Source organism: Musca autumnalis, unplaced genomic scaffold (assembly GCF_047663935.1).
Source record: "Musca autumnalis isolate F117 unplaced genomic scaffold, ASM4766393v1 scaffold_5, whole genome shotgun sequence".
In the NCBI taxonomy this organism is placed as follows: domain Eukaryota; kingdom Metazoa; phylum Arthropoda; class Insecta; order Diptera; family Muscidae; genus Musca; species Musca autumnalis.
In genome coordinates this window covers 18,499,723-18,571,811 of record NW_027412088.1, presented here as the reverse complement: position 1 = coordinate 18,571,811, position 72,089 = coordinate 18,499,723, and the positions used below count along the sequence as shown (strand labels likewise).

Here is a 72,089-nt window from a genome sequence, read left to right as displayed (position 1 = left end):
TTCTCGAGAGAACATTCCTCCTATCATGAATAGCTGGGGAAAAATAATCATTGAATTTGGCAGCACTGAAGGGTCGTTTTCATACCTTGTGTGCCCTAATTGTTGTGAAAACAAAGAAAAAATGTCAAGTGTTTGTGTTTTTAGACAAAATAAACAAATTTAATCAAATAAATTACGCTTTTACACATCAAAGAAATTCAGAAGATGTTACTTGTTATGAAAATCATCAAATAAGATTGTAAAATTCCAAGGAAACAGTGCATTGTGCTATCGAACTGCCACTATCATGAATGTATAAAAAACGAGTTTTTTTAATAAAAAGATGGCAAAAATTGAAAAAATATGAATTTTGAAGTAAAAATAATTGCAAATATGCATTTATCCAGTGTTTTTCAACAATATCGAAGCGGTGTTTTGTATGTGCAAAATTCTGCCATCCTTCGTTGAATAAGTTGAGAGTGACCGATTTTGCAAACTAATGTTATTTTGTGAAATATGTTAATTTTTTAATAAATTTCCATCGCGAATTGAAGATTTTAGTATAAAAACCCAACCAAAGTGTTTATTTTGCATGTTTTGTACAAAGTTTGTGGAAAATACTAAGATTTTTTGTAAACTCCCTTCAGTTTTGCAAGGGAGATTTTTTTGGAGGAAAACCCATGTTTAAGAGCGTTCATGATACCTACTTTTTCTCCATCGGAATTTTTTTCCGTGCGGATTTTTTGTTTGTGATAGCAAAGAAGGGAAAAGAGAAAAATTCCGCACGGAATTTTCATTCATGATTGGGCTGGTTATGTTATTTTATTTTATGAAATTATAAACAGCTCTCGATTTTTAGCAGCATGTAGCAGATTTGGTTCATCTCTGTATCCTGTCCACTCTTGGATGTTACTTAGCCAGTATATCTCTCTTCTGCCTCTTGGTCGTTGTCCTTCTATGTTGCATTTAATAATGCATTGTATAAATCTGTATTTGTCATTTCTCATCAGGTGTCCAAGGTATGCGATTTTTCTCGATTTGACCGTGTGTAAGAGTTGCCTGTCGACATGCATTCGTCTGAGAACTTCTTGGTTTGAAATGTGCGATGTATAGGGTATCTTATTGGTCAGATGGTCCTTTAAAAATATTCTTTAAAAAATCCACGTTTATTGGTCTGATGGTCTATGAAAAAATATTCTTTAAAAAATCCACGTTTATTGGTCCGATGGTCTATGAAAAAATATTCTTTAAAAAATCCACGTTTTTTGGTCTGATGGTCTATGAAAAAATATTCTTTAAAAAATCCACGTTTATTGGTCTGATGGTCTATGAAAAAATATTCTTTAAAAAATCCACGTTTATTGGCCTGATGATGGTTGACAAAATATTCTTTAAAAAATCCACGTTTATTGGTCTGATGGTCTATGAAAAAATATTCTTTAAAAAATCCACGTTTATTGGCCTGATGATGGTTGACAAAATATTCTTTAAAAAATCCACGTTTATTGGTCTGATGGTCTATGAAAAAATATTCTTTAAAAAATCCACGTTTATTGGTCTGATGGTCCATGAAAAAGTATTCTTTAAAAAATCCACGTTTATTGGCCTGATGGTCCATGAAAAAAATATTCTTTAAAAAATCCACGTTTATTGGTCTGATGGTCTATGAAAAAATATTCTTTAAAAAATCCACGTTTATTGGCCTGATGATGGTTGACAAAATATTCTTTAAAAAATCCACGTTTATTGGTCTGATGGTCTATGAAAAAATATTCTTTAAAAAATCCACGTTTATTGGCCTGATGATGGTTGACAAAATATTCTTTAAAAAATCCACGTTTATTGGTCTGATGGTCTATGAAAAAATATTCTTTAAAAAATCCACGTTTTTTGGTCTGATGGTCTATGAAAAAATATTCTTTAAAAAATCCACGTTTATTGGTCTGATGGTCTATGAAAAAATATTCTTTAAAAAATCCACGTTTATTGGCCTGATGATGGTTGACAAAATATTCTTTAAAAAATCCACGTTTATTGGTCTGATGGTCTATGAAAAAATATTCTTTAAAAAATCCACGTTTATTGGTCTGATGGTCTATGAAAAAATATTCTTTAAAAAATCCACGTTTATTGGTCTGATGGTCTATGAAAAAATATTCTTTAAAAAATCCACGTTTATTGGTCTGATGGTCTATGAAAAAATATTCTTTAAAAAATCCACGTTTATTGGCCTGATGATGATTGACAAAATATTCTTTAAAAAATCCACGTTTATTGGCCTGATGATGATTGACAAAATATTCTTTAAAAAATCCACGTTTATTGGTCTGATGGTCTATGAAAAAATATTCTTTAAAAAATCCACGTTTATTGGTCTGATGGTCCATGAAAAAGTATTCTTTAAAAAATCCACGTTTATTGGCCTGATGGTCCATGAAAAAAATATTCTTTAAAAAATCCACGTTTATTGGTCTGATGGTCTATGAAAAAATATTCTTTAAAAAATCCACGTTTATTGGTCTGATGGTCTATGAAAAAATATTCTTTAAAAAATCCACGTTTATTGGCCTGATGATGGTTGACAAAATATTCTTTAAAAAATCCACGTTTATTGGTCTGATGGTCTATGAAAAAATATTCTTTAAAAAATCCACGTTTATTGGCCTGATGATGATTGACAAAATATTCTTTAAAAAATCCACGTTTATTGGTCTGATGGTCTATGAAAAAATATTCTTTAAAAAATCCACGTTTATTGGTCTGATGGTCCATGAAAAAGTATTCTTTAAAAAATCCACGTTTATTGGCCTGATGGTCCATGAAAAAAATATTCTTTAAAAAATCCACGTTTATTGGTCTGATGGTCTATGAAAAAATATTCTTTAAAAAATCCACATTTATTGGTCTGATGGTCTATGTAAAAATATTCTTTAAAAAATCCACATTTATTGGTCTGATGGTCTATGAAAAAATATTCTTTAAAAAATCCAAGTTTATTGGTCTGATGGTCTATGAAAAAATTTTCTTTAAAAAATCCACGTTTATTGGTCAGATGGTCCTTTAAAAAATCCACGTTTATTGGTCTGATGGTCTATGAAAAAATATTCTTTAAAAAATCCACGTTTATTGGTCTGATGGTCTATGAAAAAGTATTCTTTAAAAAATCCACGTTTATTGGTCTGATGGTCTATGAAAAAATATTCTTTAAAAAATCCACGTTTATTGGTCTGATGGTCTATGAAAAAATATTCTTTAAAAAATCCACGTTTATTGGTCTGATGGTCTATGAAAAAATATTCTTTAAAAAAATCCACGTTTATTGGTATGATGGTCTATGAAAAAGTATTTTTAAAAAAATCCAATTTTATTGGTCTGATGTTCCATGAAAAATATGCTTTAAAAAATCCACGTTTATTGGTCTGATGGTCTATGAAAAAGTATTCTTTAAAAAATCCACGTTTATTGGTCTGATGGTCTATGAAAAAATATTCTTTAAAAAATCCACGTTTATTGGTCTGATGGTCTATGAAAAAGTATTTTTAAAAAAATCCAATTTTATTGGTCTGATTTTCCATGAAAAATATGCTTTAAAAAATCCACGTTTATTGGTCTGATGGTCTATGAAAAAGTATTTTTAAAAAAATCCAATTTTATTGGTCTGATGTTCCATGAAAAATATGCTTTAAAAAATCCACGTTTATTGGTCTGATGGTCTATGAAAAAATATTCTTTAAAAAATCCACGTTTATTGGTCTGATGTTCCATGAAAAATATGCTTTAAAAAATCCACGTTTATTGGTCTGTTGGTCTATGAAAAAATATTCTTTAAAAAATCCACGTTTATTGGTCTGATGGTCTATGAAAAAATATTCTTTAAAAAATCCATGTTTATTGGTCTGATGGTCTATGAAAAAATATTCTTTAAAAAATCCACGTTTATTGGTCTGATGGTCTATGAAAAAATATTCTTTAAAAAATCCACGTTTATTGGTCTGATGGTCTATGAAAAAATATTCTTTAAAAAATCCACGTTTATTGGTCTGATGGTCTATGAAAAAATATTCTTTAAAAAATCCACGTTTATTGGTCTGATGGTCTATGAAAAAATATTCTTTAAAAAATCCACGTTTATTGGTCTGATGGTCTATGAAAAAATATTCTTTAAAAAATCCACGTTTATTGGTCTGATGGTCTATGAAAAAATATTCTTTAAAAAATCCACGTTTATTGGTCTGATGGTCTATGAAAAAATATTCTTTAAAAAATCCACGTTTATTGGTCTGATGGTCTATGAAAAAATATTCTTTAAAAAATCCACGTTTATTGGTCTGATGGTCTATGAAAAAATATTCTTTAAAAAATCCACGTTTATTGGTCTGATGGTCTATGAAAAAATATTCTTTAAAAAATCCACGTTTATTGGTCTGATGGTCTATGAAAAAATATTCTTTAAAAAATCCACGTTTATTGGTCTGAAAAATTTTGGTCCTAATGCAGTAGCAATTTCAACTCGTTATTTTATGGTAACCCTCCAGCGAACACTTGATATGAAATGATAAGTCCTATCCTTTTATGTTTCAAAGGCAATCAAGCCCGTTAGGTGATAGTTAGGTGTCTGCTTCACTGTTTTGTTCCATTGTTATAGCTAGTATCTGTCATCCTCACGTGATCCTCGTTTTTTATGTTGTTGTGAAAAATCTCATACCAAATTAAAGACTATGTAAACGTATATCATTTTATTACTTTTTGGAAATATACATATTTAATTTTTTAAGATTTTCAGGCTTATTCTGAACGTAAACTCCACGTGAGTGTTCTCACTCTCTCCTTTATGTTGCGACACGTTGTGAGAGAGTCAAACCTTACGGGGAGTTTACATTAGGTTAGGTTTTTTCTACTCATCACCCATATCAGCATCGTGTTGCAAAATTCTCTTTTTGATCAGCCTTCTCTTGTGCAGGTTACTGCATAGGCGGACCGAAAAGAAGTAAATGAACTCGATTAAACTTAAACTTGAAATACCCATGAATAGGCCGAAAATGCCACCACAATTGGCAATTAACGTCGTAATGCCATACAGCACGGTACGTTTTATGGCAGTGAATTGGGATTCTTTGAAGTAGACGGCCAAACGAGCAGCACGACCACTGAAAATAATAAGAAACAAAATGTTATCTCTATCAAAAGGTGGTTTTTTGTTTGGTCACTCACTCATCATGTTCATATTTATCCCTCTGGGCTATTACGGTATTTTCAAAATCATAATACGCTCGTGATATTTCGAAATTATAATCCAAAGAATTGCAGGATGGTATACAATCACACATTATTGTGACACTGTCATCAATCGACTTGCGTTTGGTTTGATTCGATATAATCAGATTCATTTCCATTTCGGCCTCATTGTAACAGCCGACATCCGACAGACCACAAGTGGGCACATCCAAAGGTTCTAAAAAATTGGAAATCTTTTAATTATAATGTTTCCGAAATAATTTATTATATTTACTTGGCATCCAAAATTTGGCACATCCACATTTGTTTATGGTAAAATTGGTCAAACATTCTGTTTGACAGTTACTCTGCGAGTAGGATTTGAAGTAACGCAAATATCGTTCATCATTGAAATAACATTGTCTCCTGGAAAGTTTGAGCAAAGGATTAACATTTTCACATCCGTATAAATATTTACTTACTTATCCGGTCCAAATTGATGTAGATTCTCTGTTGTTGTGACATATTGTGGCAAAATTGAGACCAACACTTCGTCATCGTGAGACACCAAAATATAATTGCCAGTAGTTAGTGGTACACTTTCCGGAGAGTTAAGGAATACCTTTGAGGTCACAAAGAATTTTGAGAATTTTTTTTAATATTGGTCACATCCTATCGCTTACCTTATAACCCTGCTTAAACGTGCGACAAGTATGATCAAAATTATGTTCAAATCCCATCATAAAAACGAAGAGACCATTCCTGGCCGATGACAAAACTGACCTTTGTGGATATGCATTAAAACCTTGATCGACATAACCCTCATCCAAGGACCAATTTCCTTTAGGCTCTTCGTATCTGGGCAATTCCGTGTCGAAATAATTGTTGTAATCAATAACGGTTTTGTCGGAGTAGCTTAAATAACTGTAAGACAGGGGAAAACATACAATAAAGCATCTCATGTCAAGATAAAAATAATGAGGAGTTCAACCGGGATCAATTTGAATGGGAATTACATTTAATAGTTTCAATTCAAATGTTGCATAAGTCCCGGTCCACAATAGAGTGATTTCATTGAAAAAATTGCATGAAATTTTGCGTCTCTAGATCGACCTCCATAGTAAAGTAAAATCATAAAATTGCTGTAGTGGGGAATTCGATTTAAGAACACCTAATTTCATGAAATTTTTTAATGAAATTCACGCTAGTGTGGACCGGGACTAAGTCTAACCTCACATTATGGGTGGGGTTTCATTTTGGGAGTGGAACAAACTTTTGTATAGTACCAATTTCAATATATATTTGTAATATTAAAATATAAATCTTATTCAAACCACCTGGTTGACCCTCCTCCATTTCTTACTTGGCATCCCTATAGATGTCTTTGGCATCTAAACCATTAAATTGATAACAAATTCCCTCATCGGTTAGGACATATTTAAAGAGATAATGGCAAAAATAAAAACGACCATTCCATTTGCAAAACGGCAGGGTGGTATTTGGTACCAAAGCCAAATCCACCAAGGTTTGGGATACATCAACATCTAAATCTTTTGGCATATATGGTGTAAATTGATCCAAAACTTCACTTTCACAGATTTGCAAAGTTGCCATGAATTTTTGCAATCTAAAAAAAAAACAAGAATATCAAAATTATCACTCACTCTCTGTCCATCTCCGTACATTAAAATCACTTACTCTTCCTCGGTCAGGTTTCCATCATTGGTAAAACTTTGATATTCATCAATCTCAGCTTGAATTTTTGCAGCAACTTTTGTAAAATCAAACTCTTCATCACGTTCCATTTTGATTTCCGGGCAAATGGTTATGGTGGGAAAGGGTATTTTATTAACCGGCACCAGGGTTTCATCAAATCCCAATATAACTGGAGAATCTAACCACTTTAAATAGGTATCCCACATAAGCGAAACGGCAAAGTAGAATGAGATCAGCATTAGGACAATCCAATAAAATCTGAAAGACAAACACACACCACTTAATTTTTGCAGTTTTCAAATATTTTTTTTCATAGCCTTTACTTTTCATAAAACGGTCGATGCACTTCGAAAATATAACGTAATCCATGCACCGAGGTACTTTTCGAATATTCAGCCATAACACCTTGGCAGGCGGACCATTTGCTGCCATATTTAATGCGCGTTTTGATAATGAGTTCACTGGGCACATCACTCAAAGCAGCTGATGTAATACTTAAGTGTCGTTCGGGCGGTGTTGGTAGCGATAAAAAATCAGGATCCGGTTGAGGAAAATGCACGGCACCATTTTCAGCCGAAAACATTGCGAACTGCCACTATTAACGGTTAACTATGTTTTAAAACAGTTTTGCTAAATTTCATCGCCTTTTATAGCAGGGCAATAAGATGACACCAGCATGTGTACTGCACCCTAAAGAATACCCAAATGCAGCCCATGTACCAAGGGAATACAGCTGGTGATTAATATCCTAAACACAACATGTTGTATTAGGGTGGTTTAAGTTAAACGCCAGAGAAAAGTGCAGAGCAATAAAAAGTAAAATATACCTTGTAGAAAAGTTTTCCATAGAAAACATGGAAACTTGAAGTTGAAAACAATGTTAAGCCAGGCTGAATGAAAGTTTCCTTAAGAAGAACGCTATTCAGCCAGGCTAATGAAATATACTATTTTCCATAGGAAAATTTTATTCACCCACTCAGGCTGAATAAAGCTTTTGATGTACCCTAATGTATGCTGAAAGGGTTGTAAAGGTGAAATGTTTTAATTTGTAGAAATTTAAAAAGTTTGTTTCGCTGCATACACAACTAATGTAAATACATTTGTGAACATTTTTTCGGAAATATTTTTTTAACTTGAAAGTAATTAAAGTATTTCAACAGTTACAGTGGACGTTTGGACGAAAGTTTTTCTATGGAAAACACCATTCAGCCAGGCTGAATGAAAGTTTCCATGTGGAAAATGTCATTCAAAAAACAAGTAAGAACGGCGTTGTACTCTCCACCACGAGTTGTATTGAAGTAAAATGGAATATAATTAGTTTCTTTCGTGTATGAAGAAGACTTAATACTAGTTTTCAACAATTTCGGTAAAACAATGTGATTTATACCGACAAATTTCTGGCGGAAAGTTTTTAGACTCAAAGAAGACTAAATACCAAATTTCCCATACTTCGGTAAGATAATGTAAAACTTAAAAAAATACCGAAAATCAAGAAGTACGCTTCTATGGGGATATAGGAAGAAGTGGATATATACATACTGATAATACTCTTTTGGAATATTTTATAACCCCTTGGAAGACTAATTAACGAATTTCAGTCATTTCGGTGGGATATTGACGTCACAACCTTCAGTATTACCAAAATCGGGAGGTACCGTTCTAAGGGGGCTATATCGAAACGTGGACCTATACCGACGAATTTTAGTCGGAAATGGGGGCAATATGAAGGCGTGTACCTGTACAGACAAATTTCTGGCTAACAGTTTTATAACACCTACAAAGACTTAATACCAAATTGCAGCCATTTCGGAGGAATTTTTAGGCCACAACCTTCAAAATACCAAAAATCGGGAGGTACCTTTCAATGGGGACTATATGAAGGCGTGGACCTATACCGACAAATTAAGAGGAGGAAAGTTTTATACCCCAAACAAAGACTAAATACCAAATAAGTACTCTTAACTACGTGGGAAAGACCTGGATAAGTACTCCACGTCTCGTCTACCGAGACCTGATGGAAGGAGGGATAATGCCAAGGTACTACTATTAACTACGATTACGGCCAGAGAGCTTAGTAAGTACTCAAGCAAGGATACTAGGGAATACTACTGCAAGAGACCTTAGTAAGTACTCAAGCAAGGATACCAGGGAATCCTACTGCAGAAGACCTTAGTAAGTACACAAGCAAGGATACTAGGGAATACTACTGCAAGAGATCTTAGTAAGTACTCAAGCAAGGATACTAGGGAATACTACTGCAAGAGATCTTAGTAAGTACTCAAGCAATGATACTAGGGAATACTACTGCAAGAGACCTTATTAAGTACTCAAGCAAGGATACTAGGGAATACTACTGCAAGAGACCTTAGTAAGTACTCAAGCAAGGATACTAGGGAATACTACTGCAAGAGACCTTAGTAAGTACTCAAGCAAGGATACCAGGGAATACTACTGCAAGAGACCTTAGTAAGTACTTAAGCAAGGATACCAGGAAATACTACTGCAAGAGACCTTAGTAAGTACTCAAGCAAGGATACCAGGGAATCCTACTGCAGGAGACCTTAGTAAGTACTCAAGCAAGGATACTAGGGAATACTACTGCAAGAGATCTTAGTAAGTACTCAAGCAAGGATACTAGAGAATACTACTGCGAGAGACCTTAGTAAGTACTCAAGCAAGGATACTAGGAATACTACTGCATGAGACCTTAGTAAGTACTCAAGCAAGGATACTAGGAATACTACTGCAAGAGACCTTAGTAAGTACTCAAGCAAGGATACTAGGGAATACTACTGCGGGAGACCTTAGTAAGTACTCAAGCAAGGATACTAGGGAATACTACTGCAAGTGACCTTAGTAAGTACTCAAGCATGGGTACTAGGGAATACTACTGCAAGAGACCTCAGTAAGTACTCAAGCAAGGATACTAGGGAATACTACTGCATGAGACCTTAGTAAGTACTCAAGCAAGGATACTAGGGAATACTACTGCAAGAGACCTTAGTAAGTACTCAAGCAAGGATACTAGGGAATACTACTGCGAGAGATCTTATTAAGTACTCAAGCAAGGATACTAGGGAATTCTACTGCGAGAGACCTTAGTAAGAACTCAAGCAAGGATACGGGAGAATTCAAAGATCGGGAGATAATCGAAGGATATCCCAAGGATCGAAGGATATTCCAAGGATACCTCAGAGTCCTTAAGGATACTTCAAGGATATCCCATGGATCAAGGATTACTCGAAGGATATTTCTAGGATCAAAGGATATCCCAAGGATCGAAGGATATTCCAAGGATACCTCGGAGTCTTAAGGATACTTCAAGGATATCCCAAGGATTACCCTAAGGATACACTCAAGGATAATATGCGAATGTTATGACTTACCCGGATGCCTACAGGACACTAGAAACTTTGACTACATTTCGACTAAGTTGCCGCGGGTTGATGTTCATGTACCGAAGGTCTCGCACTGACTGTCCCCATTTGAAAATCGTCCGCCTTTTATATGTTCCTAGACCACGTGTTTCCCATAGGAATAACGGGACCTCGTTTTGATCTAATTTGGCTCTCCCTCTCTCAGCAACTCCGTTTATGGGAGTTGTTGTTTATCTCAACCAATGGCTGAATCAAACTCACGTGAGGCTAACGGGATATTGACAGAGACTGATGGGCTTCGTTTAAAATTAAAATAAATCCCTTTACTATACATTGGAAACATAACCAAAACAAACAAAAATTCAAATGAGCAAGGTTGGTGGCAAAATTGAGGGCCTCCGATTTTTGCCGTTACAGTACCTTTCAATGGGGACTATATGAAGGCGTGGACCTATACTGACAAATTAAGAGGAGGAAAGTTTTATACCCCAAACAAAGACTAAATACTAAATTTCAGCCATTTCGGAGGAATATTGAGGCCACAACCTTCAAAATACCGAAAATCGGGAGGTACCGTTCTATGGGGGCTATATGAAGGCGTGGACCTATACCGACAAATTTAAAGTGGGAAATTTTATACCCACAACAAAGGTTATATACTAAATTTCAGCCATTTCGGTGGATTATTGAGGCCACAACCTTCAAAATACCGAAAATCGGGAGGTACGGTTCTATAAGGGATATATGAAGGCGTGGACGGATACCGACAAAATTCTGGGGGAAAGTTTTATACCCCCAACGAAGACTAAGTACCAAATTTCAGTCATTTCGGTCTGATAATGAAGCTAAAACCTTCAAAACACCGAAAATCGGGTGGTTCCGCTCTATGGGGGCTATATTAAGGCGTGGACCGATATAGCCCATTTGCAATACCAAACAACCTAGGAGTCCTAGAAACTTCTACACCAATTTACAAAGCTCTATCTTAAAAATTGTGAGCTGTATCTTGACAGACGGTCATGGTTACGTCGACTTAGAATTTTTGCCCTGATCAAGAATATATATACTTTATAGGGTCTCCGATGAATATTTCGATGTGTTACAAATGGAATGACAAATTTAATTATACCCTCCATAATATGGTGGAGGGTATAATCACTGATTTTAATGTGCCACGGCCACGTTTATCGATGTTTTTCTTTACAAACATTGCTGAAGAGACCGGGGAGACAGGGTTGATACTTTTACTTTAATTTTCTTTCCTTCTGTACGTCTTGTCTGTTAATTTCCAAGCCATTTTTATTGAATCCAACAAAAACAAGTAAAAAAGTATCAGTCGGCTTGGCCGACAGAGATATACCCTCAGCCTGTGCATATTGAAACAATTTTTTCCTAAAAAATGTATGTATATAGGGGGTTTTAACCGACAAAAATGTTGATTAGGATTAAAGAGCAAATGTTTTGCGGAGGAGATACTTAAAGGAATGGATCGACATTGGAAGTGAATCTCCAGCCACTACACACGGTGCCATAGGGGGTTATTACACCCTTCGGGCTGTTTGCTCATGAAGTGTGGACTTGCCCCTGAAAAAACTTTTACCATCGTAATTGAGGCAGGGAATACAAGTTGCTTCAACAAAAATCAAAGTGATTCGATAGCAGGTCTTAAAGTGAACATATCCAAAATTTTGTGTGGCAGGTACCGGATGGAGTGGACAAATATAGTCCATATTTGAACCTGAACTATATCTGGTAGATATATTAGGATATGTAAAGTATGGACCAATTCGGCCACTCTCTTTAATAGTTACCGTACGAACAATTTTTCCGAACATTTGTGGGGAGGTACCTGAAGGAGTGGACCGATATAGCTTATCTTCAAACTTAAACTATGTTTGGACAAAATATTACTAAGGCCAAATTTTGGACCGAATCGGCAGATCCGTTCTAGAGTTATCTTGCGCTCCAACCACCTCACACGGTGTCATAGGGTTTTTTTTTGCAACTTTCAGGCTATTTTCTCAGGAAGTATGGACTTGACCCTAATGAAACTTGTACCGTTGTATGGAGGGCAGTGAATACAAGTTGCTAGCACTTTTCCGAAATTTTGTATGGGAGGCACCCGAAGGAGAGGACCGATTAAGTATATATTGAAACATTATCTAAGTTTGGTACACATTTTACCATGGGCAAAGTATGGACAAAATCGGTTACTCCTTTCAAGAGTTATCGTGCGCACAAATTTTCCGAACATTTTCGAACTTTTGTGGGGGAGATACCTGATGGAGTTGACCGATATGGCCCATCTTCGAACTTATACTACGTTTAAACAAAATATTACGAAAGCCAAATTTTGGACCAAATAGGTTAATCCGTTCGAGGGTTAAAGTGCGCTCCTACCAGCAAGACAGACAGACGGACGGACATTGCTAAATCGACTCCAAATTGTCTGAAACGTATTTCGTCCAAACTTACTTGGGGTCTAAAACCATTATTTCGATGAGGCACATTTTGCCCGTATGAAAGTGTATATACCCTCGTTAGCATAAATGCTGAGGGTATAAAAATGAGAAAATTCTTTCAGTTCTGGAACAGACCAAATTAATATTTTATTACGTTTTTAACGGCTACAAAATATGCAAATTTCATTTATATCATATTTTAAAATCTAACCAATAACAATTTAACTACTCATCGTCCACATATACTTGCAATTGTTCCAATATTCTCTTTTCGATGAGTCTTCTCTTGTGCAGGTTATTGCATAAGCGGACCGAAAAGAAGTAAATGAACTCGATTAAACTTAAACCGGAAACACCCATGAAAAGGCCAAAAATGCCACCACAATTGGCAATTAACGTCGTAATGTCATACATGGCGGTACGTTTTATGGCAGTGAATTGGGATTCCTTGAAGTAGACCGCCAAACGAGCACCACGACCACTAAATTAAAAAAAAATAAAAAAGGTTATGTTTATGTAAAAGAATCAAGAATTCATTAAAACAACTCACTCATCATGCTGATAGGTTTCCCTAAAGGCTCTAAAGGTCTTTTCAAAATCATAATACGCTCGGGATATTTCAAAATTATAATTCAAAGAATTACAGGATGGTATACAATCACACATTATTGTGACACTGGCATCAACCGACTTCCGTTTAGTTTGATTCGATATAATTCGGTTCATTTCCATTTCGGCATCATTGTAACACCCGACATCCGATAGACCACAAGTACGTACATCCAAAGGTTCTGTAAAAATGGGAAATCTTTCTATTATAATGTTTCTGAAATAATGTCCATATGTATATTAACTTGGCATCCAAAATTTGGCACATCCACATTTATTAATCGTAAAATTGGCCAAACATTCTGTTTGACAGTTACTCTGCGAGTAGGATTTGAAGTAACGCAAATATCGTTCGTCGTTGAAATAGCATTGTCTCCTGAAAATATCATCCAAAATAGGTTATATCACACTTAATGAATATGTTCCTATAGAAGAAAACATCATTTAGCCTGGCTGAATAATATTTTCCATAGGATAACTTTCATCGGGTAAAGATTTCATACAATCTGGCTGAATAAACGATTTTTTAATAAAATACTACGTTTAGAGCAATATTTATTTACTTATCCACTCCAAATTGACGTATATCCTCTGTTGCGGTAACATATTGAGGCTAAACTGAAACCAACACTTCGTCATCGTGAGACACCAAAATATAATTGCCAGTAGTTAGTGGTACACTTTCCGGAGAGTTCAGGAATACCTTTGAGATCACAAAGAATTTTGAGAATTGTTTAAATATTGGTCACATCCTATCACTTACCTTATAACCCTGCTTAAACGTGCGACAAGTATAATCAAAATTGTGTTCAAATCCCATCATAAAAACAAAGAGACCGTTTCTGGCAGACGATAAAACGGATCTTTGTGGATATGCATTAAATCCTTGATCAACATAACCCTCATCTAATGACCATTTTCCTGTAAATTCTTCGTATTTGGGTACATCAGTATTGAGATAATTGTTGTAATCTACAACGGTGTTGTCGTAGTAGCTTAAATAACTGTAAGACAGAGAAACGTACAGCAAAACGTGCAATGAAGTTAAGACGATAAGGGCCTATAGGTGGGCAATAAAAATTATTTTAAAAATCCACGCCCAAGGGCCTATAGGTGGGCAATAAAAATTATTTTAAAAATCCACGCCCAAGGGCCTATAGGTGGGCAATAAAAATTATTTTAAAAATCCACGCCCAAGGGCCTATAGGTGGGCAATAAAAATTATTTTAAAAATCCACGCCCAAGGGCCTATAGGTGGGCAATAAAAATTATTTTAAAAATCCACGCCCAAGGGCCTATAGGTGGGCAATAAAAATTATTTTAAAAATCCACGCCCAAGGGCCTATAGGTGGGCAATAAAAATTATTTTAAAAATCCACGCCCAAGGGCCTATAGGTGGGCAATAAAAATTATTTTAAAAATCCACGCCCAAGGGCCTATAGGTGGGCAATAAAAATTATTTTAAAAATCCACGCCCAAGGGCCTATAGGTGGGCAATAAAAATTATTTTAAAAATCCACGCCCAAGGGCCTATAGGTGGGCAATAAAAATTATTTTAAAATTTTTACTGGTTGACCCTCCATCTCTTACCTGGGATCCCTATAGATATCATTGGGATGTAAGCTATTAAATTGATAACAAACTCCCTCATCGGTTAAGACATATTTAAAGAGATGATTACAAAAATAATGACGACTATTCCATTTGCAAAACGGCAACGTGGTATTGGGTTCCAAAGCCAAATCCACCAAGGTTTGGGATACATCAACAGGTAAATCTTTCGGCATATATGGCGTAAATTGATCCAAAACTTCACTTTCACAGATTTGCAAGGTTGCCATGAATTGTTGCAATCTAAAAGAGAAAAATATCAAATCGCACTCTTTCTCTCTCCTTTTGCTTTCAAATCACATACACTTCTTCTGTCAAGTTTCCGGCATTATTAAAACTTTGATATTCATCAATCTCAGCTTGAATGTTTTCAGCAACTTTTTTAAAATCAAATTCGTCACGTTCCCTCTTGATTTCCGGGCAAATGGTTACAGTGGGAAAGGGTATTTTATTTACAGGCATAAAGGTTTCATCGAAATTTAATATAACAGGGGAATCTAACCACTTTAAGTAGGTATCCCACATAAGCGAAAAAGCAAAGTAAAATGAGATCAGCATTAGGACTATCCAATAAAATCTAAAAGACAAACACACACACATCAATTTTTCTACAGTTTTCAAATATTAATGATAGTTTTTATATTCACTTTTCATAAAATGGTCGATGTACTTCGAAAATATATCGTAATCCATGCACGGAGGTACTTTTCGAATATTCAGCCACAAGACCTTGGCAGGCGGACCATTTGCTGCCATATTTAATACGTGATTTAATAATAATTTCACTTGGCACATCACTTAAAGCATCAGATGTAATACTTAAATGTCGTTCGTGCAGTGTTGGTAATGTTAAAAAATTCAAACCCTGTCGGTCCAAAATCATTGCTACTCCGAATGACGGCTAACTACATTTTAAAACCGTATTGCTAGTCTTCCACTTTTATAGCAGGCAATAAAAAGACAACAACATGTATACTGCACCCTAAGGATACCCCAAATGCAGACTTTCTACCAAGGGAATCAACCTGGTGAACACAGTGGGTATATTTTATTAGGGTGGTTTAAATTCAAAGCAAGTGATACATAATAATAACGAGATCATGACACATTTTTGAAACATGGGATTTTGAATGTGGAAACAAGATTAAGATGGGCTGAGTGCAAGTTTTTCAATGGAAAACAATATTCAGCCAGGCTGAATACAACAACACTATTCAACCTTGTATACATACAGTCTGAATACAAGTTCTCCTATGGAAAACACTATTCAGACAGACTGAATGCAAGTTTTCCTATGGAGAACAATATTCAGTCAGCCTGAATAAAATTCAAAATTTCCCATAGGAAAATTTGTATTCACCCAAACTTAATGAATTTTGTGAAGTACCACCCTAATGTATGGTTTAAAGTGTTGAAATGCTAATTGAAAGATGTTTAAATTTGTACAAAATTAACAAACATTAACCATTGCGTTAGTTTTGTTACTTTTTTATTTGTTTATTTCTTAATATTAGTTATTTTAAGCTGTGGCCTTCTTTGTAAAAAATGACGCTATACTCTTGGTACCCTTTGCACTTTTAGCCAACTTTGCCTCCTTGGCGGTAAGTGTGCGTTCTTTTAATGGTGTGGACAATGACTCCTTAGGGGATTTTATTTCTTCTTTAACTTCTTTTACTTCATTTGCTTTATTGCGGTTTTCGTCCTCCTCCTCATCATCCGGTGAGTCATCAAGCAGAGAGGAACCCTTCAACTTGGCTGCAGCTCCATTTTCCAATTTTTGTTTTTTATTGCCATCATTTTTTAATTTTTCTCCAGATTTCCGTTTAGTGGTGCTGGCAGTTTTCTTTTCTTCGGCGATGGCCTGTATTTCAGATGGTATATTTAAATGTTTAGTAAGTTCATCATGCAAGTCCAAGGCAATGTAACCTCCAATGTAATCACACGCTACTCTTAAGAAGTCTGTTTCATGGGCACTTTCGTCAACTGCCTTCTCACTTTGGGTGAAATTTTGAGACACCGCACTGTGACCACAATAAATGCCAGCCTTCTTTAATGCCTCCGCGACACGTTTTGTTTTCAACGAAAGCCAAGCTAGGCATTTTTCGTGATTATATTTGAAATATTTTTCGCCACCTGCCGTTTTGACATCAGCAATACACTTGAGATTATCTGGTTGGATGAAATTGCCTAAAAGTCTGGCTGCCGTGGGATCCTCTTCATCGTGTATACTATCCAGCGACAAAGCCCGCTTTGTGCAGTGTTTACGCAGATGATGCAGAGCAAGGAATGTTGCATCTATGTTGGTGGTCATATAAATGTGGCCATTCGAGCAGACCTCACTATTGATTAGCCAACTTCTGCGCGGTTCTGAAAATTCCATAATTTCCATTAAATGTTTATCGTCTTTCGTCATGAACAGAGTGGCTTTTCCCTTGCCCGGATGATAAAATCGTTCTAGTTTCAATTTTTGTGTATCATCCTTTAACATTTCCGGTGATATATAAAATATCTTTCGCAGTGCAGATGCCGCAACATTTGAGCTTTGTTGTTTTGCAGGAGCATCTGGATCTTCCTTTATTTTCGTGGAACGTGTTGACTTTCCTTTACTCATTGTGTTAGTTTATACGGTAATATAATCTAAAAAAGAAAATAAAGTTTTAAGTTTATGTTTTATTGAGACTTTTATTTGAAAGGTTATAAAGAAAAACAAATCAATTTATTTTAGAATATGCTTGTGGCACGGTGCCACCGTGGTGCAATGGTATGCACGCCTGCCTTGCACGCAGAAGGTCGAGGGTTCGATTCCTCGGCCAAGCAACATCAAACATTTTTCAACGGTGGCAAAATACCCCTCAGTAGTGTTGGCGACATTTCCTGAGTATTTCAGCCTTGAAAAACTTCTCCACAAGTGGTGTCTTAAGACACGCCGTTCGGACTCGGCGATAAACAGTAGGTCCCATATCATTGAGCTAAAATATGAATCGGGGTGCACTCATTGATATGAGAGAAGTCTCCCTTGTCCCGTATGGGATGTTGTGGAACAATGTTTTTTTTTGTGGAAAATGATGTCTACTGCCTTTTGACGGGGTGTCTTTTCTTTACTTAATTTCTTTAACAAATGCCTGATATACGTACCCTATGTTAAACAGATAATCAAATATCAAAACGAAAACAAAAAACAGTATCTTCAATTAATAAAAAATATAAAAAATCAACTAACAAACAACCCGACTGTCAAACAAACAATGAACGATTGAATGAATTTGGCGCAAAGAATTGTAAGTCAAAGAGAAAATGTGCAAAATTATGTTTAGAATGGTAGAACAAAAGAAAATACAAAACAATTACCCGCCGATTAACGGTTACTAGTGCGCAGCAACATAAAATTGGACGATATGTTTGAAGAACAATGGTCATTAAGGCGAAACCTATAGTAGGTCCCAATTTACATTAGGCGAGTTTACTTGCGGCAATTGTCATTTTGTAGGAGAGAGAGGTGAGGTATATGGTAACCCTTTGCCTCTCAGCACCCTCTCTCACCTACAAACTGACAATTGCCGCAAGTAAACTCGCCTAATGTAAATTGGGACTAGCTCTGCGTGTTGCGTGTGCGTTCAAAAATACAAAAACAAAATACACGTATTTCAAATTTGAAACAACAACAAATACATGTATTTTGTTTTTGTATTTTTGAACGCACACGCAACACGCAGAGCTATTGGTTTCGCCCTTAGAGCTGGCAAAGTCCCAATTTACATTGGGCGAGTTTACTTGCGGCAATTGTCATTTTGTAGGAGAGAGAGGTGAGGCATATGGTAACCCTTTGCCTCTCAGCACCCTCTCTCACCAACAAACTGACAATTGCCGCAAGTAAACTCGCCTAATGTAAATTGGGACAAACCATCGATATTCCCAACATTACCCAGCAAAATGTTCGATGCCAAAGATGACATTCAATCATGCAAGTGATCTAGCATGTCATCTTTTTAGCATCTTCATCGATGAATTTTATATGAGCGTGTACCCCAAAAGATGACGTTCTTTTCTGGATCCTAAGCATGTCATTTTAACCAATGCGTTGACATGTCATTTCCACCAATGTTTTGGCATGTTATTTCCACCAATGATTTGACATGTCATTTTCACCAATGCTTTGACACGCCATGTTCACCCATGCTTTGACATGTCATTTTAACCAATGCTTTGGCATGTCATTTTCACCAACCCCTTGGCATGAAATTTTCATGTCTTGTTTGGAAAATTGAAATGCTGTATTGAAATATGGTTTTCATGAAAAACAAAACTCTTTATTAGTTCAAACGAATTCATGAAATAGCTACAATTAATTTATCAGTTTAGTTTTTCAAAACTTTACATCCAAAATTGCAATGTAATCACCACCGCTGCAACGCAAAAGATTACTTCCTCCGTTCTCTGCAACTGATATTCTTTCATCTTACAAAAGGTTTTTTCAATTATCTTCCCATCATCAGTTCAGATTCCAACATGGACTCCAAATGCACTCCTTTAAGTATTTTTATTTCGTAAATTACTTTTATTTTATAATTTTGTTATTTTATAACAACATTTTGGTAATTTATACTCTTTTGTTTAGTGACGGAAATATGTAGGGATCTACAACCCGGCTTGCTTTAGGGATCTCAAAGAACAAAATGTAACGAACGGGGAGGAGAGACTTTTTATGGAAAATACCATTTATTCTTAATTAATTTATTTTTAATTGTTTCTTTCCAAAAGTAGTTTCTTCTTTATTTTCAGATTCTTGTTCCTTTTCGTTTCGGACTTTTTTTTTCAAATTCCAAGAAGCGAGATTTGATTGATTTCATTCTATTAGTGCGGTTACACTACAGTTTTTTGCCGGGTTAACCCACATTATGAGGATTTATTACTTAATCTGGTCAAATCTGACCAGATTTGCCATACAAAAATTATGCCAAGTTTATACTTGCGCTCCAAAATCCACTGGATTTCACGAAATCCTGAAATACACCCCGGTGTTTACACTTATTTTTTTGTTGATTTCAAACACATCACAATGATCAAGGTGGATGCATATGCGCAGCTGATCGAACATGAATTTTCAAAACAAGTTGTTGCAAATTGAATTAAGCATCAAAAATATACGACAATATAGAACATTAAAACTTTATATTGAAAATTATCGTAAAATGACCTATATATCGTATTAATTGCGTATAGTACTAACAAATGAAAATATCAAAAAATGATTTTATCGTTGAGACTTCGTTATAATAAATTTTAGCTCTGTTCCAGAACTAAAAAGTTTTTACAATTTTTACCACTTTTACACATTTTCGTTCCCTTACACAAAATGTATATGAAAATCGTTTACGACTTTTACAACTTTTACCACTTTATAAAGTATGGGAACAGGCCATTCGATAGATAAAAATTGTGCTCAGAACCTGCACAAAATTAGTACTTGCAGTAGTTTTCCCGTTTAGTGCTAAAAATGCGTTCCCATATTCCGAAATCTAGCAAGACTTGCACTTCTCTTTAAACAAAAATAGCGCCGAATAACACCCTCTTCTTCTGTTTTCTGCCATACAATTTTGGCCTAGTAGAAAACTAGCAGCAAGCATGTTCATTGGCATCTAATATTATAGCCGATACGTTGATTTTGATATTTATGTTGGAGTTTTTGCAATTTCCGTCATTTTTCCGTTCCCTTATTTTTTATGAAATTTGTATGGGGAAGCAAGTTTTGACAATTCGCTCTTTTTTCTAACATTACCATTAAAAAGTACGGGAACACAATAAAAAATATCATTGTAACAAAGTAATTTAATATTTTTTCACATTGTTTACAAATTTTGATACTAAAATTTTTTGTTGCAGCAATTGACCATCTACCTTGTTTATTGTGATACGTGAAAAGTGTTGCAACTTTTGGTACTTTTTTAGGCAAAAGCAGGGTTGTATATCATGTGTACTGTGATTTCGATGTTGATTTCGCTGAAATCACGAAATGAGAGGATTTCATTTTTGTATGCGAAATCATGATAAATTTTGCTTGATTTCGCGCGAAATCACGAAACGCCCTCGAAATCACGAAACGACGCCAAATGTAAACTAAGCATTAAATCCTCTCACAACTGGGTTTATTTTAAATCCGGCACAAATCCACCAAAAATACAGTGTTGTATTCGGTATTTGTGCAAAAAAATCCAACTCTACTCAAAAAGTACCAAAAGTTGCAACTGTTTTTGCAACAGAGTTTGTCGTGTTTTACACGTTTACGATTGGTCGTATGAGATTTTATGGAGTTAGTAAATCTAAAGTAAGGCCATGTTTATATTATAGCCTTTTGCAGGGTTAACCTACTTAATGAGGATTTACTTGACGTACACGCAAGGGAGTTGACATTTAAAACCCAGTGGGTTTGTTAAATCCGGTTATATATAAACGTACTATTATTTGGAAATCATAAAATTATTTTTTTTTCATTAGACACTTTTTTAACAAAAAGTACGCTTGATACCATGATACAAAAATGTATCCCTATGTAAAATATACCAATATGAGCAAAGAGGGGACGTAAAAGTGTAACACACGACTTTATTAGTTATTTTGTATGTATACGTAAACAAACATCAGCTGACAGTTTATATCCTCGAAAAGCTAACCGGGGGTATATGTCAGAGTGTAACCGGGGTATATGTCAGATTTAGAACAGACAAGGGAACTTTTTAAATAGCAATGTGTGCAGTCCGATTCTATTTTTAGCTCGATGGTTGGGACTTCATATAATACCAATTGTTTAGAAGTTTTAGTTGTTTGATATGCAGGAAATGTAAGACAACATCACGACGACAGTTCTAACAACTTTGGTCTGTTCCAGAAACTGCAAGAATCTACTTATTTTTACTACGATAACAATTTTTCCTTTTGGTCTGTTCCAGTACTGCAAGAATCTACTAATTTTTACTATTTTCTCCGATAACATAAAGGAAAAAATGCTATCGTAGTAAAAAATAGTAGCTTCTTGCAGATTCTGGAACAGAGCATTTATTTTATCGAAAAAAAATAGTAAAAATTAGTTGATTTTTGCAGTACAGGGGCTCAATTCTGTTTCTATGAAAATGTGAAATGAAAACTTTTATAAAGGAAAGAACTGTCAAATGAAAAAATTATAAAGGAAATATTTTTCATTTCAAATTTTCATAGAACAAGAATCTAGCCCCTGGAACATACCAAAATGAAAATAAACAGGTGTGTAAATAAAAACACAAACATCATCTCTATTGGATCGATGGAATGGGTACAAATGCTGATGAAAAGATCGGATCTTTCACGACTTCCTTTGCATTGGTTCAAATCCTAATGAAAAGATCGGATCTTTCACGACTTCCTTTGAACCAATGCAAAAGATGTCATGAAATCACGTCATCGCAAAGAACCCCTTCCGTCAAATTTTGCTGGGTAGCTATTTTCGATATAATATTTTAAAATATCGAAGGCTATCGATATTATCGTTAAGTTGTCAACACCATTAATTTAGAGAGGAAAATGGCGGAAATGTCAATGCTTTTCTTTACATTTTGCACAAGTAGTTCAGAAATGTAATGGAGAATAAACAATTGTTTTTTTTTTTCCTCTTTAAGTTGTTGGCAAACAATTGCTTATATTGTATAAAAATATTAAAAAAAAATGCATTTTACTTTTCCGAAAAATGTGTACGTATAACTACGGGCTTATAACTGGTTTACATTACGAAATCAAGTCGATTTCAAATTGTCAATTCCTTTGCTCAAACGTCAAATGAAATCGAATTGATTTCATTTGAGTTTTCATTTGACGTATACGCAAAGGAATTTACAGTTTAAAATCGACTCGATTTTGTAATGTAAACCAGCTATTAAATTCTCACACACGCAAAATCGAAAAGCAGCGAAATTTCTATTTATTGGTCTGTTCCGGAACTGCAAGAATGTACTAATATGTACTATTTTTTCCGATAACATAAAGAAAAAAATATTATCGTAGTAGAAAATAGTAGCTTCTTGCAGGTTCTGGAACAAAGCATATTTCAATGAAGGCAGCTTATGTACTTACCCCTTAAGGTCTTTTGCATTATACTGTAGAGTAAACGAACAATATCCAGTAACAATTCGTACAAATTTTGAGTAAACGAACACACATATTTGCTCTGTTCCGGAACCTACAAGAAGCTACTTCTTTTTACTACGATAACAATTTATGTTATCGAAAAAAATAGTTAAAATTAGTAGATTCTTGCAGTACTGGAACAGACCAATTGTTAAACCACTGCAGATGAAAATAAAAACTTTGTTCCTTTACCTTTTTAATAGTAAAAGCAGCAAAAGAGAGAAGTTCTCTCTTCTCTCAGAAAACTGTGAAAAGTACTCTCACATAGCAAGTTTTGCACAAAAGAAACGGAAAATAGTATTCCGAAACATATGTATGTTGAGTTGTTAGAGAACAACTTAATAGATATTGCTGGAGAAATGTACGGATATAATTGGACTTTCCAGCAGGCTATTGCCTCGAATCACCCTGTTAGACCTACAAAGGAGTTTTTAAAGGCACGAAATGTACGGTTATTGGAGTGGCCAGCTATAACTCATGGCTACAAACTAGAGCTGGCAAAAAATCGATGGCACTATCGATAAAATCGATTGTTTTTTAAAAATTAAATATCGATAGATAGTTTTGCCTATCGATATTATCGGAACAAAAACCCCCAACACAAAACTCATTAAAATAAATAGAAATTTCGCTGCTTTTCGGTTTTGTGTGTGTGTGAGAAAATAAGCCCGTAGTCACACGTACATATTTTTCGAAAAGGTAAAATGTATTTTTTTAATATTTTTATAAGATAAAAGCAATTTTTTATTCTCCTTTGCATTTCTGTGAACTACTTGTACAAAATGTCAAGAAAAGCATTGACATATCCGCCATTTTCATCTCCAAATTAATGGTGTTGACAGCTTACCGATAATATCGATAGTAATCGATATTTTAAACTATTATATCGAAAATATCTAATGTTGGGAATATCGATGGTTTGCCAGCTCTACTACAAACCCATTGAAGACCTATCCGCCAAAGTTTTCGCGAAGTCAAAGGAGTGCTCGAAGCTGAAAGCATTGAAATGTGTATTATTGGCGGAATGGGAGTATATCACCACTAACACCTTAAGAAACCCAGTCGGTTCTATGAGACGAAGTCTACAACAAGTCCTAATCCACAAGGACAATACAATATCATGTTAAATGTACAACAATTTTGTTCATTATTATGAGTTTTTTAAAAATTTTCGTTATTGCACATATCATTATTTTCTATGACAAATTTTTTATAAATTATTTTTCTCTAAGATGAAATTAATAAGAGCGCAATTTTCTTTTATATTTTAAAAGCAATCGTAAGCACTAACTACAATGTAACAATAATATTGGAAATATATTTTGTTTTCGACGATAAATATCACAATATTAGTTTGCACATATAATAATTTTACGTAGGTATTATTGTGAATTGCTTGTTTACATTTTGTATGTGTTTTTATTCCCAATAATGCATTTTTACAACTAATGTGATAATCAGCTGGTTTTGCCGTTGTACCTGTAGCTGTGTTCCTTTACTTACCTGAGGTTACCATTTTTACCATTTTTAACCTGCAAAGCGTTCCTTTACCCCAAAAAGTGGTAAAACTGGCAGCAATTTTTAAGAGAGTGAGAGAGGAGAGATGGCACAAATGCCTTTCTCTTCTACCACAGAACTGATGGTAGAACTGATTTTTCGGCATTTGTTTGACGATTATTTCACTATGAAAAAATGAACGAAAAACAGAAGAAAAAGGCGAACCGCTGACAAAATAAAATTAAAAACTGTTAAATAAAAGAAGAAAATTGAATTTTTATGTTTCTTTTTGACCGTGCTACCAGATATACTATTTTTTCGTTCCTTTACTTTTCTGGTAAAAATGTTCATGAGAGAGCAATTTTAACAGTTTTCTCTTTTACAACTTTTACCATTGAACAAGTAAAGGAACAAAGCTTGTATTATTGTGCCATGATCTGGCAGCAATGTCAAAAAAACAAACATGGCTGCTTAAAAAAAATCAGCTCTCTCACTCTCTTAAAAACATTTTTTTCCAGTTTTACTACTTTTTGGGGTTAAGGAACACTTTCCGAGTTAAAAATGGTAAAACTTGAAGAAACTTTAACGTAAAGGAACAAAGCTAAAGTGTGGTTTGGGTGCCGTGACATAACTCCCAACGGACATAACTCCCAAAACGATTTTGGGAATTATGTCCGCCTTGGTTTGCGGACATAACTCCCAAATTTTTTGGGAGCTATGTCCGACCCCCCTTATGACCAGGAGTGCCGTGCTGCTACCGAAGAAAAAAATGCGGCATATAGGGCTACTTTACAATCTGTAGCAACGCGTAGCGCACGAGAGAGGTATCGGGAGAAAAGGAGAGAGGAGAAACGTCTTTTCCGCAGGAAAAAGAGAGAAATGGAAAAGAGGGAGTGTGAACAAATGGAGATGTACAGGAGACAGAACGAAGTCCGAAAATTCTACCAAAGAGTGAAGCATCAAACTGATGGCTTTGGTACAGGAATATCGTCCTGTAGAGATCAACAAGGTAATTTGGTAACTGATACAGATAGTGTGCTCAGGATATGGAAAGAACATTTTTCCAAACTGTTGGTATCCGATAGCAGTGAAGACGGCGAAGATACCACAGATCCAATCCCAGATGATGGTATTGAATGTATACCGCCCAGCCAAGATGAGGTAAGGACAGCAATAAACCGGCTGAAGAATAATAAGGCGGCAGGAGCCGATGGCCTACCAGCCGAGCTGTTCAAAACCGGAGGCGACACGCTGATAAGGTGTATGCATCAGCTAGTTAGCACCATCTGGCAGGAAGAACGCGTACCCGACGATTGGAACGTGAGCATCCTATGTCCAGTCCACAAGAAGGGTGATAAGACTGTGTGCTCCAATTATAGGGGCATAAGTCTGCTCCCTATTGCATATAAGATAGTATCTGGCATATTGTGTGAGAGACTAAAGCCTATGGTCAATGAAATTATTGGACCCTATCAGTGCGGCTTTAGACCTGGCAAATCCACCATTGACCAGATATTTACCTTGAGACAAATCCTGGAAAAGACCCAAGAAATGCAGATCGACACCTTCCATCTTTTCGTCGATTATAAAGCAGCATTCGACAGCCCTATACGTTCAAAGGTGTTCCAAGCCATGTCTGATTTTGGTATTCCTGCAAAGCTCATTCGACTTTGTAGAATGACATTAACTGAGACGAGATCCTCAGTTAAAATTGGAAAGAACCTCTCCGAAGAGTTTACTACCAAAAGAGGTTTCAGACAAGGAGACGGCCTGTCGTGTGATCTATTCAACATCCTGCTGGAAAAGGTCATACGAGAAGAAATGGAACGATATACACGAACAGCCACATGTTACTGGCTTATGCCGACGACATTGACATCATGGGTCGATCGGTAAAGGAAGTAACTGACACCTTTGCAAAAGTCGAAAGAGAATCTGCTAAAGTTGGTCTGGCAGTAAACGGCGTAAAAACCAAGTTGATGGTATCGACGCGTAATATGTCCATAAACACCGCACCATCTGTGAATGTTGGTACCTATAATTTTGAGGTAGTAAAGGACTTCGTCTACCTCGGCACCGCCATAAACACAACAAATAACATCAGTTGTGAAATACGAAGAAGAATAGTGTTGGCTAACAGATGCTACTTTGGGCTGAGTAAGCAGTTTAGGAATAAAGCCACCTCTCGTCAAACAAAAATAACACTGTACAAAACACTGATACTACCCGTGCTAATGTATGGTTCCGAAGCATGGGTACTTGCTCAAGCAGGGGCCTAATTACTTGATTCGATTCGATCGAGTATTTGCTCGTGAAAAAGATTTCGACACGATAAAAAAGCGGCATGACGAGATTCGATCGAAATCGTTGATCGAATGTTTCGAGAGTAACCAGTAATCGAACTATGAAAACCTATGTATACTATAGGGAATGTTATGAAGGTAGATGTAAAAAAAGTGTTTTTTGAAAGCAAGAACAAAAAAAAAACAAAATTATGAATGAAAAATGTAAATATTTGTGGAATTTGTTGAACAATACATTCAATAATAATTTCGGAATGAAGTTGTGCTATGAAAATAAGAAAATTATTAATTCTTGCAAAATATTGTTGACATTGTTGTAACGGATTGCTGATACATCTACCTTAATAATCCTCTCTCAAAATAAATGAGAGAGAGTTTAGTGGATGTTTTGCATTAGCCTCTCTGAGAGAATATTTCCTTTGGTAAACAACGGGGGATGAAATGTTTAAAATGTACTTCCCTTATACAATAAAAGCTATTAATATTAATTTTTTTTTCTTTTTTCCAGAAATGCTTATTTTTCAACTTATTTTTTAACGACTGCAAAAGTAATTTTTGGTTAATGGTTGCATGCATTTTAATTCTAAATTTATCACAATTTCTCAAAACGACTGCAAAGGACTTTTCCCAATTTCTCTTGTTATATTGTCTAAAAAATGCTGCCAATTATTTACTAACATCGTTTTTCTGCTATAAAACGACAACAAACAACAATTTTTCATTTTAAACAGAAAGACAATAAGGAAATCTTTCATTTTATTTGTTTACGATAGGTAATTTGGCCTCGAGAAATTGCTCGCAAATTTATGCTCAATTACTCGATAATTTTACTCGATAACGAATGTTGTCATCCCAACTTTGAGTACTCAGGTCGAAACAACTCGATATCGAATCACATAATTAGGCCCCAGATAAGGCAGTGCTTTGTGTGTTTGAGAGAAAAATTCTTCGAAAGATCTACGGGCCAATCTGTGTTGACGGCGAATATCGGCGTCGTATGAACATCGAGCTGTATCAACTATACAATGACATCAATATAGTTGAACGAATCGAGATACAACGATTGCGATGGCTAGGCCATGTTATAAGAATGAGTGATGATGAACCCGCTAAAAAGGCGTATAAATACGGGCCGCATGGAGGTTCTCGCAGATCTGGAAGGCCAAAGCTTCGTTGGAGCGAACAAGTGAAACGAGATATCACAAAGCTACATATCCCAGATTGGGAAAATACAGCAGCAAACAGAGAGGATTGGAGATTTTTTCTTAGTTCGGCTTATGGAACAAATGTTCTGTAAAAGGCCAGCTAAGTAAGTAAGTATGTCCGACCCCCCTTAGCGGACATAAGTCCCAATGGGAGTTATGTCCGTTTTTAAAATTTAAGTGATTTTTATTTAAATACAATCTTTATTTCAAATGTATAAAAAAAAATTTAAAAATTAACTTTAAGTTCATATGCATTTTTCATTTCATAAAATAATTTATAATTGATTTAAAATTTTTAAGAAAATTAAGTACTAAATAAGTAGTGGCCATCGAACTATATTCAAAATTTGCCTTCCAACTTAAACGAAAAATGCTGCCTACAGGAAGATAAAAAGTTTTTGGTAAAATTCGCAGATACTTTCTGAAAAAAGGTAAGCGCCCCTGGCGAAAATATTTTTAAAAAATCGGGTGAATTTTTACAAAAATATTTTCACAATTTAAGAAGATAAAAATTGTTTGTAAAAAATGTTCAAATACTTTCTGAAAAATGAAAAGCGCCGCAGGCGAAAATAGTTTTGAAAAAAATCGCGCGATTTTTTACAAAAATATTTTCACAATTTAAGAAAATAAAAAGTTTTTTTAAAAATATTGAAATACTTTCTGAAAAACGAAAAGCGCCGCAGGCGAAAATATTTTTGAAAAAATCGCGCGATTTTTACAAAAATATTTTCACAAATTAAGAAGAAAAAAAATTTTTGTAAAAAATATTCAAATACTTTCTGAAAAATGAAATGCGCCGCAGGCAAAAATTGTAAAAAATCGCGCGATTTTTTACAAAAATATTTTCACAATTAAAGAAGATAAAAAGTTTTTGTAAAAATATTCGCGATTTTTTACAAAAATATTTTCACAATTTAAGAAAATAAAAAGTTTTTGTAAAAGTAATTAAAGAAGATAAAAAGTGTTTGTACAAATATTCAAATACTTTCTGAAAAACGAAAATATTTTTGAATAAATAACTCCTCCTAACTGCTACTTACATCATTTCGAGCATAATTTCGTTTTTAACTAATTTTATGAAATCAGGAGGATTTTGTGGATACTTTGGTATTGGTTGGCACTTAGGCCTTCTCAAATGTATAATTCCGCTTACATTCTAACTTCTACTCTAAAATTAAAAAAAAAATATAACTATAAATTTCAAAATTAATCAAAGAAATAATTTATAAATTAAGAAAAAATTGTTGGGAGTTATGTCCGCGATTTTTTTGGGTGTTATGTCCGCTTTGGTTCACGGACATAACTCCCAACGAATTTTGGGAGTTATGTCCGCAAAGGGCAGCGGACATAACGCCCAAAATCATTTTGGGAGTTATGTCCGGGCACCGTGGTTTGTTTGTACTTTTTCGGATGGCTCGAACATCGTTGATCAAATGTAATGACATTGGCTGACTTCCGTATTGTCAGTTGCTTTGTATTCGTGCATGAAACTAGGGGTTCTTAAATTGAGTTCCATACTAGAGTAGTTTTATGAAATTGCAGTAGTGAGGAAATCGATTTAAGAACCCCCAGTATCATGCACGAATACAAAGCAACTGACATTTATGCCCACTCTCTTTGCCTAACACAGCCTTTGCAAAGGAACACATCTTTCCCATAAATTCTTTATCAGCCGTATTCTGAACGTTGGGAAATTATTCCCATTCCCACATTTTCGTATTCTGAATAAAATTTTGTGTAATTTTTTCCCATTTCCCCTCATTCTGAATGAAGTTCGAATTGAGAATTCGAAGTTCGAATGGGAAAGTATGCATTCTCTATCTTGAAAATCGAATAGTTGTCAATGAGATTCGCATCTAAAATTATCTGAGCGACATATTTGCAGAACATTTCGAAGCTGGAAAACGTCAACTTGTGGTACTTTTATAGCGGTTCTTAAAATAAAGGACGAAACAATCTTTATTCGATTTGACTGAAGACATGTCATCTAAGCTAAAACAACAGTTAACAAAGATATAACTCTAATTTCAGATGCCTTACATGGTCTTCAGCAGAAATTTCATCATGCCATAACATGGAAGTTTGACTCATGGCGGATCTGTCCTTCAGGATTCTTAACATACTCACCAAGGGCTTTCATCCCCAAAAGGAATTATCTCTGCCCCAAAATTTCGGTTCACAGTATAATAAATAATTTTTAAAAACTGATATTTTTGTTTTTCATAATACCGATTAGGCGTAAAACTGCGTTTGCACTAGAGCTTTTTGTCGGGTTAAGCTTCATTATGAGGATTTATTTGACGTTTACGCTATGGAATTGACATTTTAAACCCAAACCCACTGGGTTAATCCGGTTAAGTGCAAACGGGGTATAAGAAATATGTCAATATAAAAAATGTGAATAAAAAATACGTAATACTCGAGAAAAATATCAGAATTTATCTTTTTGAATTTTTTAAAAATATATTACAGCGATATAATGGTTTAAATGAGCATGTTTATGTCTCCTGACTCAATGGTCCAAACACTTTTAAAAATCTTGCAGTGACCAAAAAATGGATGCTCCATTTTGAAATTTTCATCGAAGGTACGAGGGCTACTAGCAAAATTTCTGGTCTAAAAATGGAAACGTGAATATTTATCATCAAAAAATTTTTTATTACTTTTCAAAGTATTCTCCAGCATGATTTATAAACTTTTGCACGCGCTCAAAGAAATTGTCGAAGCACTATTTCCACTCCGATTAAAACACCTTTAAAAAAACATAGCTTTGAAAGACCAGCAGCATCTTCCGACAACGAAAACAGACCGCGCAAAAAATTGTGATGCACCACTTAGAATTGACCTCCTACGTTACTACAGACCAGTTTTTGCGAAGAAACAGGCGAACATTTGTGCTTCTTCCACGGACAACTTTCTTTGGATTTGACTCGTCTTCGAAGAGCAAACTTTCCAATGGAAATGTCAAATGGCACCTGGCAATACGTAATAAGTTTTTGGTCGTTTTTTGGTTTTTGGTTCCATCTATACAGCCGACAATACCAGAAAATTTCATTTTTGAATAAAAATGATTTTTGTTTTGTCTTTTTTCCTCCTCCGTCAACTTCGAAACGTTCCAATTTGTCCCTTATCAAGTGGACAATTTCCTCCTCCGTCAACTTCGAAACGTTCCAATTTGTCCCTTATCAAGTGGACAAATTCCTTCAATACATTCGACAATGTAGATTGAGCCATGCAATTGTTGTAATCATTGTCATGGGACTTTTGGAAACTTCCCTCCGTAAAAAATCTCAACGCAGCGCACACTTTTAAAAGTGGGGGTATTGCTGTTGATCTGTAACTTACTTTGAAGTCATTATTTATCGTTTCCACAATGTAAACTACGGCATCCTTTTCAATCGAAAATACGCCTTAAAGCTAAAATAATTTATTTATTTCAAGATTCACACATAATACAAATTACTGCTTATACAGATCTTTCCAACATGAGCTTCAACCTACAGTGCAGATGGCAATTCCAATAGATTCGACTTGTCCCTCAAATTTCTTCTAATTTATGTCATGTCCCGTACATTTTCTTCATCATCAAAAAATAATTCCACCGAACTTATCTTTTTAAAATAGTTTTTTGCGAATTGTGCCTTTTGGATTTTAGAGTTCACAAGTTTGAAAAAATACTGATCGATAACACGTTTAACGACAACCCAGTTGGGTTGATAACAATGATACAACATTTCATCTCAGATGTGCTGACAATTGACAACGCAACTCAAGTTTAGTGGTAATGCAAAATCGACCCCTTTATCTAACCTTAGATAAAAACTCATCAAAATATGATAAAAACCAGTAAGGAAAGGATCAAAGTCGGGCGGGGCCGACTATATGACCGACTACGACCACTGTGAATATGTAACATATAAATCGGAGCTATGTATATCCCGATCTTAACCGATTTTGATATAATTTGGCACATATATTTCTAGACCGAACACATTCCAAATATTATTGAAATCGGACTTACATATATATCTTGTTTGGAACAGAAAATACACGAAATCGACCGAAAATATATATGGGTGCTGTATCCAAATCTGAACCGATTTCGATATAATTTGGCACATTTATTTCTAGACTGAATTCAGTCACACATTTCAAATTTCATCGAAATCGGAAATATTAGCGTGTTTGGTACAGAAAATACGTGAAATCGGCCGAAAATATATATGGGAGCTATATCCAAATCTGAACCGATTTCTATATAATTTGGCACATTTATTTCTAGACTGAATTCGGTCACACATTCCAAATTTCATCGAAATCGGAAATATATAGAGTGTTTGGTACAGAAAATACTTGAAATCGGCCGAAAATATATATGGGAGCTATTTGGCACACTTATTTCTAGACTGAATTCGGTCACACATTCCAAATTTCATCGAAATCGGAAATATATAGTGTTTGGTGCAGAAAATACGTGAAATCGGCCGAAAATATATATGGGAGCTATATCCAAATCGGAACCGATTTCGATATAATTTGGCACACTTATTTCTAGACTGAATTCAGTCACACATTCCAAATTTCAATGAAATTGAACATATATAGCGTGTGTGGTACAGGAAATACGTGAAATCGGCCGAAAATATATATGGGAGCTATATCCAAACCTGGACCGATTTCAATATAATTTTGCACACTTATTTGTAGACAAAATTCAGTCACACATTCAAAATTTCATCAAAATTGGACGTATATAGCATGTTTGGTGCAGCAAATACGTGAAATCGGGCGAATATATATATATGGGAGCTATATCCAAATCTGAACAGATTTTCACCAAAAGCAATAGCGTTCTTCCTATGGCTAAAAAAGTTGCAGTCCCCAATTTTCAGCTGAATCGGACAAAAAATGCGACCTGTATGTTGCGAACAAAAATACATGGATAGACGGACAGACAGACGGACGGACACGCATAAATCGACTCAGAAAGTGATTATATGTATATCCCCAAAATGAACTGTGGGTCTATTTCGTTTCCTTTTGTATGTTACATACAAATGCACAAAGACATAATACCCCCTACCACTGTGTGGTGTAGGGTACAAAAAGTCTCTGAGGACATAAAAATTATACATTTTGTTTCTATCCGAGAAATAAAACATCTTATTTTGTTTATAATATAATTTTTAAACACTTTTTGCAAAAGCATTTTTTATTTAAGATTCTTTCATAATTTTACATACTTTGTTCAATATTTTTGTTGTTTATTGTGAATTGTAATTTTCATTTTTTTTATTTTTTCTGTTTTTAATATAATTGTATTAATTTAATGAAATTTCAATATATAAGTAAGTGTGTGTGTATGTAGAATAGATGGTGTAATTGTGTGTATTGGGGAATTGGTGTGTTTATATAGTTTACTTATTTATTCCGTTAGTAATGATGATTAAATAATTACGTTTGTTAGCTATTAAAAAATAGCAAATATTAAAAAAGAACATATTATTGGATTCGTCATTTTTAAAAAATGTTTGCTGATGATGTTGTTCACTTTGCAATTGTTTAAAAAACGTGTTTGAAAATATGTGGATATACTGATAGATGGCAGCCTATTATAGGAGATATAAATATATATAGAAAATATCATAAAAATATTCGAAAATGTAAAAAACGATAAGAGAAATTTTGTTAGAGAAATGTAAACCTCTGAACCATGTTTTTTTTAGAAAGATAATTTGGAAGTTATTATAATTTTTTAAATTCGTGTTTACATAATTTTTTCAAAATGAAAAATATTCCACAATATTTTGAAAATTTTGTATTATATTTAAATTAAATAATCTAAGAAAATTTATTTTAAAATTTCTTTCAATTTCAGTCAGCAATTCAGTATTATACAAATTTTATTCAATCTTCACTAAAAAAAAACATGGCTCAGACGTTCAAAAATACCTGCATACCTTATTGTATGGATCATAATAGTGGTTAATAATGAAATGTTTATGTATATTTTTTAATTTTAATTTCCAAAAGGAAACTTCAAATGTGTGAATTACTAAAAAAAGGTTAAGAAAAAATTTGTACCGAATGTTGTTTTTGTTGTTTTCTGGTTGGTTGTGAAGAAAAAATAATAGGAGGAGAACAATTGCTAAGCAATATTATTTGCACATTTTATCTTTGTTTTTTTTTTCTACAATAATTCTCTGAAAGTTGGTTTTGTTGGTTATCTTATGTTCGTTCCATCATCGTTAAAGTTTCCAATTACAAATATATGTACGTACGTTTGTATGTGTTGTTAAATTTCTTAAAAGTGTTTGTTGTTGTATGCATGGTTAATATAGAACTAGAACTCTAAGGATTTCTTGTTGTTGGTTTACTTAAAAAAAATTGCCATTTTGGTTTTTATCAATATTTTTAAGCAATTTTTATCTACACATAATATTTGTGTTTGTGTGTGTGAGAATGGGGATTTCTAATATTTTTTTCTTCATTTTTTTTTTATTTTTTGTTTTAATCAAGACTTACAATATAAGCAATATAAATGTTTAATATATTTATTTTTTTTTGTTTTGTTTTTTCTTTCTGTATTTTTACTAAATAATTCATTTGTTTTCCTTTTCTTGTTTGTTTTTCTTTTGTTTTTTTTGTAATACTTAAAAAAGTGGTTTGTTTTTTGTGGTTTATTCGGTTTTTTAAATCTTTTTGCTAATACATTTATTTCATTTCTTTTTTGTTGTTGTAAATTATAAACTAATTTCTTATTTCTTTCTGAACTTAAATCATTTCATTTTTTGTTTTATTTTGCCTTGTTTTCTTCTTTTATTTTTGTTATTAGTTTTCATTATTGTGTGTTTTTCAATTATATGAGAAAATAATTTTGTTTGTTTTTTATTTGTCATAAAAGTGCATAAAATATTTTGTGTCGAAAAAGGAGCTCCACTCCTTCCAATTAATACAATGAGAGAAATTAATGTTTTTGTTTGCTTCTATTTTGTTTTGTTTTCTGATTTTGTCTAAAAAAGCTTAGGTTGTGTAGTTTTGTTTTTCATTTTGTTTTTTTGTTTTAGTAGTACTATTACAATTATTTAACATTTAAGCAATATGTTTTCCATTTCATTTTTTCTCTTTTGTTTTGTTTTTTTCTTAAAACGTTATTCTAGATTTCAAAAATATTCATCATGTGTTTTTGTTGTTGTTTTCTTAATTGGGTTTAAAATTTCTACAATACATTTAAGAATAGGTGTGTTTTTTTGCGTAGTGTGTGTATAATAGTGAAATATTAATGTTTATTTTTAATTCTTTTTTTTTAAGATAAATATTACGATTTTTCTTTTATTTTTTTTTTTTTTAGCTTTTGCATGAAGAAATTCATTCATGAGCTCTTCTCTTAGTAATAAAATACTTGACCTGGTTTCTGTCTTTTGCGTTCTTCCAATTTGCGATTTATTTCCTGTTGACGCTCGATTTTGCTTAAAGCTCGAGCCACGTAAAGGTACTTGTCACCCAGTTGTTTGCCATTCAAAGCAATAACAGCTGCCAGAGCTGATTGGGGATTTTCAAAAGCCACGAAACCGAAACGTTTGGAGCGACCTTCTTCATCAGTCATAATCTGTAAAGGAACATGAAAAATTAAATCAACAAATATTCAAATAAATTATACAAAAATTTTAAATACACGAGGAAAAAAGAGCAGTGTTCTTCCTTCGATTCGGAACATTCGATAAACTGTGCTAACTGTGCTTCCTTCAAACCCAGGAATACGTTTGATGCCAAAAGAGTCATGAAATCATGAGTGCCAATGCGTTCAGATTACATCGTGGAGGAAGTCAACCTTTATTTTAAGGGGTCGTAAATACCCAAAAAATTCAATTTTTCATGATATTTTTTTTAAGAAAACTGCCAATCTTTCCTAGTAGATCTTTTTTCATCTGACAGGGCAAACCATTAGCTACTTCCGGCAATTTCTTGTTCGCACCCAGCAAAATTTGAAGGAAGGGGATGTTCACGCTCATACAAAATTCATCGATGAAGATGCTAAAAAGATGACATGCCAGATCACTTGCACCCATTATTGAACAACTTTGGTTGGTGTTTCGAGTCTAGGACAACATCAAGCCTATTTAAATATAAATAATTAATCTTACATATTTAGACAGTTTGCATAATTAAAAACACAACATTCATCTCTATTGGATCGGAATGGGTTCAAATACTGATTAAAATATCGGATCTTTTACGACTTTCTTTGCATGGGTTCAAATGCTAATGAAAAGATCGGTTTTTTCACGACTTCCTTTGCACTGGTTCAAATGCTAATGAAAAGATCGGATTTTTCACGACTTCGTTTGAACCAATGCAAAAAATACCATGAAATCACGTCATCGCATGGAACCCCTTCCTTTAAATTTTGCTGGGTAGTTTTATGGCAAAGGGCAGCCTACCAAACACTGTTTATACCCTACAACCACACTGTGGTAAGGGGTATTATGTCTTTGTGCATATGTATGTAACATACAAAAGGATATGGTAATATTCAAAAATGTTTTACAATCGTTGAAGTTGAGGTTCACCATTTAATAAGTCGCGAACTGTCAATATATTTTATATAATATGAATATATTTATATTAATTGAAGTGTTTTAGCCGGGGTCGCATAAAATGAACCATAACAAATAATTTATGTGGAAGCTGTGTTGGTGGTAATATTAAAAAATGGGTAAAAATGTGTTGAAGTTTACAAGTTTTTTTGTGTTCTTTCTTGATTTCTGGTCAAACCACGGAAAATTCAAACCTGAGCTCAAAGAAAGAATTGAAGAGTACCCCTTGGGCAACATGGTTCTAATGTATGACTTTTCGATATATACATTGCATCCCCCTAAAATCGATGCTGAAATTTTGAAGTTTTGAAATCTGGGTTTTTTGAATTTTTCTTATAATTAGAGGGCGCAACCAGATAATTTCCCAAACTATTTATTGGATTGTAGAACTCGTGATTCCACGTCGTTTGATGTATATCTCATGAGTGTGCTTCATACAGCTCCCTAGTAATAAGAGTCCAAAGTCGAAATTTTGGTGCGTAAATTTTCTATAAAAACCTATTTTTTGGCTTCAAAATTTACAACTGTGGCTCAGGTACCCTAGAACCCCGCGTGATTTTAGTTTTTTTTACGCGCCGGATCTAATGAACCCTTCCGCGTTCAAATCCATCCACTAAAACGGCGGTTATAGATACCTTGAAAGTAGGAAATTCTGTAAAATTATATTTTGATGATTCCGCGCATTGAACCGCGATTTTCTTTGGTTATTTTTACATAAATGGAATCCTTCATACGCGATTATATTATTTTCTAAAACCGTGTAGCATAAATTACCGAGATTCTGGAGTGATATTCGTATTTCGTATAAAATAGAATTTGGTAGCACATCCGCGGTTCTTGACGAATTTGTTTAAAATTTGTTTTAATGACGTATTTTTTATAGGCGGTCACTGAAATCGGATGCGCCTTATAATCTTATGTACATCGCGCTATTTTTACCCACATAAAGGTTTTTTGAACAGTAAGATGCAGCTGACGGCACACTTTGGCCGCTGAATGAAAAGTGGAAAAATCGCTACATATTGATAGAGATGCACTCGCTGTATCTGAAAAGCGCATGCGCCTTAATTGATTTTAACGAATTCGCGAATTATACGTTTTTTTAACTTTTATGTTTTTTCTTTGGTTGTAATTTCAATAATACTTCCTATTTCATAATCCTATTGTTTATCAAAGTAAGCAAATACACTTTCTGGTTTGTCATCGCATTTTTCTGAAGCAGTTTCAGCGAAGTCCGTCAGTCCTTGCATCGAAATTTAGCGAAATAGTAGAATAACTCCCAAAAATGTTTTTTCTATTTTTCGTATTGAACAAAAAAATATATTTTTGAAATAATATTCCAACAATAAGTTTTCGTCTTTTGTTGTTGCTGTAATATGGCAGTTATAAATCCTATCGTTAAAATGTTGGTATCATATTTTTCTACGCGTTGTCTAGAATCTGTAAGTATTTTTAATTTATTTTTTCGAGTTTTATTTGGACTCTAAATTAGAATAAATTAAATTTACTCCAAGATTTTTTCAGTATTTCTTGATTTTCCGCGAAAATAGAAATACATTTAGTAAATATTTAGGCATCTACGGATAGATATTAAATGCTGTTAACGCTTTATATATACATTTTCTTATTACAGCAAAAATAGAATTTTTAAATATTTGTTCTTTATAAGGGAATAAAACCCCCCATAACTTTGGAGCGCAGCATCCAATTTTGTGAACGCGAACAGATTTGAAACCACGACTGTTTTCTTAATCTATGTTCCAAAAATTGCGGATGTGCTCGCAAAAATTTTTTTAACATTTCTTCCAATGGAATTGCAAAAGAAATTTGAAATTTACCATATACATATAATCACTTTCTGAGTCGATTTGTGCATTACCGTCCGTCTGTCCATGTATTTTTGTTCGCAACGTACAGGTCGCATTTTTTATCCGATTCAGCTGAAAATTAGGGACTACAATTTTTTTAGCCATAGGAAGAACGCTATAACTTTTGGTGAAAATCGGTTCAGATTTGGATATAGCTCCCATATATATTTTCGGCCGATTTCACGTATTTCCTATACCACACACGCTATATATGTCCGATTTCGATGAAATTTGGAATGTGTGGCTGAATTCGGTCTACAAATAAGTGTGCCAAATTATATCGAAATCGGTTCATATTTGGATATAGCTCCCATATATATTTTCGACCGATTTCACGTATTTTCTGTACCACACACGCTACATATGTCCGATTTCAATGAAATTTAGAATGTGTGACGGAATTCGGTCTAGAAATAAATGTGCCAAATTATATCGAAATCGGTTAAGATTTGGATATAGCTCCCATATATATTTTCGACCGATTTCGTGTATTTGCTGCACAAAACACGCTATGTGAGTCCGATTTCAATGATATTTGGAATGTGTGACTGAATTCGGTCTGGAAATAAATGTGCCAAATTATATCGAAATCGGTTAAGATCTAGATATAGCTCCGTTTTATATTTTACATATTCAGAGTGGTGTAGGGTATCATATAGTCGGCCCCGCCCGACTTTGATCCTTTCTTTACAGGTTTTAAAACAGCTTTTTGTTGTGTCCACTGTTGATCGAAAACGGTTGGACTGATCATCATATTGTCACCATTAAGGCGTAACTAACAAAATAATAATTTTACAGGAGAAGCAAAAAACGTTGTAAAATGAAAAACTGTTTTATGGAATATTAATCTTATGAAGGCGAGTATTTGGAATATTATCAGTCATATACGAATGGGAGTAAGCAAACGGTGGAAACGCTTGGTTTTGGGATCCGTCATTACAACAAATTCTGCATTGTTATCAAATTTTCCGAAATGCATTTTCTTGAATAGGGTCGTTATTTTTGAACGTAGAAGCTTGAAATGTTGCAAGAGCATGTATTTTAGTCTTATGTAATTAGATTCAATCAAAAAACGAATTGTGATTTTTTTGAAGATTGCACAAAGTCTTCAAGTCTGTTGCATAGGTACCAAATCGAAGATCAACAGGTGTACAGGTGTTTGTATTTGTTTAGTTTTTCTGTGTTGGGAGCAGCATATACCGGAATGCCTGCTCTGGATTCTTTTGGCCCGTGCGGGGACAGAGGAAAACCCAGGACCAATATATTTGTGCTCGGTTTGTCACATCCGCATCTTCACCCATATAAATCTTTTGTGATATGCAATAAATGTCGGGGGTGGGTGCATCTTAGGGATTGCTCTGGACTTGCCCACGCGAGAACTACGACAGGGACTATGTTGCTGCATGCTGCGCCAACACAACCCCCAGTGAGTCGTCGTCAGATTACGAAACTCCCCCGCAGTCCCCTCAACAGCAACCGTACGCGCTTCATATAACACCAGCCGTTGTTGTTCCAATTGCAGGAAATTCATCTTTTTTGCAATTTAATTGCAATGGTCTCGGAGGTAAGATCGAAGAAATAGTGAAACTTACGAATCGAAAGAAGATTAAGGTCGCGGCGGTGCAGGAAACCAAGCTCAATAACAACTGCAGCTTACAGCCTTGTGATGGTTACAACGCATCATGAGCTGGCACGTAGCGGATCGGAGTCAACCGACATTGTAATCGACAACTCTATCAAGCCACACTTGTGTCATTTCATGCGGCAGCTAGAACAAGTTTACCGGGACAAGGCTGGTCAGATTTGGAACAATGAACCCGGTTGCAAGGTATCAAAGGCTATCTGGCCCAACCTATCTCAGCGAGAACTATATCCCTTCTCTCCATGAAGAAATCCGATCTAAAATTAATGGTTGGAACAATCACAGGACACTGCAGGATAAGATCCCTAACCTGCAGATGGGATAGAGACGACATTACCGACTACTGCAGATTATGCGAAGATGAGGAAGAGACGGAAACGATTGAGCACTTATTATGTCGTTGTCCAGTGCTCATGACCAGAAGACTTCGAACGGTGGGTGAACACACCACAACATCTCTGACAACGTTCTGGCAAGTCGAGCCGACGAAACTGCTTCTTTTGACCAAAGGTCTAAAATGGCTTCAACGAGAACCAACCAATGCGCCTTAGCATGACAAACTCTCCTCTCTCGCCCTTATATCTAAAACATCCTTTTCAATGACTTCTCTACCATTAATACTCTACTTTTTTTTACTTCATTATCTTGCTTAATTCTTTCCTTGACATCTTTTACATGTAATATACATTTCATCTCTTTCAAACCCCTCCCCCCCCCTACAGGATGAACACAATGGACCATAAGGTCTCCGAGTGAAGTGGCTGTCCAATATGACAGCTACGCGTCCTTTAACCTAACCTAACCTTCTCACTAAATAAAGTTCTCAACCTGTCGCTAGCCACCCTTATTGTTCCCGAAGTCTGGAAAATGGGCAGGTTTGTCCCGCTACTGAAGCCAGGCAAGGATGCCAGCAAAAGTGAATCGTACAGACCAATTTCGCTTTTGTCGCCTGTAGCAGAGACCCTTGAGGTCTTAGTCCTCCCCAGTGTCAGAAATAGCTATCTAGTTTCCGATCATCGGCATGGATTCTGCAAGCAGCACTGCACGACAACAGTGCTGCACGCCATCTCCACACATATTTGTCGAGGACTCAACCGCTTGACTTATCAAAAGCCTTTGAAACAGGCATTCCACGCTGCTTGAGGACATTGAGCAGACAACCCTCCGGCCAAACTTGAAACGTTGGATCATCAATTATATGTGTGGACGCCAGTCGTACGTGGAATTCAGGAACAAGAAGTCCAAACCCCGTAGAGTGAAACAGGAGGGATCCCCAAGGTGGGGTGATATCTCCCGAATTTTTTAACCTCTACCTATCCTGTATGCGGATGATTGTACGATTCTGGCGTCGGGTACCTACCCTGATGACATCTGTGGGAGACTGAACTCCTATTTAACCGAACTTACCACTTTTTCCACGCGAGGAATATGCAGATATCCGCAACAAAATCTACGGCCACTCTGTTAACCACATGGACGGCGCAGTATAAAAGAGAGTTGAATGTCGTGGTTGATGCTAGCAGAATTCCCACCACAAACTTCGCCAAAATTCTAGGGTTCACATTCGACACTTCGTTCACGTCGTCCGCGCATGCCGCAGCTATCTGCGACAAACTGAAATGTAGGAACAAGGTCCTCAAGTCCCTAGCCGGCATCACTTGGCGTGCAGATAAAGAAACCTTGTCGACCACAAATAACGCGATAGGTTGGCAAGCTATGCGGCGCAAGTTTGGTCCCCGAATGTATATAATACGCTTTGGAATAAGATTCAAGCATCCATCCCAATCACCATCTGGTGGGTAGGCCCGACACATTCAGGCAAATCAAGGAGAATATCCTCGATCTAGAGGCAGAGATCCAACGATACAGGAGAGAACCCCTAGATAAACAGGCATATCAAGCGGGTTTAAATAGTATGCACACGGACGCAGTTGCTAAGGCCATAAGCAAATATAGTGTGAACAAGTAAAAAAGTGTCAGTCGGCTTTGCCGACAGATATATACCCTCAGCCAATGTGTAGCGAATCTTAACCTCCGGACAGATCGAATGTATTTAAGGTGTCTTCAGAATTTTGTGGCCCTTTTTGGACAGTTGAACTTGCCGACAAAAATGTGGAATAGGAATTAACTGCACTAAGACACAAATGTTGAACTTTTGTAGGGCAGGTACCCTTAAGGAGGACCGATATGATTTCCCCATTCAAGTGATATCGTCCTAGCAGTTTAGTGACATTTTTTAAATATTGGGGAGAAGTACCGAAAGTTTTGTACCGGTTTGGATATAATATGATGAAGACCAAATTCTGGACCAAATCGGTTGAACAGTTCGAGAGTTATCGTGCTCTCCGACTGCACAGATGGTGACAGAGGGGTTTTTTACACATTTCGGGCTGTTTTCCTAAGAAATATGGACTTGCCCCTGAAAAAAACTTTTACCGTCGAAATGGAGGTAGCGAATGCAAATCGCCTCAACAAAAATCAAAGTGATTCGATAGCAGGTCTTAAAGTAAACTTATTCCAAATTTTGTGTGAGTGGTATCAGAAGGAGTAGAAAAATATAGTCCACATTCGAACCTGATCTATATCTGGTAGATATATTAGGATGTGTAAAGTATAGATTACATCGGTCACTCCCTTCAGAAGTTATCGTGCGCAAAATTTTTCCGAACATTTTTGAAATTTTGTGGGGGAGGTACATGAAGGAGTGGGCCGATATATCCCATCTTCGAATTTAAACTATGTTTTGATAAAATATTACGAAGGCCAAATTTTGGACCGAATCGACAGATCCGTTCGAGAGTTATCTTGCGCTCCAACCACTACACAAGGTGTCATAAGGGCATTTTGTACCTTTCCGGCCATTTTCTCAGGAAGTATGGACTTGCCCCTGATGAAACATGTACCGTATGGGGGGAAGTGAATACAAGTTGTTGCAACAAAAATCAAGGCCATACGAGAGCAGGTCCTAAACTGAACTTATCTGAAATTTTATGTGGGAGGTACCCGAAGGAGTGAACCGATTGAGTCCATATTGGACCCTCATCTAAGTCTGGTAGATGTTTCACGATGTGCAAAGTATGGACCAAATCGGTTACTGCCTTCAAGAGCTATCATGCCCACAAATTTTCGGAACATTTTTGAACTTTTGTGGGGGATGTACCGGAAGGAGTGGACCGATATAGCTCATCTTCGAACTTAAACTAAGTTTGAACAAAATATTACGAAAGCATCCTTTCGAGAGTTAACGTGCGCACCAGCCAGCCAGACAGACAGACGGACGGACATTGCTAAATCAACTCCAAGTTGTCTGAAATACATTTCCGATAGCACCGTGCAAAACATCGTCCAGTAGGCAAATGAGCCCGCACAACGGTGTTGGTGCGGACAATGCAATGGATGACTATTCACCCTGGCATAATGCCGCCCAGAGACTTCTAAGAACAATTCCGTAGATCATTTACATGAGGAGTCGATTATTTTTCTTTATCATCAGGATCTTCATGAGCTATAGAGAAGAGTCCAACGTTATAAGGGAAACCCCCTAGAACAAGAATCCTATCCGGCTGGTTTAAATGACATTCACATACATGTAATCATCGTGTGAATGCTATCCCATTTGTCTGGTGTCTCTGTATCCAGATTCAAACATTCTTCATCCCGGACTGGCTGCGTTCATAAATAATCGGGAGACAGATGAGTGGGTTTAGCTGGACAGTTAAGCAGACTGAGCGCACGAGTGGTCCCATATCGTGTCGCGCCGTCAATTTGGGCCCAATACGAATTGAAGCGATTGTTCCGTCCGGATTTTAATTGATAGTGTTTGCCTTTGAGATTGAAGCAGAGCCAGATTAAACGGAAACGAATACATGGTCATATTTCATACTGCTATAACAACCACAAATAAAATAAAACAAAGATCTGATCTGAAATGAGAAGGTTTTACATCATAGGGTTTTGGAGACTTTCAAACGATTTCATATCGATATGCGATCCAAGTCTCTCTTTCAAATATTAAAAATGACACAACGCGATTACTCTAAAATTGATTTGTTTGATAATGAATAAGTAAGCGGCGCATGCCTTTTTTCGATTCACGGCATAAATAGAATACTCTCCCACCTGGCGGAAAAATCTGGAAAAATTACCACAGGTAAATCTTGTTGTCCTGATCACAAATATATAAACTTTTCCGGGGGGAAGCCATACTTCCCGAGATATGGGCCTCTTATGTAAGTTCCGAAAATTCCCTTGTTAAAGTAAGAAAAAATTTTAAATTTAAAAAAAAAAATGTTGTTTTCGTGCCCTAAATTGGCTCCTGTCCATAGGAGAAAGTCTTAAATCCCCGGCCGAAGGCCGGCTACTTAGAAAAAACTTACAATTTTAAAAAATTTTTCAAATTTTTTCCGTCAGGTGGTAGAGTATTCAATTTGTTCCTGCGCGGTATTCCAGAAAGTGAAGCACTAAACAGAGGGAATTGGTGATCTTTTCTTAGTTCGGTCTATGGAACTAATGTTCTGTAATGGGGCAGCTAAGTAAGTAAGTAAATGACAACGTGCAAAAAATTCGTCCTGCATGCTGTACAGGTTCGCAAGTACTTGTCTTTTTTACTGGCCAAATCAAACCTACTCAATTAATGCCGTAGTTTGCAAATATGGTCATTCTTGTATCGAATTTAGTTATCTTGATCTGGTGTCTCTGTTCTCTGTGTCCAGATTCAAAGATTCTGCATCCTGGACTGGATGCGTCCATAAAGAATCGGGAGACAGATAAGTGGGTTTAGCTAAACAGATTGAGCGTACGAGCGGTCCCATACGTGTCGCGCCGTCAATTTGAGCCCAATACGAATTGAAGCGATTGTTCCGTCCGGATTTTAATTGATAGTGTTTGCCTTTGAGATTGAAGCAGAGCCAGATTAAACGGAAACGAATACATGGTCATATTTCATACTGCTATAACAACCACAAATAAAATAAAACAAAGATCTGATCTGAAATGAGAAGGTTTTACATCATAGGGTTTTGGAGACTTTCAAACGATATCATATCGATATGCGATCCAAGTCTCTCTTTCAAATATTAAAAATGACACAACGCGATTACTCTAAAATTGATTCGTTTGATAATGAATAAGTAAGCGGCGTATGCCTTTTTTCGATTCACAGAACAACGGAATAAACAAAGTATCATAACGGTTTTTCGGAACAAACCAATGCAGATAGAAAATACGGATTTTCCAATTTTATATTTCTTTATCCAAAGGCTAATGTGCTAATTGTGAGCGTGCGATAAAATAAACATTCAAAAAATACTTTTTGTTCATTGAGGAAAAATTGAATTAGTGTAATCATTAGCCAAAGCTCAATACCTACATGATGAGTTCAAGGTTCTATTTTTTCTAAATACTTGACAGTGCTAGTAATAAACCTATGCATTTTTATAGAAAAAAGAAAAAAACGAAAAAGAGGAACAAATACACGAACTCATCAACATACAGTAGTCAGTCAGTCAAGTCAGTCAGCAATTTTGCAGGTTTCATATACGGAAAAAGAGAACAACTAACGTCAGTCAATATGTTGGGGGTTGTTTGTTCCAAAAAAATAACATGTCTGCAGGGTTACTATTCCTTACAGCCAGCGAACAAACAAGCAGAGCAGACATAGCACAAGCACACACAATAACCCCAGCATGTTTGTATTACGGTACGCAACATTTTGGAGAAATCCTATATAATCATACAATTACTAATTGCAGTTGGAAACAAGGAAATGTGGAATGCGCACAAGCAGAGAGCACAAAACTTGCTCTGCGAAGAGCCATGTCAAAAGGATAGGGATTGTATAACATGTGAAATGAACAAAAGACAATAAAAAATAAAAATAAAATTATATTTGTCACAAGTATGGACCATAATTTTCAAAAAGTACAACTCCATTGTGGTGTATGTCCTTTAGGGAAAATGATATATCCATGCACCATAAAGTAATGTTTTTCCCAAGTCCCATTTTTCACTATAATCAACCAACCAACCAGTCATTTATGGAGAAAAGTTATTGAACTCTGTACATTAACTGACTGGCTGGCTTATTTGCTTTACCAAAAAAAAAAAAAACTTTGGATGTAATAGATTTCTTTCTACATACCTTGTGACTGGTTATGCGGCCAAATGGCTCAAACATTTCTCTCATATGTTGTTCCGAAAAGTCCTCATTGAAATTCTTCACATACAAGTTCCTAAATTGGGTTGCCTTTTCCTGTTCTCGGTCACGACGTGGTATATACTTAACTACATGGATCTTCTGGTTGTTACACAACATTCCATTAACTTTTTCAATTGCAACACGAGCAGATTCTTCCGTATCGAAGTGAACAAATCCATAGCCACGCGAATTGCCGTGCTCATCCTTGGCCACATTACAATTGAGTATATTGCCAAAGACCGAGAACGTGTCGTACATTGCCTTGTTGTCGATCGAGCGTTCCAAGTTCTTAATGTAGATTTTGCCACCATCAGGAGAATTGGTACTGGAAGCACTACCCGATGAAGTGCTTCCAGCAGACAGATGTGGCGAAATCGAAGTAATATTTCCAGTTCCCAAGCCCATGGGAGCATGGGGAGTACGATTAAGACTGCCAGCCAAATGATTCAAATTGTTATTGGCGGCAGCCGCATGATGGCCTGTGTGGGCACCAAGATGGTGTCCCAATGGTCCAGCAGGAGTATGTGCTGCTGGATGGTGCAACTGGGCCTGCTGGCTGGCATGATGGGCAGCAGCCAAGGGATGTCCTGCGGCGGCAGCCAGCGATGCATGGTGGTTCAATGCTGACTGCTGTTGGTGATAGTGGTGGCTCGCCGCAGCCGGATTACCACGGAAGGTCATTGAGTTGACAAACATAATCGGCAGATTTCTGTTGTGAGCTGCTGCTTGTGAAGTTGAACGCGTTAATTTGTTTAAATTGTGCTGTGTACTTATTAAAGTGCTGTAAATCGAGTTGCTATTTATGCCGAGAATTTTGATAGTCGATTTGGAAACGCTTTCAAGAAATAGAAAATCGTAGTTACTTTCTTGTTCTGTAAAAAATCCACCTGTATTTAACGATTAATTTTTCTGGTAAGCAATCTTTTTGTCTTCTGCTTTGTATCCCTCTCTCTCTCTTTATATTTTCTTTCTCCACAAATTCTGCAAATTCTCTTCTTTGTTCTCTGTGTTGTAGTGTGCTCTTTTGTATCTCTTGCCCACTTCCTTTTTTCAGGCTTTCACTTTTTCACTTTCTTCCTTCTTGATTTTCGATTTTTGCAGCAATTTTCCAAGCTTTTTTTCGGTTGCTCTAAATTTCTTTTGTATATTTTTTTGTTTTAGCAATATAACTAACACTTTGTTTTTTTCTTTTTATATGAAATAATTAACTTATATATTGATATATTTATTTTTTTATACAAAAAAAATTCAGCCAAAAATTTTGTATATGTTCGTTCTGGCTCTTTTGTATATTTCTCTCGCTCGACTCTCGAAATATGAAAAGAACAGAGTCAGATACAACGAACAGGCACCGTATTTGACAGAGTTCGAAGGACTCTAGAAATGGTCGGCGTTCATAATGCAAGCCCCCTGCCACACGCCGAAATAAATCTCGTGAAATTATGCGCTCTTTCGAGTTCCATACTAGAGTAATGTTATGTTTGGTTTACATTCGGCGTCGTTTCGTGATTTCGAAGGCGTTCCGTGATTTCTCGCGGTATCAAGCGACATTTATCATGATTTCGCATACAAAAATGATATCATCTCATTTCGTGATTTCAGCGAAATCAACATCGAAATCACAGTACACATGATATACAACACTGTTTTTGCCTAAAAAAGTACCAAAAGTTGCATCACTTTTCACGTATCACAATAAACAAGGTAGATGGTCAATTGCTGCCACAAAAAATTTTAGTATCAACATTTGTAAACTATGTGAAAAAATATTAAATTATTTTGGTCCCAATTTACATTAGGCGAGTTTACTTGCGGCAATTGTCAGTTTGATGGAGAGAGAGGTGAGGTATATGGTAACCCTTTGCCTCTCAACACCCTCTCTCACCCACAAACTGACAATTGCCGCAAGTAAACTCGCCTAATGTAAATTGGGACTTCTTGCAATGCTATTTTTCATTGTGTTCCCGTACTTTTTAATGGTAATGTTAGAAAAAAGAGCAAATTGTCAAAAATTGCTTCCCCATACAAATTTCTTAAAAAATACGGGAACGGAAAAATGTCGGAAATTGCAAAAACTCCAGCATAAATGTCAAAATCAACGTATCAGATTAGATGCCAATGAACATGCTTGCTGCTAGTTTCTACTAGGCCAAAATTGTATGGCAGAAAACAGGAGGTGTTATTCGGCGCTATTTTTGTTTAAAGAGAAGTGCAAGCCTTGCTAGATTTCGAAGTACGGGAACGCATTTTTAACACTAAACGGAAAAAATACTGCAATTACTAATATTGTGCAGTTTTTGTGCACAACTTTTATCTATCATAATTTATTATTATGATATCCTAACGATAAAATCATTTTTTTTTATTTTTTCATTTGTTAGTACTATACACAATTAATACTATATATAGATAATTTTACGATAATTTTCCAAATAAAGTTGTAAAGTTCTATATTGTCGTATATTTTTGATGATTAATTCAATGTACAACAACTTGTTTTGAAAATCCATGTTCGATCAGCTTCGCATATGCATCTACCTTGATCATTGTGATATGTTTGAAATCAACAAAAAATAAGTGTAAACTCCGGGGTGTATTTCAGGATTTCGTGAAATCCAGGGGATTTTGGAGCGCAAGTGTAAACTTGGCATTATACCCTAGACAGACGGCAGCGTTAATTTGCATTAACTGCCTTATAGGTCATTTAGATATGACATTATTAGCCGGATTTAGCCCATTATCAGGTTTTATTAGCTAAATCCGGCCAAAATCTACCAGATTTCCCATACAAAAATAAAGCCTCGTATTGAGTGGATTTGTTTTAAATCCGGCATAAATCCTCGTATACAACTCTGTTTTTTGCAACATGTTGCTAGAAAATACAAAGTCGATGGTCAGACTAGCAAGGTTTCTTGAAACCAATTTCGGTAAAGTTTCTTTTCAAGTTTCGTTAGTGTCCACACTCGTTAACGTGAAATTTAAGATTTTTGCGTGTCCTCTTTATTTTACCATTCGCGTTTGTTGTGTTTCTCATACCAATAAAAGCAAAAAAAGACATAAATAAACCAAAAAAACAACATAAAATAATTAACATTAATAATTAAGTTAATATTAATAGTTAAATTTTCACTATTTCATTAATTAAATGTTTTTATTAAATCTTTTTACGATTGTTTTGTTGTTAACGTTTGCTTGAGAAAATAAATATTAAAGAAAATGGAAGAAATAATCTTGCAACGAAAAACAAGAAGAGGCAACACAACAAACACAGAAAACCATGTACATGGGTTTCACTACTTCATACCCCTCGCCTATAAACTTGACGTCGCCATGTTGAAATCGTGCTAGTCTGACCATCGACAAAAAGTTGCAAGGATTTATGACTAGTCTAATAGTTCATTTAGACTAGCCATAAATCCTCGACTGGATTTAATAAATCCAGTGCAAATCTCATTGCATTTAGATATACATTTTGGAGGATTTAAATGGCAGTCAGCTGATGTTCTTTCATAGCACAATTACCAAGGTAGATGCATCAGCCCATTTGATCGAATTTGAAACGTCAATAGAATTTTTCGTAAATTGAATTCATCTCAAAAAACATACGTCAAGTTACAAATTTATTGTTTAATATTGAAAATGTTAGCACATTATGCTACTAATGCTAACTAAAGAGTAAATGAAGAATTATATTATAGCAGTTTGCCCATATAAAATAAATAAACGAATTATTTTATCGTTTAGACATCGTAAATATTAGTCTTGGTTGATTAAAATCATCTTTGTACATCAAAACAAATTTAATTTTTCCGCCTTGTTTACAAATTTTTACATTTTAAATTATTTTTAGTATAACAATTCACCGATGCATCTACCTTGTTTCTTGTGCCAGCTTGCAACTTTTTTTATTTTGTAGCAACATGTTGCAAAAAACAGAGTTGTATAGGAGGATTTATGCCAGATTTAAAACAAATCCACTCAATAGGAGGATTTATTTTTGTATGGGAAATCTGGTAGATTTTGGCTGGATTTAGCAAATAAAACCTGATAATGGGCTAAATCCGGCTAATGGTGTCATATCTAAATGGCATATAATAGCTCATTTAGACTAGCCATAAATCCTCGACTGGATTTAATAAATCCAGTACAAATATCATTGCATTTAGATATACATTTTGGAGGATTTAAATGGCAGTCAGCTGATTTTTGTTCATGGCACAATTACCAAGGTAGATGCATCAGCCCATCTGATCGAATTTGAAACCTCAAAAGAATTTTTTGTAAATTGAATTCGCTAAAAAAAAACATACGTCAAATTACAAATTTATTGTTTAATACTGAAAATGTTAACACATTATGCTACTAATGCTAACTAAAGAGCAAATAAAAGCTGTGTTCCTTTACATACCTGAGGTTACCATTTCTACCATTTGTTACCATTTTTAACCTGCAAAGCGTTCCTTAACCCCGAAAAGTGGCAAAATTGGAAGCCATTTTTAAGAGAGTGAGAGTGGAGAGAGAGCGAAAATGGCTTTGTCTTCTACCACAGGCTACCAGCAAAATTTCTGCAGGTAAAAAATGGCAGAACTGATTTTTCGACTTTTGTTTGACGATTAACGACGAAACTGGACGAAAAACAGAAGAAAAAGTCGAACGCTGACTAAAACTAAATTAAAAACTGTGAAATAAAAGAAGAAAATTGATTTTCTTTTTGACATTGCTGCCAGATCTACAATTTTTCCGTTCCTTTACTTTTCTGGTAAAAATGTTCATGAGAGAGCAAATTTTGACACTTTTCTCTTTTACCACCCTTACCATTAAAAAAGTAAAGGAACAAAGCTAAAGAATTATTTTATCGCAGTTTGCCCATCTAAAATAAATGAACGAATTATTTTATCGTTTAGACATCGTAAATATTAGTCTTGGTTGATTCAAATCAACTTTGTCCATCAAAACAAATTTAATTTTTCCGCCTTTTTACAAATGTTTACATTTTAAATTATTTTTAGTGTAGCAATTCATCGATGCATCTACCTTGTTTCTTGTGCCAGCTTGTAACTTTTTGTATTTTCTAGCAACATGTTGCAAAAAACAGAGTTGTATACGAGGATTTATGCCAGATTTAAAACAAATCCACTCAAAAGAAGGATTTATTTTTGTATGGGAAATCTGGTAGATTTTGGCTGGATTTAGCAAATAAAACCTGATAATGTGCTAAATCCGGCTAATGATGTCATATCTAAATGGGCTATAAATGAGCTATTAATTCCAATTAATTCGTGCATTATCCACATTCTTAATGCACAAAATCAAAGGAAATTTAAACTGAATTTAGCAATTTCAATATGGCAATGCTGTTGAAAATCAATTGTCTTTTGCCAAATTTCCATGTTTAAAGGCATGGTAGAACAAGAAAAGGTAGCAGCAATACCCAGCTGACTGAACTGGGCTGTAGTGTTAGTGTCAAATTCCATACGACATTTTATATATTTATTTCTATGTTCGATGTATATTAGGGACATATATTTTTTGAAGCAAAAAAATATTCATCTGAAATAAAAACAATTTCCCATAAAGACTCCTTCATATCATTGACATGTAACCTTCTCCAGGTCCGAACGACATGTCGCACACTAAAACACCACTTATAGAGGCGGTACAATATTTGTTAATATGTGTGGTATTTTGTTAAACTTGAAAATAATAAAGCCCTAATAAACATGTGCTTTTTGTTTTCAAAAACAAAAGATTGAAGCAGCTTCTCCTTTTTCTTTGAATTTCCAGCGACCCCAAACATTTTTGCAAGAATTCTACTTCCTGCGTGATATTGTGCATTTAGTGGAATGATATGGAAACATTCAAACTGAAAATCTAACGAGTTTTCATTTATGTTTTTCAAAATATTCAATCAAATGTGAAAAATTATTAGTTTTTTAAATTCCAATAATTTATAGACATTTCCTTATTTTGTTTACATTTATATTTGACACTAACGTTCCAAACAAAAACAAATTCCTTTGTGGTTGTTGTTCGAGTTGTATTTGTTGTAGTATTAAGTCCCAATTTACATTGGGCGAGTTTACTTGCGGCAATTGTCATTTTGTAGGAGAGAGAGGTGAGGCATATGGTAACCCTTTGCCTCTCAGCACCCTCTCTCACCTACAAACTGACAATTGCCGCAAGTAAACTCGCCTAATGTAAATTGGGACTAACTTTACCTTGTATTTGTTCTACCATGGTTTAAAGGACAACAAATCAGAAATTTTCGCGTTTCTTTCAAATAAGTAGTGGTCTTTCGCGAGTAGAATAGCAGTTAATCGTTTTTCAAGCCTTCTAACAAATCTCTTTTTAAAATTTTTATTTTCACAAAAAATGTCATAACCCACCATACCAATTCTATCGAAAATTATATCTTCTTCAAATGTTTTTAAAGTTTTGCAATATTTTTATAATATTAAAAAAACTCAAAAATATTTCGAATAAATTAAATTTATTTTTGCTTCATCGTGGTGAAAAGGTCAATGGTAGAAATTGTATTTGTTTCGCATATTTTTGCGAACTTGTGTAAAGCTTTATGAAATGGTCTGCTGGGTACAAACAAACAACACAAACAGCTGTTTCATAAATGCAGAAACTATCGTCTGTCAGGGTGAAAAATTAATTCAAATTAGGACATTTTTAATGCAAATTAACTCTGCCCTCTGTCTAGGGTATTATTAAATTGCTATAGTGGGAAACTCGATTTAGAACCCCTATAAAATGGGAAAGTTTTTAATGCAATTTTGAGCGTGTGGCATAAGACTGAAGGCCTGGGTACATAAGCTGCCTTGCCTGATTGCCTTGCTTTACTGCTTCATTTCTGGCATAATAAACATAAAAGAATAAAGGAAGCCGAGCAAATTTTGAACTAGGTTGCCCTTTTCTTTTTTATTCTTTTATCAGAAGTAAGTAAGGTAAGCAGGCAAAGCAGGGGCTGGATTCTTGTTTTATGAAAATTTGAAATGAAATATTTTTTCCTTTATACAATTTTTCATTTGACATTTATTTCCTTTATAAAAGTTTTCATTTCAAATTTTCAAGAACAAGAATTGAGCCCCAACTTATGTACCCAGGGGCTCAATTCTGTTTCTATGAAAATGTGAAGTGAAAACTTTTATAAAGCCTTTACCTAATTAACTGCGTGTTGCGTGTGCGTTCAAAAATACAAAAACAAAATACATGTATTTCAAATTGAAAACAAAAACAAATACATGTATTTTGTTTTTGTATTTTTGAACGCACACGCAACGCGCAGTTAATTAGGTAAAGGCTTAAAGGAGAAAACTATCAAATGAAAAAATTATAAAGGAAATATTTTTTAATTTCAAATTTTCATAGAACAGGGGCTCAATTCTCTTTCTATGAAAATGTGAAATGAAAACTTTTATAATGGAGAAAACTATCAAATGAAAAATATTATAAAGGAAATATTTTTCATTTCAAATTTTCATAGAACAGGAATCCAGTCCCAGGAATCCAGTCCCAGGCCTTTACAAATGAAAATATTTGGTAAAGGTGCCATTAGACCTCTGTTTTTCGTATGTTCTGTATCTGTTTTTCAGATCGGTAATGGGTACTTCACACGTATGTTATTTTATATATATGTGTTGTTGTTGTCACTTTGCAAATACATTTTGTACATATATAAAAAGTGACAACACTCAGCAAAAATTTTTGGAAGTTGTGCAATTGTCGATGGTCAGACTAGCACGATTTCAACATGGCGACGTCAAGTTTATAGGCGAGGGGTATGAAGTAGTGAAACCCATGTACATGGTTTTCTGTGTTTGTTATGTTGCCTCTTCTTGTTTTTCGTTGCAAGATTTTTCTTCCATTTTCTTTCATTTTTATTTTCTCAAGCAAACGTTAACAACAAAACAAACATAAAAAAGATTTAATAAAAACATTTAATTAATGAAATAGTGAAAATTTAACTATTAATATTAATTTAATTATTAGTGTTAATAATTTTGTGTTGTTTTTTGGTTTATTTATGTCTTTTTTGTTTTTATTGGTATGAGAAACACAACAAACGCGAATGGTAAAATAAAGAGGACACGCAAAAATCTAAAATTTCACGTTATCGTGTGTGGACACTAACGAAACTTTAAAAGAAACTTTAACGAAATTGGTTTCAAGAAACCTTGCTAGTCTGACCATCGACATTGGAGTTATGATTTCACAACATCTTTCGATGTAGTCCAACAGGGTTATGAAAAATGCACTCCATAACATACATTCTATAAGCATACATTGTATAGATCCCTACAGAAAAAACCAGTTGGTTGATCCCTACACATTTCTTCAAAAAACAAACAAGAGTGTATGCATTTCGGAGAGATTGTTATAAAATAAAGAAATAAAAACTGAAGTTTCGAACATTTTTGCTGCAATTGACGAGACCGAAATTGTTAATGGAGTGAAGTGCAGTTGGAGTCTATGTCGATATCTGAACTAGCGATGGGAAAGCAACATAAAGAACCTTTAGGATTATGAAGCAAAATCAGATGCGCTTGGATTAAGTGGAGAACGTAGAAAGTAAACTTAAATGTGATTGAATTTAATGGAAACTTTTTTAATTTGTGTTTATATAATAAATTTCTTTGTATTATTGTTTTGCACAAATAATAAATGCATTTTATTTATTCTGTGATATTTCGCAATGGCTTGCATTTTCATTGCATCTTTATACTATGTTTACATTTGCGAAATCCACTCGATTTCATCTGTCAATTCCTTTGTGTACACGTCAAATGAAAACTCATCTGAAATCGATTGGATTTCATTTGACGTTTGAGCAATGGAATTGACAGCTGAAATCGAGTGGATTTCATAAATGTAAACATAGTATTAGACTGACTAAAAATGCAATCCGAAGAGTGCATTTAAATTCAATCCAAAACACTACATCAAAAGCTGTGATTTGGATCGAAAATGGAGTGCATCCTAGTTGTGTGCTGTGGAAAATTCATAGGTAAATGTAAAATTCATAGGTAAATGTACTGTACAGATGTAGTGATTCAACTGCATTCGCTGATGCAAACTTTTTGCTGGGTTTATTTATGTTGTAACAACGAAAAAGAGAAACAAACCACAGCAAAGCTGGCGTGCGAGAAAGCCCATCAATGCTAACATTACAGCCCAGGGGCTCAATTCTGTTTCTATGAAAATGTAAAATGAAAACTTTTATAATGAAGAAAACTGTCAAATGAAAAAAATTATAAAGGAAATATTTTTCATTTCAAATTTTCATAGAACAAGAATACTGTCCCAGTTCAGTCAGCTGGGTATTGCTGTTACCTTTTATTGTTCTACCATGAATCGCAGGCATGGCACAATTACCAAGGTAGTGGGAACACACCAGCTGTTCGAATATGAAGTGTCAAATCCCTGTATAAAAAAATATTTTTGAGTTTGTCTTCGGACGGCTCACAGCACAGACATAATTTTATATTGAATTCACGCCTACGGGCTTAAAAAAATTGACAAAATGGCGGTGTTAAGTTCTCGCTTGGCAGCCCACGTGTTTTAATTACCAAGGATTTATTCCTAAATATACGATTTCTTCGCAGAAGAAGACTTCGTAGCTTCCAAGTGCTATAAAGCCGACTTTTACAAAATTCACTTAACTATTATATAAAACAACGACAATTCGTAAAGAAATAAAATCCGATCGGATTAACAAATAAAAGTAGACAAGGTCTACATAATTGGTGATGGCTTTAAACTCCCGCACAACTAGGAAGTAGGCCAAGGAGTATTATCTCTTAATATTAATTCGGAAAAAAAAAATATTTTTGTTGTAATTTTCCCAACAACATAAAGAAAATTTTGAAATAACATATTACAAATATGTCGATGCCACTACCTGGTCGATATGCCTTGATCGCAGGGCTAAATTTTAAGTCTGTCTGGTTACTTTCCCAGCAAGAATTTTCCAGCAGAACTTTCTCAGAGAGTAAGGGGTTTTTATTCTCTTTTGCTAGAAAATTGTACAAAGTAAACAGACACCTTCCCAGCAAAAACCAGCAAGCAATCAACTGGCTTGCCAAAACAGAACAATTTGTCCTCCAATAAAGGCAGCAAACAAGTTGTATTTGATTAAAAAAAAAAGAAAATGAAACAAAAAAAGTATTTTTCCACTTTACAAATTTGTTCTCCATAAAAAATACAATAATGTCATGTTCACACGAGCGATTCAATTACGTTGTTCGCCTGTCGAACGACGTACACGAATTAACCCGTTTCCACGACACCATTCGTAATTAACAGAAACATAAACAAAATTTCCCTTCATTTTTGTTTCCTTGTTTTCATGAAAATTTGAACCGAAAACACATAAAATATACATTAAATGAATAGAAAAAGCAATAGACTTTCCTTCAAATGTATGTATCTTCTATATTTACTAGGCGTTTACACACAGACAGTATTGGCAAGACAATAGCTAAGTTACAAACCATTTTCACCAATACATTCATATTTTTCTCTACACATATTTAAAAATGTATCAATGTATTTGTGAAAAAGGTTTGTATTTTTGCTATTGTCTTGCCAATACTGGCATTTGTAAACGCAGGGTAACTACACACATTTCATTCATTTTTTCCATAAATTCTGAATAATTTTGTATTTTCAATATACTTTTATATGTTTCTATTTTCAAAAATAAAGAGAGAGAGGCATGTCAAAAAAATATTTGTGTATACAGACTTTCAGTTATTTGTTTCCTTTTTGTTTCTGATTTTTTACGCGATTTTGAACTAATGGACAAGAAATATTAGTGGAATTAAGAAGGAAACACAACCATCTTCCTTCTGCATCTATATAAATGGCCTGTTCCCGAACTTTATAAAGTGGTAAAAGTCGTAAAAGTTGTAAAAGTCGTAAACGATTTTCATATAAATTTTGTGTACGGGAACGCAAAATGTGTAAAAGTGGTAAAAATTGTAAAAACTTTTTAGTTCTGGAACAGAGCTAGACATGTCATAATTATTTTTTTCGGTAAATTTTCTCATTTGTTGGGGATGGGACATACTTATTCGTCGTTCAGAGAGTATTTCTAATCGAATAACGTAGAAAAATCGTAGTTCGTTCATAGAATTTTGTGTGGCGAAATAAGTAATTTATTCGTAGTTATGGGTCGAACAACGAATAGAGAACGAACGACGTACCGTGGAAACGGGCTATAAGACTACGTTATTTCCACAAAAAATTGTTTTTAATTTTCGCAGACATAAATCAACAACAAATTAAAAACAGATGATTGATTGTTTTCAGGAAGAAGAAGAAGAATTGCTAGTTGCTGCTAGAAGAAAATTTTCCAGCAAGAATTTGCAAACTCTCAGTGAAAGACCTGTCAAAATGTTGTTAACAGACGACTTCCATCAACAATTGGTACAAATTGTTACAAATTTTAGGGTAACCTGACCGACATTTTTTCATAATTAAAAGTCGACTTTAATTTTTAGGCTTTTCCACCAAAAAGTCGACTAATCGATTAATCAAAAGTCGACCTACCTATCCCTAAGTCCAACAATTGACGTCCGAAAAAAAACATTTTCAAGGGCGGCAATAGTGTTGTTTTGCTAAAACTTTTTAGAGATAAATAAAATTGTTATTAATAAAATTGATTCAATTGTTATATACAACAAGTCACATACAAAATGACCAGGTAAAGTGTTGCTGTTGTTGTGGAATCATGCTTTCTGCGGTCGGTCTTTCTTGCACCACAGAATGTTTTGTTTGTATTCTCGTTCTAACCTCGAAATTTTATGTTCTCCTTGCGTGCAAAATGTTACAGAGCTAGCATCGAATTGGGAGATGTTACTCCCCACAATATTAAACAATTGAAAAAACTCAATACTGTGGTGTTTCCCGTATCCTACAATGACAAATTCTATGTTGATGTTTTGGAAGCTGGAGAGTTAGCAAAACTGGCCTATTACAATGATATTGTTGTTGGAGCAGTGTGTTGTCGCATCGATACATCGGAAAATCAAAGACGTCTGTATATCATGACTTTGGGTTGTTTATCACCCTATCGTAGACTGGGTATCGGCACCGTAATGTTCCAGCATATCTTAAACTATGTGGAGAAGGATGGTAATTTCGATAGCATATTCTTGTAAGTGCCAACGAACAAACTTGGCGTTGCCGCCATTAAACTGAGTTAGTAATTTGTTGTATGTTTTTTTTTTTGCAGGCATGTCCAAGTTAATAACGATAGTGCTATAGAATTTTATAAAAAATTTGGTTTCGAAATTGTGGAAACTAAGGAACACTATTACAGGCGCATTGAGCCAGCCGATGCTCATGTTTTGCAAAAGACACTGCGTAAAACTGCTCCAGATGCCAATCAAACAAATTGTAATGGCCAAACTGAGAAAAGAGAGAAAAAGGCTTAAATGTCCATTGCCACCGATCTGCTGGGGTTATTGAAATACTAGAAAATGCGCGTTTGCATGCGAACCTAGACGCATTATTCATTATTCCCACACCACACTCATACACAAACTAAACACACACCGATTGGAAATCATTGATCATAATTTATATTTGTAAACCCAACACATGGAACAATTTGCTAAATGGACTCGCGTTACAATAAAAAAAAGTGACACATTTTATGTTAGGATATTTAAAATGTTTCTGTTTTTATAATTATGTTTATTCTATAATTACTTGGGTTTCTGGTTTTTGTCCATCGTTTTCAAATCCACTTAGATATTTAAATTGTAAGTCAAATAAGTCGGTTTTTGTAGATCCATATCTCTTGAAGTATGGACTTCCCCCAGATAAAAGAAATTGTGTTTAGGACAATAACCCGTATCTCTGTGGTTATCATAAGGCCAAAATTAAGACTTTCCACCTATAGGCTACGCGAACGAAATTTTCTTATCAATTATAAGCTTGTCCTCGCTATCGGATGGGGATTTAAGACTTGCACGGCTACTCAATTTTTTGGAACTTTGAAGGTCTATGTCTCGGAAAGTATGGACTTCCCATAGAAATATATTGTTGTATTCAGGACAATGAGACTTATTTATACAAAATAAGAAAAGAATATCGTCACCATAAATGCCCGAAGACGTAACCGACATGAAAATCGAAATTCGATTTTTGACGTAATCTGATACACAAAGCTAAAATACATGCTCTGGCAAAATTTCAAATTTCTATGTTCAAAAACAACGATATTATTCAAGAAATGACATTTCGGAAAATGGGATAATATTGCGGATTTTGCTGTAATGGAGGATCTCAAAACTAAGCAATTCAGCGGTTTTGGTTTCACTACTTATTCCCCTTCGTATATGATCGATAATATCCCATATACTCGCCTTCATAAGATTAATATTCGGTAAAACAGTTTTTAATTTTATAATCAGGGCAATCATGAATAAAAATTTCCGTGAGGAATTTTTTCCCTTTCCTCAATTTCAGCATTTTTTTCCATATTTATGTCTAACAGGAGAATATTTTTTGTCGATTCAGTGAGAATATTGCATAATTAAGCGACTTCAGTAGTTTCCAATGTTTCAAAATATTGATTTTAAAAGAATTTCACTTTTTAAAATTATTTTCCGTGCGGAAAATTCCGAGGGAAATTTTCATGATTGCTCTGAATGTTTTTTGCTTCTCCTGTAAAGTTTTGGTTTTGTGGGTTACGTCTTCGGGCATTTATGGTGACGATGTGGAGAACTTAAGCCGAAAACGCATTTAATGTTTGAGTAAAGGGCATAAATTTAATACATATCGCTCATTTACTCATTCCCGTTCTCGAGAATGTCATTGGTATTTGCGGAACTTTCAAGGAACATGTTTCCGGAAGTATGGACTTGTGAAAGACAAAATGTATATCATTATACTCAGGGTCACAAGGGCTATATGTAGTATATATATCAAGATCCGGGACCGGGTCCTAAACTCGTCTTGTTCCATTTTTTTTTTAATTTTCGGCCAAAATAGAGTTGTGCTACCATGGTACAATAATACAGGTAGCATTATCAAGCCAGCTGATGGTAACATAATGTGTCAATTGCATTGAATTGATGTCAAATTTTGACATCTTATGTTACCAACAATTGCTGATGCGGCTACCTGTGTATTTGTACCATGTGTGCTACTTACGTGACCTTGTAAATAGATCTTGAACAGACAAAATTTTCCTAATCCTGCGTTTACACAGGACAGTTGAGTTCGTGTATTGATTGTCAAAAACCTGATTGCAAACATGTTTTTGGTAATCGGTTAGGCGGCCATCAGACCTCCTGCTTTTTCACATGTACGTTGTCACTTTGGGTATACTAATATACAGAACAGCTGATGTCATACATGTGAAAAAGCAAATGGTCTGATGACGGCCTTAGCTGGAAGAGTATTCAATTTGCTTCCTTTTACTAGAAACAGCCAAAACTTTACTCAAACGTTGATTGTGTTTTTAGCTTTATGTCGATATGAACCCACTGGGTTTGAAATGTCTATTCCATAGCACGAACGTCAAATAAATCCTCATTAAGAAGGTTAACCCGCCAAAAAGCTCTAATGCAAACGCCGTTGTAAAGTCTGAACATATGGGTTAATTCTGCTAACTTATTGAATATGTCCCAATTTACATTAGGCGAGTTTACTTGCGGCAATTGTCAGTTTGTGGATGACAGAGGGTGTTGAGAGGCAAAGGGTTACCATATAGCTCACCTCTCTCTCCATCAAACTGACAATTGCCGCAAGTAAACTCGCCTCCTAAGTCCCAATTTACATTAGGCGAGTTTACTTGCGGCAATTGTCAGTTTGATGGAAAGAGAGGTGAGGTATATGGTAACCCTTTGCCTCTCAACGCCCTCTCTCACCCACAAACTGACAATTGCCGCAAGTAAACTCGCCTAATGTAAAGTGGGACTAATGTAAATTGGGACTATACCTTGAAAATATTTTTTTCCAAGGCACTTTTATATAAGGTAGATGCATGAATTACAACAACTAACAAATTTACAAAAGCTACATTGTTGTTATTGAAAATTTAATATCAAAGAAAATATTGAATAATAGGGTTGTCCATGGCAGAACTACCAGGTAGTGGTATCACACCAGCTGATCGAATATGAAAAGTCAAATCCCTTTATAAAAAATTATTTTTGTTGTAATTTCCCCAACAACATAAAGAAAGTTTTGACATAACATATTCAAAATTTTACGATGCCGCTACCTGGTAGTTCTGCCATGGGGTTGTCCTAAAAATTTTCTTAGGAAAAACATAAATACATTTTGAAAATGCTCTAAAATAGAATAAAAATGTAAATATAACGCATAACTTTCTTAGGTCATTGCTATTATATGTTTGAGATGAAAAGAAGTATTTTATGGTAGCAAATTTCGAAGTTCTAAATTTCATGACCCTATTACATTTTGAAGACCAAATTTACAAAAAAGTAAAAATACAGCTGATTGTCACTTCTACCTTCTTTAAATGTGCTTTGAACAAAACCACCTTTCATTTTGGAATGTGTTTGCCCTACTTTGTAACAGCTGTTCGAGAAACTTATGTCAATTTTTATATCCTTAAGCCCTCGGCACATACAGTCCGTTTAGTGACACGTTGTGACACACGTTGTCCCAAAAAAAGTTAAATTATGTTTAACTTTAATGCGTCAGCCATATTGTTGTTTTTCAAAAAACTTCATGTGGTTGTTGTACCGCAACGCACAACGCACCGTATGTGCCGAGCGCTTTACATATTTAGTTCTCGATTTTTAAAGCCCTCTGAAATCGAAATTCGATTTTTAGAGCTCTATATTCGCACTTTTTGTTTTGGTTCCGAGTTTTTATCGCGTTCCTTACTATTTACACTTCTTTCGTTTCAGTTCCGCGCCGGTTGTATTAGGATATCGAATCGAGGAGCTGGATTCCAAGTCAAATAAATAATGACAGTAAAAAACTTTAATATTGGAATACTGGGTCATGTTGATTCTGGGAAAACATCCTTGGCCAAAGTTTTAAGTAAAGTACAAAGTACAGCCGCCTTTGATAAGTCAAACCAATCGCAAGAAAGGGGTATAACATTGGACTTGGGGTTTAGTGCACTCATAATCGAAGCTCCCAAAAAAATCAGGCAGGAGAATACAAATATTGAAAAACTCCAGCTAACATTTGTAGATTGTCCGGGCCATGCAAGTTTGATAAGGACCATTATAGGAGGTGGGTATCAAGAAATACATGAGTTTATAGTTTAATTAATTTTGTAATAGGTGCCCAAATTATTGACATGATGATCTTGGTCATCGATGCTCAAAAAGGAATACAAACTCAAACCGCAGAATGCATTGTAATTGGAGAACTTCTGAAACGGAAACTAATAGTTGTGATTAATAAGATTGATATGCTTGAGGCTGGTGCCAAACGAGAAGTTGCACTCAAGAAACTTGATATGAAATTAAGAAAAGCTTTATCCACAACATCGTTTGGTGATACGTTTCCTATTTACCATGTTTCCGCCCTGAGCGGAGAGGGTATACCGGAATTCTTAAAAGGCATCGAGAATAATGTATTTTTGCCACAACGTCCTCAAGATCAGCCATTTTTAATGTATGTGGATCATTGTTTTTCAATTAAGGGCCAAGGTAAGCTATTATTTTCTCTATCTTTCTAGATACTAGTACATTTTCGTAATCTTTATCTTCAATGAAATGAAATGAAATGAGAAAAAATATCCTTGAATAAGAGGAGATACCAAATATCAAGTCAATATATGCAAATGTAATAAGAGAATCCTTTAAGTTAACAATAGGGCTGTTTATTCAAAGAATTCCATTTATGGATATCTCTATTGATAGCAGAAGACTTCCATTTGAAAACTTATTTTGTCTATAGAATGCCATTTAAGAAGGAAGTTACAACCCCAAAGCGTACAAAAAACCAGCTTCAGAAGTCCACGTAGTTCAAGTTCTCGTCTAAAACGTTGGCTCATCTTGTAGCTGAGTTATAGAACAGGAGAGTTTGGGCCACTTAGCTTATTATAGGTTTGTCTAAAGCCTTTTAAAGTACCAAGTACCTGCGATAGAACTTGAAAACTTCGGATTTTGTGACAGCCAGTGAGTGAAATAATCGCATGTTTCCTTTTCTTTTAGTCTGGTTCTGGTTCAAGCTCCGCGTCTAATAATGTGCTGATTTCCACGAGCTGTGACCACAAAACTTAGCTCAAATCCGGCAGCGGGTTCTTTTTTATTGGATTGACCCTAAACCGTAGTGTTTCGACCAGTGGCTGCCAGTCCAGCATCAATACTATATTTCTACGTAGGTTTCTATGCTGCAACAATAAGAACAAATTCTAGCTGAATAGGCTTATAGGGCAAATATGCTGCCTCGTCGTTTGTCCAACAAGAATTGTGGCGACAGATCATCCAGAATTTAGTTAAGCCAAAACTCTTGAAACTTTGTGGAGGCAAATGCCGTTTTAAAGCTAAGATAGGTCGAGGGTATATAATATGCATCATCAAAATAATGGTTTAAGACCCCAAGTGTGTTTGGACGAAATGTGTTTCAGACGATTTGAAGTCGATTTAGCTGTGGCCATCCATTGTTGTTGTAACATTGTTTGTTATTATGTTTGTATGTTCGTTCTTCTGTTCAATTTGGCTATGGGTCTATCTCCAGTTCCAGGAAAGTGGCTGCTTCGATGGGATGTAACCACAGATCCACTGGAGTTAGATGAGTAGGTTTGGCTGGGCAGTTGAAAAGGTGTTTTGTGTCGTGCGGGCCCATGCCACGCATACTGGGCAGATGTCTTGCACGGCGCGGTCGATTTCCGCCCAATAAGAATTTAGGCGACTGCAATATTCCGAGCGTAGTTGAGCCAAAACTACTCTAGTTTGTCGTGGCAGCTGACGCTCCTCAGCTGCAATAGATGGGGGATGTATTTCGAGGACTTTATTCACACTATAATTGCTTAAGGCCTTGGCAACTGCTTCCGTGTGAATACTATTTAAACCTGCTTGATACGCTTGTTGATCTAGGGGTTCTCTCCTGTATCGTTGGACCTCTCCCTCTAGAGCATGGATATTCGTTCTGATCTGCCTGTATGTGTCGGGCCTACCCACAAGATGGTGATTGGGATGGTCCACACGGTAACATCCAAGCAGGTACCAAACAGGTATTACGATGCTCAATGTCCTCAAACAGCGTGGAGTGCCTGACTGTATCAAAGGCTTTTGATAAGTCAAGCGCCACCATCACTGTTCTATCGCACGGCCGTCTCTGGTTGAGTCCTTGACTAATATGTGTGGTAATGGCGTGCAGAGCAGTTATCGTGCTGTGCTGCTTACGGAATCCATGCTGATGATCGGCAACTTGATAGCTATTTCTGATACTGGGGAGGACTAAGGCCTCAAGGGTCTTTGCTACGGGCGACAAAAGCGAAATCGGCCTGTACGATTCCCCTTTTCTGGCATCATAGCAGGGCTTCCGTAGTGGGACCACCCTGCCCAGACTTCGGGAACAATGAGGGTGGCTAGCGACAAGTTGAGAACTTTGATGAGATACTCCACTCCCGGCTCATCCAGCTGCTTCAGCATTACCATGGAGATTCCATCAGGGCCAACTCTTTGGATGATTTAGCGTTCCTGATGGCATTCGCAACATCATCCATTGTAAACTGTGGTGGTTCCTCCTCGGCAGGAAGAGATCTGATGCGACGTAATACTCTTCTCTTTGCCCTGTCACTCTCGGGGTGCTCGACAAACTGTCGATTGAAAAACTTGCGCACCTCTTCGGGTCAGTCCACGTAACGTCGCCGAACGTGACTGAGTTCCTATCTTCCCTTTTTCCTGGGTTCGAGAGTGACTTAATCGTTGCCCACAATTCACTTATACCGGCTCCAATGTTGTAACTCTTCAGTTGATTTAACCACTTGTTCCGCTTATGCTCGCCGACCAGCCTGTTAACTTCCAGTGTCAGCTCCCTGACTCTGGGGTCATTGGGGTTGGTTAGGCGAAGCTCATCACGCTCATTTGCTAATCCCGTCGCCTCTGCTGGGAAGTATGGTCTTACTTCGGGTATTCGACCAGCAGGGATATGGCGAGCGGCTGCAGCAGTGATGATGTCTCGGAACGTCATTTCCGCTACCCGAACATCAGAAGGATTGGGCAGTTCTCTGAAGCGGTGATTGGTGAACTCTCTGAAACCCGGCCAATCAGCTTTCTTATGATTGACGAATGTGTGGCGTTCAGAGGTAATGAAATCGGGTGGTCTGCTAATGGAGACAATTATGGGGAGATGGTCTGATCCAAGAGAAATGACGGGTTACCAGCTAACGTCATTTGTCAGACCAGGTGACAGGATGGTTATGTCTGGCGAGCTGTGACACTCTCCTCTAATTCTGGTAGGGGCGTCCTCTAATGGAGACAATTATGGGGAGATGGTCTGATCCAAGAGAAATGACGGGTTACCAGCTAACGTCATTTGTCAGACCAGGTGACAGGATGGTTATGCCTGGCGAGCTGTGACACTCTCCTCTAATTCTGGTAGGGGCGTCCTCATTGACCGTGCAAAAAGTAGAGCTGTCAATCTGTTCAACCAGCGCTGTACCTCTCTGGTCGTTTCCGAGGGCCGAATGCCACATCTCATGATGCGCATTAAAGTCTCCCAGGACTAGACGATTATGACCTTCCAAAAGCGGGCTAATGTTAGGCACGTAATCTGAGATACAGCTTTTTCTCGGCGGGATGTATACGTTTAGCAACTCTATCTCGGCATATCCACACCTGACTGCTACCCATATGTGTCCATCCGTCTGTCTGGCTGGAGAGCATGACAACTCTCGAACGGGTTAACCGATTTGGTCCAAAATTTGGTTTTCGTAATATTTTGTCCAAACATAATTTAGCTTCCAAAATGGGCCATATAGGTCCACTTCAAAGTTCAATTGTTTTCGCAAAAATTATGGTCACAATAACACTCGAATGGATTAACCGCTTTGGTCCATACTTTACAGATCTTTATACTTCTACATGATACAGACCAAATTCGAATATGGATAAAGTCGACTCCTAAGGGTACCTCTCACACAAAATTTCGGATAATTGCAGTTTAAAACCTCCTTTTTTGTAAAATTGGTATTTGCTGCCCCCATTACGACGGTGCAAGTTTTTTTGGGGCAAGTTCATACTACCTGAGAAAATAGAAAGCTGTAAAAAATCCGCTAAGGCACCATTCGTAGCTGCTGAAGCGCACAATCAGGTATGTGATGGAAATCGATTTCGAGTTCAAAACGAGTCAAAAACGACTGTAGGTGTGATGCATGTACATTTTCCGACATCGAATTGTTTTCGATATCGGTTTCATATTCCATTTTGTTCTATGGAAAAATTGATCAAAAAGACGTGTGATGCAATTCGATAATCGTTTATTTTTCTCGTTTTGAAAACGGTCATATTTTTGTGGTCGATTTATAAACGATGTAATGAATTATGATATTTTTTTAGGAAAAGAAGCTTGAAATTTAAACACGGATATAGAATAGATAAATTTACAATTATTCGCCTTATATTTAGTATATTTTGTTAAGAAAATATTTGATATTTCGATAAAAAAAAAAACACGGATCAAAAAATCTACTTTGAACATGTTTCTTTCCTCTAGATTAGTGAAGACATCCGCTAAATATGTTGTTTGCACTGTTTGTAAAGTTCTCCTCATGTAATTGGACAAGAATTTCCACACTAAAACTCCATATAGGCCAATTTAAACAAGAACACAAATTTATTTTATTTGTTTAAATTTTTTCGGCTTTTGCCATCGCCAAGACTAAAAAGGTGTTTTTTATTTCTATTTTTCTTCTTAGGGTTCACCAATCCGTTTTTTGTTTGTGGGAATTTAATGAAATTGAAACAACGTGGAATTGAAATTCGATGCGGATCCCATCACATCTAAAACCAATTCACTCGTTTTGGGCAAATCGTTTTCATTGCAAATCGATTCGAAATTCATCACATACCTGAATAACTCTAAAACTGATAAACCAATTCGATCCATAATTTGGCAGTCGCCTTAAATCATGTTCTAAAATGGGTACCTTTGGGTACCTCCCCCAACAAAAGTTGAAAACTTTTGGCTAAAAGGGTGCGACGATAACTCTCTTGGCCCATACTTTGCACAGCGTGATATTTTTTAAGACATAGATCAGGTTATAGTATTGCATACCGTAATATTTCTTCGAGTATTAGATAAAATTCGAAGGTGGTGTTAATAGGTCCACCCCTTGCGGTATCTCCCTTGCCTTTTAACTTTTGACTTATCTCTCTCTCTAGGTCACAGGGATCTATTTGCATCCTTTTGCAATTACGTCATAATACTCCGCCATTACTTGACGTTTGTATTTTTTTTGACATCATTACATTCATCATTTACGCAACTCTTCTAAAAAACTAAGAAAATAAACTCGAAAGTTATAGAATTTACATTGTGCAATCTTTCTTGTGTAGGCACAATCTGTACAGGAACCATAATTCAGGGATGTCTGCGTGTTAACGACTCCATAGACATACCGAAGATCAAAGAACAACGTAAAGTTAAGTCCATACAAATGTTTCGCCGGCCTGTACAAAATGCAGAAATGGGCGATCGTGTTGGAATTTGTGTTACTCAATTCAGTGCCAAAACAATGGAACGTGGCGTTATCTGTCAACTAGGTTATATGCAAATAATCTATGCCGCACTCATACAATTTCATCCCATACAATTCTATAAGTTTGCCATAAAATCAAAAAGTAAATTACACATAAGTGTTGGACATGAAACAGTTATGGCCCATATCACTCTATTCAAAGCTAATCAAACGACGACATCTTCTTTTGACACTTCATTGGAATATGTGTATATTGATGAGTTGGCTGTGGATGAGATAAAAGAAACGAAAGATGCTATCTATTGCCTTCTGGAATTTGAAACTCCCATTTATGCCACCAAGGATTCTCTATTGATTGCTTCAAAATTGGATTTGGATATTCATAGCAATTGTTGTCGTTTAGCTTTTTGGGGTAACATAGAATGGTATACAAATTCAAGTAATTATGCCAAAGAACAATTGACAACATGGAAAGTATTTAAGACGAAGGAAAAACGTGGAAATGTTCAAAGATTGGTCAATGATCAGGAGATTATTGTCCAGAATCTATTCAAAAAGGAATCAAATCGTGAAATATATATTGGCAAAAAGATACAACTGTCAACTGGTGAATGTGGACAAATTGAAAGCACATTTGGTCAAACTTCAAAAGTGAAGATCACTTTTAGAGATGCTCTAAAAGAAGACACCCTAAAATTGTTAAAAGAGGGGAAGTTTAATGATATTATTGTAGTACTTAGATATAAGAAATATGTATATAATAAAAATTTGGGTATAATACAATAAAATGAAAACAAAACATGCTTAGTTTTATTTATGCGAAAGAAAAAAACCCCAGAGTGTAGTTTTATTTATGCGGGCGTTGAGAAGTAATTATGCTTGAGCCGTGAAGTGAGATGTAAAGTGTGTCTCAGAACATACCCGTATTGTGTGTTGTCGTTGGGTTAAAATAAAAAATAAAACTTTACAAATTCAAAAATTTATAAGCACCAATTACAGCCTAAAAATATACAACATTTTTTAAGGAATAGGTCTGTTATTGCGCTGCCTAAGCATTCCTAGAAAGTTAATATGTTCCAGACAGTTGTTTATTTAAGGTTTCGACTATCAAAATGTTGTAAACGTCGAAAACCTTATATACTTGTATAGAAATCAGTAAACGTCTTTTTTATATATGTATATTAATTCCTTTATCTGTCTCTCCATGTATCAGATGCGTGACTTTTATTATACCATCGTACGGATCCACAACATAGAGAGAGAGAACGAGAAATGTTACTGTATTTTTGCATTTTCAGGGCATGTAAAATGTGTATAAACAAAAATGTGTACTATATACATTTTGTGTATTTATATGTGACTCGGGGTTCAGGAGTACCACTATCACGGTCTTTTGAATGTCCGTTTGTGTTGTGGTGCTTATAGCACATTATCCTTTGTAATGGTGACAAAGAAGCTAAGTGGTCTAAGAGCACGGGAAGCTCTTCGCAGTTTTCTTGGTTCATGGTCAGGTGCGTGTTGGGGTTCTCTACGACTTGTCTGCAGATAGCTGAAGCTGTAGAGGATGGGGTATTTGCAGTTCGCATTGTAATCGATTACTGATCGTGCTCCATAGCCTTTTAGAACCTATATCAGATTATTCCAAGCGCCATAGGTCCCTTTTTATTGTTCGACCGACATAAGTTTGTCAATCTCTGTATTAACATCCTAAATCCTGGCGATTTAATTTATATTTGGGTGCAAACTAATATAAATACAAACCAAAAAGCCACAAAAAAAAAAAAACAAACACATGCACCAGTGGGCGCTTACTGAGAGCAAGTATTTATTATTATGCTTGTATGTCCGATCTTCTGTTCAATCTGGCTCTGGGTCTATCTCCAGTTCCAGGAATGTGGCTGCTTCGATGGGATGTAACCACAGATCTACTGGCTGGGCAGTTGAAAAGGTGTTTTGTGTCGTGCGGGCCCATGTCGCATACTGGGCAGATGTCTTGCACGACGCGGTCGCTTTCCGCCCAATAAGAATTTTAATCGATTGCAATATCCCGAGCGTAGTTGCGCCAAAACTACTCTAGTTTGTCGTGACGCTCCTCAGTTGCGATAGATGGGGGATGTATTTTGAGGACTTTATTCACACGGATGCAGTTGCTAAGGCCATAAGCAAATATAGTGTGAATAAAGTCCTCGAAATGTCTCGTTGGAGTCAAGCATAATGGCCTAAGATTCTTTACAAGTGAAAAAGGAAAGCCGATGTTTCGAACCCAGGACATTCGAACCCACACAAACACCATTCTGCGACCGGTTTCGCTTTTGGTAGCTGCTCATCAGACATATCCGCTGTGGAGTGGCTTCTCTGTCATGGAGAAATTAAAGTTGAATTTGAGAAATGAAAAGTTCGATGACAGAGAAGCCACTCCACAGCCGATATGTCTGATGAGCAGCTGCCAACAGCAAAACCGGTAACATAATGGTGGCTGTGTGGGTTCGAATATGTTCGGCTTTCCTTTTCCACTTGCAAAAATTCTTAGGCCACTAAGCTTGACTCCAACGAGACATTAATTAAGACATTCCCAGGTGTAAGCTCCTTTCATTTAAAGTTGGTTCAAGAGCACCGTGATTAATATTAAAATAATCTTCGCCCTAATACACAAAATTTCCAAATATTATTAATTTATTGCGACAATGAAAAATGTTCATTCAAATACACTTATTTAGTAATTACATATATTGCAATGATGTTTCTTTGGACGATGTACCTGTCGTGGCGGTGGATGAGCTGGAGCAGGATGTCTTACTATTACAGGATGAACCACAACCTGTCTTGGTGGTGGCGGCGGAGGAGCAGGATGTTGCACTATAACTGGCTGGACAACAATCTGTCTCGGTGGTGGCGGTGGAGGAGCAGGATGTTGCACTATAACTGGCTGGACAACAATCTGCCTTGGTGGCGGTGGAGGTGCTGGAGCAGGATGACTTTGCACATAAACAGGTTGAGCTTGGACATAAATGGGATGAGGCTGAGGTTGTGTATAAACCGGATGTGTTGCCACACCAAAGGATTTCTTTATAAAGGTTGGCGTGGCTGCACAACCACTGACCACAAGGAGTGCCACAATTGCAAATATTGTTTTCCGAACCATGTTACTCCTTATCCTATTCAAAATGTACTGACGTTTTCTCCTCCAGCAACATTGTTTCTTATATGATGTGAGTAGATCTTCTCAAAACGAACAATAATTTTTTAATAATAAATTTATTTAATAAATAATTTGTTTAATTCATGATACAATAAGAAGGTAGCAGCAACTGCCGTTTTTGGTAACATAAGATGTCAAAATTTGACATAAATTCAATGCAATTGACACATTATGTTACCATCAGCTGGGCTGATAATGCTACCTTCTTATTGTATCATGGTTTAATTGATATTCAATAATTGTCCATTAATTTGTGGAGTTTCGTTTTCCCTCTTCGCGCTTTGGCTGCCTATCTGGTGGACTAAATTCTTACCTGGCCATTTGTGTTTTTTAATTTTCAGATGCCTAGCGGACGTAATTGAAATCAATCACCAACGAGAAAATTAAACATTTGATTTGGCGTTTGATGACAAGGAGGGCGTGGGTGGTATGCATGGTTTTTGGGGATTTTTTATATGCAACGGTTATCCCACATTGAAAATAGCAAATGTCGACGTGAATAAGTTTAACAGAAGCTAGTTTGTGATGAACCATCACTTGAGAATTGAAGTTTCTGTGTGACGTCATTATAATTTGTATGTTGTTGGTTTTGTTTTCTTAAATGCCTAAAGTTCTGCATTTGCGAATTTTTAATACACTGTTTTTGCAGTAGCCGTTTCCGCCGTGTTAGTGGTTGGATTTTCACGAACTATGATTTATATAATCCGGTCCGTCAAAAAAAAAAAAAAGAAAAAAAAACTAAAATATCTTGGGGTCCCAGCACAATCAAAAGGATATTGTAAATACTGTACCCAAGAAAACAGTT

At 35.6% G+C, this 72,089-nt stretch overlaps 5 protein-coding genes and 1 pseudogene across 5 annotated transcripts; 2 read left to right on the top strand and 4 right to left on the bottom strand.

Moving 5' to 3' along the window:
- Window positions 1–4,688: 4,688 nt before the first annotated feature.
- LOC141405537 (pickpocket protein 28-like) lies at window positions 4,689–7,554 on the bottom strand. Its single transcript, XM_073989996.1, has 8 exons — window positions 7,233–7,554; window positions 6,892–7,167; window positions 6,557–6,820; window positions 5,877–6,117; window positions 5,676–5,815; window positions 5,489–5,619; window positions 5,191–5,431; window positions 4,689–5,126 (listed from the first exon to the last, which is right to left on the bottom strand). The coding sequence occupies exons 1-8, from the start codon at window positions 7,490–7,492 to the stop codon at window positions 4,874–4,876; spliced, it is 1,806 nt and encodes a 601-aa protein (XP_073846097.1). The 5' UTR covers window positions 7,493–7,554; the 3' UTR covers window positions 4,689–4,873.
- A 5,419-nt stretch (window positions 7,555–12,973) lies between these two features.
- Window positions 12,974–15,851, bottom strand: LOC141406202 (pickpocket protein 28-like; annotated as a pseudogene).
- Window positions 15,852–16,407: 556 nt separating this feature from the next.
- On the bottom strand, window positions 16,408–18,238 carry LOC141405538 (ribonuclease H2 subunit B). The gene is made up of 2 exons (XM_073989997.1): window positions 18,104–18,238; window positions 16,408–17,605 (listed from the first exon to the last, which is right to left on the bottom strand). Exon 2 carries the CDS (start codon window positions 17,577–17,579, stop codon window positions 16,488–16,490), a length of 1,092 nt encoding a protein of 363 aa, XP_073846098.1. The 5' UTR covers window positions 17,580–17,605; window positions 18,104–18,238; the 3' UTR covers window positions 16,408–16,487.
- A 15,052-nt stretch (window positions 18,239–33,290) lies between these two features.
- LOC141406477 (polyadenylate-binding protein) lies at window positions 33,291–47,798 on the bottom strand. Its single transcript, XM_073991987.1, has 2 exons — window positions 46,371–47,798; window positions 33,291–35,733 (listed from the first exon to the last, which is right to left on the bottom strand). The coding sequence occupies exons 1-2, from the start codon at window positions 47,121–47,123 to the stop codon at window positions 35,512–35,514; spliced, it is 975 nt and encodes a 324-aa protein (XP_073848088.1). The 5' UTR covers window positions 47,124–47,798; the 3' UTR covers window positions 33,291–35,511.
- A 10,166-nt stretch (window positions 47,799–57,964) lies between these two features.
- Window positions 57,965–59,112, top strand: san (Probable N-acetyltransferase san). The gene is made up of 3 exons (XM_073991981.1): window positions 57,965–58,140; window positions 58,270–58,593; window positions 58,672–59,112. Exons 1-3 carry the CDS (start codon window positions 58,133–58,135, stop codon window positions 58,871–58,873), a joined length of 534 nt encoding a protein of 177 aa, XP_073848082.1. The 5' UTR covers window positions 57,965–58,132; the 3' UTR covers window positions 58,874–59,112.
- A 3,122-nt stretch (window positions 59,113–62,234) lies between these two features.
- eEFSec (eukaryotic translation elongation factor, selenocysteine-specific) lies at window positions 62,235–68,884 on the top strand. The gene is made up of 3 exons (XM_073991980.1): window positions 62,235–62,663; window positions 62,714–63,085; window positions 67,943–68,884. Exons 1-3 carry the CDS (start codon window positions 62,390–62,392, stop codon window positions 68,869–68,871), a joined length of 1,575 nt encoding a protein of 524 aa, XP_073848081.1. The 5' UTR covers window positions 62,235–62,389; the 3' UTR covers window positions 68,872–68,884.
- The last annotated feature ends 3,205 nt before the right edge of the window (window positions 68,885–72,089 follow it).

Bases quoted from the DNA above. Each gene is read 5' to 3' on its own strand.
- eEFSec (XM_073991980.1), top strand. From the start codon at position 62,390: ATGACAGTAAAAAACTTTAATATTGGAATACTGGGTCATGTTGATTCT. The intron at 62,664-62,713 runs GTGGGTATCAAG...ATTTTGTAATAG, and splicing joins GATAAGGACCATTATAGGAG to GTGCCCAAATTATTGACATG. The intron at 63,086-67,942 runs GTAAGCTATTAT...TTTCTTGTGTAG, and splicing joins TTTTTCAATTAAGGGCCAAG to GCACAATCTGTACAGGAACC.
- LOC141405537 (XM_073989996.1), bottom strand. From the start codon at position 7,492: ATGTTTTCGGCTGAAAATGGTGCCGTGCATTTTCCTCAACCGGATCCT. The intron at 5,432-5,488 runs GTAAATATAATA...CCAATTTTTTAG, and splicing joins TGCCAAATTTTGGATGCCAA to AACCTTTGGATGTGCCCACT. The intron at 5,127-5,190 runs GTGAGTGACCAA...TATTATTTTCAG, and splicing joins GATAAATATGAACATGATGA to TGGTCGTGCTGCTCGTTTGG.
- LOC141405538 (XM_073989997.1), bottom strand. From the start codon at position 17,579: ATGAGTAAAGGAAAGTCAACACGTTCCACGAAAATAAAGGAAGATCCA.
- san (XM_073991981.1), top strand. The intron at 58,594-58,671 runs GTAAGTGCCAAC...TTTTTTTTGCAG, and splicing joins AATTTCGATAGCATATTCTT to GCATGTCCAAGTTAATAACG.
- LOC141406477 (XM_073991987.1), bottom strand. From the start codon at position 47,123: ATGTTTGTCAACTCAATGACCTTCCGTGGTAATCCGGCTGCGGCGAGC. The intron at 35,734-46,370 runs GTATGTAGAAAG...GTTCCTTTACAG, and splicing joins GCCGCATAACCAGTCACAAG to ATTATGACTGATGAAGAAGG.